The sequence below is a fragment of the Crinia signifera genome, chromosome 3 (assembly GCF_055691185.1).
Source record: "Crinia signifera chromosome 3, ASM5569118v1, whole genome shotgun sequence".
Taxonomy (NCBI): Eukaryota; Metazoa; Chordata; class Amphibia; order Anura; family Myobatrachidae; genus Crinia; species Crinia signifera.
Window position 1 is genome coordinate 331,519,245 of NC_139219.1, and position 72,089 is coordinate 331,591,333.

Here is a 72,089-nt window from a genome sequence, read left to right on the forward strand (position 1 = left end):
AAAAGCCCATACAAGAGAGCGCTTAGCCAATCACAGGCTGCCCATTCATTGTATTTTTTTTCAGTGCTGACAGCTCCCGGCTCCCCCCGCCCGGCTCTATGTCACTGCCGCCTGTGTCCCCCGCAGCGTCCGCACTACTAGCGGCGTGTCCCCCCCTACCCGGACGGAGCATGACAGCTCCCTGCTCCGGCTCCCCCTCCCTCGCCAGCGTCTCCCGCCCCCCTCCCTCGCCGGCGTCCTCAGAGCCCCTATGGCTGCACATAAGATTTATCTTATGTGCAGCCGGTCCGACGTCCCGACTCTGACCCGATGCGCACGGGACCGTGCATCGGGTCGGACCGGGTGTCAAAACCTGCGATTTGGTCCGATTTCACTGCCCGATCCATCTGGATCGGGTGAAATAGGGGCCAAATCGCATAGTGTATGGCGGCCTTAACCCTTTATCTCCAATGTGTCTCTTCTCCAGGCTTAGTACATCTGCCCCATTGTAATCTAAATGCAAATGAAAAAAAAATATGTTTATGTATTTAATGAAATGCTACCACTGCTCCTCACATCTATGGGGGACATTCAAGTATTGTGCACCCCCCCCTCTGTCTATCTCTTCACTGGCTCCCCATTCCTTTCCGAGTTCTCTTTAAACTCCTCACCACCACCTACAAGGCTCTCTCCTCCTTCACAGCTCCCTACCTCTCTTCACTGATCTCTATCCACACTCCCTCCCGTCCTCTTCGCTCCACTGCTGACCGCCGACTGACCTCTCACCTAATCACCTCCTCCCACTCCCGTGTCCAAGACTCTCGCGCTGCCCCCCTGAACTGGAACAACCTCACGCCACCCATCAGGCTATCTGATTCCCTTACCTCCTTCAAGCGCTCCCTCAAAACCCACTTTTTTTGACTAGCCTATCCCTCCTCCTAAACTCTTTTGATCCTCCTATCCTGCCTACGTTCCCCTCCGTTCCTACTTATCCTATTGTATTTCGTTCGTCCACCCACCTCCTTTTAGTATGTTAACTCTTATGAGTAGGGTCCTCCTGCCTCACGTACTCACCCTACCTCATTACCTCACCTGTGCTCCTGTCCTGTTCTTCCCTTCCTCTACTTCATCTTCAGTCTCCTTGACAATTTCCACACCTACTTCTGAACTGAAGCTGATTTTAGTTCTACCAGCTATAACCCTATTTATACTGTATTTTTCAACACACCCTGTACGTTACCTTGTAATTTGTTTTTTTGTTTGCTATGTACGGCGCTGCGGACACTTTGCGGCGCCTTATAAATAAACGTACTACTACTACTACTACAGTGCAGGGCAATTCAAGTGTTTGTGTGTGAACAGCTGCCTGCACTGACATTACTGTTATTTTGTTCTGTCATTTCAATGGTCTGGAAACTGGTATTTTATAGCACTTGTTTTGTGATTGTATTCATTATATACCTGAGTAAGGAGTTTGTAAATGAATGGCATCATAAATATGTCAGTAAACTTTGTGAAAAGAGAAATATCCCTACTCATATTAAACGTTATCTTTTACAGAGGGAAATGTTGTTATGGAGGAGTTGGGTGGGACAGCGAGGGAAACGGACAAACATTAATTATCTGTACTAAAAAGGGGTCTTACAGAGCTCCATTTTTGCTGGGGCTGGCGATTTTATCGCCATCTCCCACCAGCCGCCGTCAGGGGGTACGCACGAGCTGCTCATACGCCCTGTGGAGACGGAGCTCCCCGCCGCCATCGCCGGTCCCCACCACCGCTCTGACCCTGCCCGTCTCCCTGAAGCGGTGATGGGCAGGGTCCTGCCGCCCAGAGACTGGAATGTGCATTCACGTGAGACGCACGCGCATCCCAGTCTGATGAAGTACCTCTCCACCGGCTCTTGCCTGCAGTGGCGTTCCGGTGAGAGCTGAGCTAGAATGAGAGGGGCTCCATCTGTACATCTGCCACAGATAATGCACTTCATCAATTCAAGAAATATTTTGACATTGCAGAATTTATGAGAAAGTAATCAGAATGTATTGAAGTTGGGAAGACATCAATAACAATGAGGCTTCAAGCCAAAATCAATATTTAACCCTACATTAACTATGAAAATAAAGGAAAGGATTAACTTTATCCCTTTACGCAATGAACCTAAAGGGTGATTCTGGTTCAGTTGCAAAGCACATTTGGTTTGCTAATGGACAAAACCATGTGCACTGCAGGTGGGGCAGATGTAACATAGAGAACGCCCCCCGTGAGACGCGTCATTAGGTCTTCACTATTGATGCTTCATTCCAGCTGCTGTGGAGTCACAAACCTGCGTATGTCACTCTTTGGATCATCCAGTCATTAGCCATCCAGTGTGTCGAGACACGGGTGATTAATCAGCCGGAGCAGTGAGACACTTCCCACCTATGGGTCGCACCAACACCTAGACAGATGTCCTGCCGCCCGGTGTGGACCCAGCGTCATTGTTTCTATTTGGACAATTAGTGTGTGACTCATTCAGCCATTTTTTTATTAAGAAGTGCAGTGACCCCATCCAGTTGTTTTCAGTTAGACTTACACAGTAATCTGCCTTGATGTGGAGATATAGGGTGTGGTATAATTACCCGACAGTCGGGATTCCAACAGTCATTACTCAGACGTCGGAATCCCGACTGCACAGCGTGGGGAGCGCAATGAAGCCCCTTCCGAGCTCGCTACACTCGCCACGCTGCGGGTACGGTGGCGAGCTGCGCTCGCCACCTATTTTATTCTCCCTCTATGGTGGTCGTGGACCCCCACGAGGGAGCAGTCAGGATTCCGACGTCGGAGTATTGACTGTCGGAATCCCGACTGTCGGGGAGCCGTCCGGCACCCGGAGATATAGTGGTTAGTTTCATATGTGTTTGTACAGATATGTTGGTCAACTGCAGCTGTAATTATTAAATCACTACTGTATATATTTTTTACTAATTACCATTAGCGCCAAACTTACTTCTGCTGTTTTTTTTTTTTAAACTGACAATATGAACAAATTGAACGCATTGTCTGCTCTGTACTATATATAAAAGTATTATGTCAGAGAATCATGCACGGATTTCTTGTTTATGAAAACTTTTGCAGAAAGTCTCGAAAGACCACCACCTTTTTACTGATAGTGTTGATAAATTATAAGCCTAATGTGTAGTCGTTCATGTACTATTTAGATTCTATTATTCCTTTTCTGGACCATTCCATAATAAAACAGGTTATCTATATATTGATTTAAACAGATAAGGTTTTTTTTATACACATTATTTACCCGAAATTTTGTTCTCCAGTTTGCCGTAAATTATCTATTCAACGGGATAATTTTAATGTTAATACAATTCTGGATATTATAGGTCTTCCTGGGTAAGATAGCTCTGGCTCAAATTTATTTTCGGTACAAAAAAAAACAAAACAAAGACAATGTACTGTACAATACTAAGTAGTGAAAATAAATTTAAGTCATTACAAACCATGGAAGATTATTGAAATCACATTGTAATGACCAATATCAAAATAGAAATAAATGGAAGTAGACATAATACAACAAAAACAAATTAAATTTTACGAAGACGAGATCTTAGCGCAAACAAGAAATGAAAGAGAAAAACTTTGTGAATACTACAATCAAATAGGAAAACAAACACCGAACCATATTATAATAGAGGATCTCTATGTCCAACAACATCTAAAACACAAATAAATTAGAAATCATATAATTAAAAACACTTGCATAAACTAAAAATAAAAGCAGAGTTGAGATAAGAAAAAATGGAATATCAAATACTATACAAAAACATCGAAATCAGGGCACAAAATGTGAGAATAAAGAGTAATAAAGTCATCTGATGAAGAGGCATCGTAGTGAGACAAAATATGAACATGAATTTGGAAGGTTTCTATCAGATAGTGAAACTAACCAACAATCACATAAAGAGCCCATAAAAATATTTCAGAAAGAACTTGCTCAACATCTAGAAGGGCTTCGACTAGGAATCCAAAACAAAAGGACATATGACTACCTAGTGGTAGAAATTCTAAAATACCATTTTATTAATTACCAAAAATAGATAAGAATAAAGAAACCCACCTCATAAGATCAATAATTCTGAAAATACTGTAGATCCAGTTATCCCGTCATGTTACTGAATTTTCTTAAAAGTATAAAAAAGTAATCTTAAAATAAATATGCCAGTATTACACGTGCACATTGTATATTAGTGAAGTAATATCACTATGCACATGATTCAAATATGCAAACATACTAGATCTTACTTCTCCATTATGACAGACATTCCAAATCAGCAATTAAACTATGTAATGGAATATATACAGGTTGAATATCCCTTATCCAAAATGTTCGGGTCCAGAAGCATTTTGGATAATGTATTATTCCGTATTTTGGAATATGTTCATATTTCAATGAGGTATCTTGAGTATTAACAAATCAAACACATGAAACACACAAGTTTATTTTATTTGTGCATGAAACAAGGTTTTAAAACATGAAACAAAGTCTGTATAATATCTCAGGCGCTGACACTGAATGCCAAGTAATCATTTTCTTGCAAATGTTTAGTGCCAGTTACATATCATGCCCCCAGTAGTGCCAGTTACATATCATGCCCCCAGTAGTGGCTGTTACATATCATGTCCCCAGTAGTGCCAGTTACATATCATGCCCCCAGTAGTGCCAGTTACATATCATGCCCCCAGTAGTGCCAGTTACATATCATGCCCCCAGTAGTGGCTGTTACAGATGTCCCCAGTAGTGCCAGTTACATATCATGCCCCCAGTAGTGGCTGTTACATATCATGTCCCCAGTAGTGCCAGTTACTTATCATGCCCCCAGTAGTGGCTGTTACAGATGTCCCCAGTAGTGCCAGTTACATATCATGCCCCCAGTAGTACCAGTTACATATCATGCCCCCAGTAGTGCCAGTTACATATCATGCCCCCAGTAGTGCCAATTACAGATGTCCCCAGTAGGTTTTTAGCAAAAGAAAATGTACATTCTGGAAACTATGGTTTTCGGAATAATTTGGAGAACAGATATTTGGATAAGGGATACTCAACCCATATGTATATTCAAATATCTTCCACATCTCTTAAATCTTATAGTTATTCAGTAACAAAAAATGTAACTATTAAGGTCCATACACACTGAGCGATTATGCCTAGCGTGTATGGACAGCGATGACCACTGTCATCGCTGTGGACAAAGCCGCTCAGTGCATACTCACTCCTGGCCAGCGTGGTCAGCGGGGGCTTTCCTGGAGATGATGCAGGAGCATGCAGCAGCGCTCATCGCTGATCCATACACACTGGGCGGTTTTGAGCTGAAAGCCGCTCAAACTTGCTGTTTTGAGCGGCTTTCAGCTCAAAGTCACCCATTGTGTATGGGCCTTTAGACCACATAGCGACAATGGGATCGAAATTTAAAACATTACTTTTTTATTGTAACAACTTTTTGAATGACGGAAGGAAGTCTCACTGCACAAAAGTCTAAAGCCGAGAGGGGAGTGATATTGTCGCCCCCCCTGGCCCTCTCAGGAGCAGCAGCACACACCTACAGTATGTGCTGTGCTTACACGCTGTCAGTGAGACGCTCATGCTGAGCCTGCTGTTAATATAGCACTTGCTGTAGGTGTGTGCTGCTGCCCAGGAGGGATGGAGGGGGAAGGGGGGGGGTTGAACCAGGGCCCCTGCCGGGCCCCCCCAGCAAGCCTGGTGCCGAGTAATTAGTACCCCCTCTCAGCTGCCCTGGACTGTGCACCCATATCACATCTCAATAGTATGTTATAAACACATCATGGTATCTTTACCCAACTTTATATAACCAATGGGGGGCGTACCCGTACTTACGATGTAAAATGCTTGATGATTTCTATCAAGGTGTCTTTAAAATTTAGCCAGGTCAGGTTGAAGATAAAAACATATTTTATTTTTACAATATCTAAAAAAAAAATGATCCAATGAGAAGCACCAGGAGGTAGGGTACACACTTTATAAATAGCTTGTGGATCTTACCTTATCCTTCCTCAGTGTTAGTCTAGTCAAATATACCCCAAAATTTTTAATTAAAATATTTATCTTATTTGTTATTGTCATTTTTGTAATGACAATATGCTAATATTATGCATTATGACTGTCTTTCCGGTGAATGCTTTAAAGAATGCAACTAACTTGAAAAGATTAAACCGATACCACGATCTTGATATTGGCTCATTATATCAGAAATGGACATACTGAATGAATGACATTAACAAGTTGATTCAAAGCCGATAACCTGCTTCTGATGTATTATTCCGATATACGTAATTACACCATGTGACCAGAAGTGGGGAAACCATGCTCCGACAATAGAGCCGGAAGTGGGGCAGAAACAGCCGGCGCCGCACCACGTGGATGGGACACCGGCTCCTTTTTTCAGCGCCAATGAAGATCAACATCTGATAGGGCAACAGCTCTATAAAACCTCATTGCGGGATTACCTTACCTACATCCTTGAAAAAGACCGGAGTACCGTTTGTTGTTTGGATACCTTGGGGAGTCGCTTTGCCGAGTCAGCTGTAGCCGCATTGTCAGTTTCCGGGACTTTCAGTTGAAGCGCTTTTGAGAACTTGTCCATCTTGTTCTCCCTTGATTCTGGAAATTGCCCTCTCCCATTGTGGATTCCATTTTCTTCTTTCACATTTTGTTATATGTGTTTTTAGCTTGTTTTATTTCACTGAATAAATACAGTTTTACACTATATGGTCTTACTCTCTTTCCATATATGTGCAAAACGTCATATGGATATGTTAATGGGGCGATCTGAGAACCCCAAGTCCTATTCTTGAATCATTTTACCTGTGCGGAGAAGAGGAGTTGTTTGAAAGGGATGTATGGTATCTTTCCCCTTTCCTGATATGAAGTGGTGAAGGGATTATAGACGTCACCCTCCTTATACCGTTGTGTACAGCTGCACGGGCTCTAGAGGCAGAGAAGAGGAGTCTCTCTTCCTCTAATAGGGATGTAATAGTCCCCTATACATCACAGAGCGCAGGAGATTTCAACACTGCTGGATGTGTCTTAGACACATCACTTATTTTAAATTGTACATTTTTAGTGTGGGGTCACCATTTGTGTTTTTTTTCTCCAGTTGAGTGCAAAATATTGTATCAATTCGCCAGAATTCTTTTAATATTTGTTACCCACAGGTGCTTAGGCTACTGGAGAATATACAGTCGAACACGTCGAGATTAGTTAGAACAGGAACAGATCAAAAAACTTTTATACTTGAAGCGATTATATTCATTCTGACAAAATACTTTTTTTTATTTAAATGGAAAATATTTTTTACTAATCAAAGGAACTGCAATGGGGACACATTTCGCCCCATGTTATGTGAATTTAGAGACATACCGCTCCTTTCTTTATACTGTACATAACTTTTCCTCATTAGCCAATTACTCTAAAGCAGCCCATACACGCTGCTATGAGGGCGTGCTTTCTGTGCTGTACTAGCACGGATCACATTGCATTGCATTGCATGTGCATCCGTTGTGCATGCAATGTGATGAAACCTAAGTACAAAAAGTATATGCTTGCACATACTTTTTGTACTTAGGTTTCATCACATTGCATCGCATTGCATTGCATTGCATGCACAACGGATGCACATGCAATGCAATGCAATGTGATCCGTGCTAGTACAGCACGGAAAGCACGCCCCACAAAGCAGCGTGTATGGGCTGCTTAAGCCTTAGTTGGTCTTCTCTGAATCTTTTCAAGTCCCAAAATATCTTTATGTTTATGTACAGTATATAATTGACAACTATGTTAAGCAATATATTAATACTGTATATGACTATCACATCTTTGGTGCTGTTGGTGACAAAATTATCTGTTCCATAATGCAGAAGGCTTGGTAATTATTGCTTTAAATGCTTCTTTCACCTCATTATTTCTCAAGCTGTATATCAAAGGATTCAACACAGGTGTAATGACCATATAGATTAAGGCTATATGCTTCAGTTTATAGGAAAAACCTTTTGTTTGTCATGGTCATACTGGTCCCATAAAACATGAACACCACGGTCAGATGGGAAGCGCATGTTGAAAATGCTTTTGACCTTCCACCTGCTGAGTGGATCTTTATAATAGATATAATGATACAGATGTAGGACACCAAAATAAAAACACACGGTGTTAAAATTGTAAATAAACTACCAAAAACTATAAATGTTTTATAAAAGGTGACTTCTCCACAGGCCAGCTCTAGAACGGCAATGATCTCACAGACAAAATGGTCCAAAATATTTTCTGTACAGAACACAAGAGGCTTTAAGATAATCGGAGTTGTTGTAAAAAGGAAATTTCCTACCCAAGTAATGACTGTAATGGTTTTGCATGTCCTCCAACTCATGTATATGGTGTAATGTAAAGGGAAGCTTATGGCGATATACCGGTCATACGCCATCACCGCCAGTAGTGTACACTCAGTACTTCCAAGAAACACAGAAGTGTTCATTTGCACCAGACAACTAATGACGGAAATTCTCCTTCTCTTTAAAAATACATCTATCAATATTTTTGGTACTGTGCATGATGAGTAGAGCAAATCAATAAAGGATAAATTACAGAGAAAATAGTACATAGGGGTGTGCAGCTGAGGGCTGGTGATAACCGCGCAAATCAGAAAGCTGTTTCCCAAAGTGGTCAGTATGTAAATTAGAGAGAAGAAGAAGAATTGTAAGATACACATCTGCAAGTTACAAGGAAATCCCAACAAGATGAATTCATTCAGTTTGGTTGTGTTCCCTGGTTCCATTTTCCAGATCACCACTACACATGCATCGCTGTAATAGGAACAGAGAGCAATATGTAATGAAATCACATGCCAAATCTGCTTTATTAGAGGAAGATAATGATTATTATTATTCATTTTTTTATAATATCTACTTACCTTATGTTTCACTCCCCCCAAAAAAGAAAAATCACTCAGAAATTGTCATTTATTAAAATTCAATAAAGTTTAAAAAGTATTCTTAATAATATATTAAAATATCCTAATCATGTGCCATTGACATTGCCACTACTGATGCCGCTGGCCCCCCTACCCATCCTGACCACTTCCATGCTGCAACCCCCCCCCCTCCCCACACACACACACACACACACACATATACACTGACAGTTATACTCAACAAACACTGGGGATCAGCTTCTGATGTGCTGACGGTCTTCTCACACACTGCTGATCACACTGGCCAGATCCAATTGGGCACACATAGCTGACCACACTGGCCGTGTTCATCAGACACACATAGCTGATCGCACTGGCCTGGTTCATAGGACAGGCACATATGATCACACTGGTTGAATACATTGGATACACACAGCTGATCACACTGGCCATGTCCATTAAACACAAACATTTGATCACACTGGCCACGTCCATCAAACACACACATTTGATCACAATGGCTGCATCCATCGGACACACACAGCTGATCACACTGACCAGGTCCATTGGACACACCCATACACAGCTGATCACACTGGCTGGGTCCATCAGACACACACAGCTGATTACACTGTGCGGGTCCATCAGACACACACATACACAGCTGTTCACACTAGCTGGGTCCATCAGGCACACACATCTGATCACACTGGCTGGGTCCATCAGACTCCCACAGATAATCACACTGGCCGGATACATTGGACACGCACATATGATTATATTGGATGGAACCATTGGACACACACAGATGATCACACTGGCCAGGTCCATTGGGCACACACAGCTGATCACACTGGCTGGGTCCATCAGACACACACAGATAATCACACTGGCTGTATCATTGGACACAAACAATGATCACACTGGCTGGGTCCATTGGACACAAACACACACAGCTGCTCACACTGTCCAGTTCCATTGGACACACACAGCTGATTACACTGGCCGGGTCTATCGGACACACACAGCTGATCACACTGGCCGATTCCATCGGACACACATCTAATCACATTTTCCGGGTCCATCAGACACACACAACTGATCACACTGGTGGGTTCAATCAGACACACAGAGCTGGTCACACTGGCCAAGTGAATCAGACACACATTGCATCACACTGGCTGCATCCATCAGACACACACAGCTGATCACATTGACTGGGTCTATCAGACACACACACACACAGCTGATCACACTGGCCAGGTCCATTGGGCACACACAGCTGATCACACTGACCGGGTCCATCGGACACACACACAGCTGATCATATTGGCCGGTTCCATCAAACACCCACAGCTGATCACACTGCGCAGGTCCATTGGACACACATAGCTTAGCACACTGGTCCAATCCATTGGACACACACAGCTGATCACACTGGCCAATTCCATCGGACACACAGCTAATCACACTGTCAGGGTCCATCAAACACACACAGCTGATCACACTGCCCAGATCCATCAGACACACACAGCTGATCGCACTCGCTGGGTCCATTGGACACAAACCTGATCACACTGGCCAGGTCCATTGGGCACATACAGCTGATCACTCTGGCTGGGTCCATCAGACACACAGATGATCACACTGGCTGTATCCTTTGGACACACACAAGTGATCACACTAACTAGGTCCATTGGACACACAACAGCTGCTCACACTGTCCAGGTCCATTGGACACACAAAGCTGATCACACTAGCCAGTTCCATCGGACACACAGCTGATCACACTGGTTTGGTCCATCAGACACACACAGCTGATCACACTGGTTTGGTTCACCAGACACACACAGCTGATCACAGTGTGTCTCAGTGTGGACGAGTTCTCAGTGCCTGTGATATATCTTTTGCCAAAAGTGCACAAGGATGTGACCAACCCACCCGGACGTCCTATCATAGCGGGGACAAATTCAATCACCTCTAATCTTTCTTTTTTTATTGACCACCATCTCCAACCATTAGTGTGCAACAATAGGTCTCATCTTAAAGACACGAAGGATGTTTTAAATAAAATTAAAGATGTCACATGGGACGAGTCCCTGTTCTTAGTAACAGCGGATGTGACATCTTTGTATACTATTATTAAACATGAAGATGGGTTGAGTGCAATAAAACAGACATTAGAGAGTACTGTAATGGAGGCCAATTTGCAAACTTTTATATTGGAAGGAATTCTGTTTATTTTAACTAACAACTATTTTAACTTTGATGGTTCCTTTTATCTCCAGCAAGTAGGCACCGCCATGGGGACCAGGTTCGCCCCCAGTTATGCTAATATCTTCATGGTAAGATGGGAAGACACCATGGTATGGTCTGGCCATGAGTGGGGTGCGAACCTGGTCCAATGGTGGCGCTACATTGATGATATTTTATTTATTTGGCGTGGTGAGGAATCGCTGCTCAATGAGTTCTGTAGTTTTTTAAACACTAATTTATTAAATATAAAACTTACTTTTGCTATTAGTAAATCCAGTATTAATTTTTTGGATCTAAATATTTATGTAGAGAATAATACATTACAAACGTCTGTGTATACTAAACCTTCAGACTCGAATACATATATCGACAGCAAAAGTAATCATTTGAGTCGTTGGCTTACAAATGTTCCTAAGGGGCAATTTATCAGGATGAAGCGAAATTGCTCCAAGCCCGAAGAATATAATAAAAGTGTTCAAACTCTCAAATCTAAGTTTCTGCACAAGGGCTATAAGCCAGCTACATTAACCAAAGCTATAGAAGAAGTTGATGCGATCCCGAGAGAGAGTCTCCTTATAAACAAACCAAAGGAGATAAATGAAACCGGGGCTAATCTCGCCTTCATTTCCAACTATAGTAGTCACCATCGCCAAATAGAAAAGATTTTTAACCAAAATTGGAACCTACTTTTACGTGATCCTATTTTATCAGATATTTTACCGAGCAAACCCAAATTCATTTACAAAAGAGCCCTTAGTATTAAAGATAAATTGGTTTCGAGTGCCTTTATAGAGAAACCACTAGGTGGCATTATCAGAAACAAAGGGTTTCACAGGTGCGGGGATTGCGCAATGTGCAAATCTTGCACCAATACTGCTAAAAAAACGGTTGAACTTACGTTTGATAATCATCTGTTCAAATTAAATCACTTTATGACATGCAATTCAAAGTACGCCGTTTATGCCATTATGTGTTCCTGTGACAAACTGTATGTGGGAAAGACCACCAGGACTCTAAAGATCCGGTGGTCCGAACACATTAGGAACATAAAAAAGGGTAGTCCAGATCACCCTTTTTCATTGCATTTCTAAGAGCTCCATCAATGTTCCCCAAACCATATTAACCCCTTCCTGACAGAGCCAGTTTTTGCGTTCCTGACAGAGCCCTTTTTTTCAAATCTGACATGTATCACTTAAGTGGGGATAACTTTTTTTTGCTTTTACTTATCCCAGTGATTTTGAGATTATTTTTTCGTGACACATTGTACTTCAAATTAGTGGTAAATTTGGGTCGATACAGTCTGTGTTTTTTTGTGAAAAATACCAAAATGTCGTAAAAAAATGGAAAATTTAGCAATTTGCAAAATGTTAAATTTTCTGCTTGTGAGACAAATAATCATACCACTCAAAATAGTTAATAACTAACATAGACCATATGTCTACTTTATGTTTCCATCATTATTTCAACTTCCTTTTAATTTTTTTGGACACTAGGAGGCTTACAATATGAATAGCAAATTCTCAAATTTTCAAGAAAATTTCAAACACTGATTTTTTTAGGGACCAGTTCAGTTCTGATGTGACTTTGAGGGACTTGTATGTGAGACACCCCCATAAATGATACCATTTCAAAAACTGCACCCCTCACAGTATTTAAAACAGCATTTTGGAAGTTTGTTAACCCTTTAGGTGTTTCACAGGAATTAAAACAAAGTGTAGGTGAAATTTCAAAATTTCATTTTTTTTTGCAGATTTGCAACTTTAATACATTTTTCTAAGGAACACAGTACATTTTACTAGAGAAATGTGACTAAAAATTGATTCCCCCAATTCTTTTGTTTTCATAAATATCCTATATGTGGCCCTAGTGTGCACGTTGACCAAACCACAGGCTTCATAATAGAAGGAGCACCTACTTGATTTTGGAGCCTCCTTTTTATGAGATTATTTTTTAGGCACCATGTAGGTTTCTAGGCACCATAAGATGCTAAAATTTAGGAACCCCCCCACAAGTGACCCCATTTTGCAAACTACACCCCTCAGGGAATTCATCTAGGGGTATAGTGTACATTTCAAACCCCCAGGGGTTTCACCAATTGTGGTACAACTGGGCAGTGAAAATGAAAAATTAAATTTTTTACACAAAAATGCAGTTCTGGCTCAAAATTTTTCATTTTCAGAAGGTATGAAGGAGAAAAAGCACCCCAAAATCTGTGCCCCAATTTCTCCCGAGTACGGCAATGCCTCACATGTGACCAAAAAATACCATTTGGGTGCATGGCAGGACTCAGAAAGGAAGGAGTGATTTTTGGATTTTGCAGCTCAGATTCTGGTGGAATGTTGGTGGGTGCTATGTTGCATTAGCAAGACCCCCCAAGCACCAATACAGTGGAACCCCCCCCACAAGTGACCCCATTTTGCAAACTACACCCCTCAGGGAATTCATCTAGGGGTATAGTGTACATTTCAAACCCCCAGGGGTTTCACCAATTTTGATACAACTGGGCTGTGCAAATGAAAAATTAAATTTTTTTACACAAAAATGCAGTTCTGGCTCAAAATTTTTCATTTTCATAAGGTATGAAGGAGAAAAAGCACCCCAAAATCTGTGCCCCAATTTCTCCAGAGTATGGCAATGCCTCATATGTGACCAAAAAATACCAGTTGGGTGCATGGCAGGACTCAGAAGGGAAGGAGTGATTTTTGGTGGTGGAATGTTGGTGGGTGCTATGTCGCATTAGCAAGACCCCCAAAGCACCAATACAGTGGAACCCCCCCACAAGTGACCCCATTTTGCAAACTACACCCCTCAGGGAATTCATCTAGGGGCATAGTGTACATTTCAAACCCCCAGGGGTTTCACCAATTTTGATACAACTGGGCAGTGAAAATGAAAAATTACATTTTTTTACACAAAAATGCAGTTCTGGCTCAAAATTTTTCATTTTCAGAAGGTATGAAGGAGAAAAAGCACCCCAAAATCTGTGCCCCAATTTCTCCCGAGTACGGCAATGCCTCACATGTGACCAAAAAATACCATTTGGGTGCATGGCAGGACTCAGAAGGGAAGGAGTGATTTTTGGATTTTGCAGCTCAGATTCTGGTGGAATTTTGGTGGGTGCTATGTCGCATTAGCAAGACCCCCCAAGCACCAATACAGTGGAACCCCCCCACAAGTGACCCCATTTTGCAAACTACACCCCTCAGGGAATTCATCTAGGGGTATAGTGTACATTTCAAACCCCCAGGGGTTTCACCAATTTTGATACAACTGGGCTGTGCAAATGCAAAATTACATTTTTTACACAAAAATGCAGTTCTGGCTCAAAATTTTTCATTTTCTCAAGGAATGAAGGAGACAAAGCACCCCAAAATCTGTGCCCCAATTTCTCCCGAGTACGGCAATGCCTCACATGTGACCAAAAAATACCATTTGGGTGCATGGCAGGACTCAGAAAGGAAGGAGTGATTTTTGGATTTTGCAGCTCAGATTCTGGTGGAATGTTGGTGGGTGCTATGTTGCATTAGCAAGACCCCCCAAGCACCAATACAGTGGAACCCCCCCACAAGTGACCCCATTTTGCAAACTACACCCCTCAGGGAATTCATCTAGGGGTATAGTGTACATTTCAAACCCCCAGGGGTTTCACCAATTTTGATACAACTGGGCAGTGAAAATGAAAAATTACATTTTTTTACACAAAAATGCAGTTCTGGCTCAAAATTTTTCATTTTCATAAGGTATGAAGGAGAAAAAGCACCCCAAAATCTGTGCCCCAATTTCTCCCGAGTATGGCAATGCCTCATATGTGACCAAAAAATACCAGTTGGGTGCATGGCAGGACTCAGAAGGGAAGGAGTGATTTTTGGTGGTGGAATGTTGGTGGGTGCTATGTCGCATTAGCAAGACCCCCAAAGCACCAATACAGTGGAACCCCCCCACAAGTGACCCCATTTTGCAAACTACACCCCTCAGGGAATTCATCTAGGGGTATAGTGTACATTTCAAACCCCCAGGGGTTTCACCAATTTTGATACAACTGGGCAGTGAAAATGAAAAATAAAATTTTTTTACACAAAAATGCAGTTTTGGCTCAAAATTTTTCATTTTCAGAAGGTATGAAGGAGAAAAAGCACCCCAAAATCTGTGCCCCAATTTCTCCCGAGTACGGCAATGCCTCATGTGTGACCAAAAAGTGTCAGGACTCAGAAGGGAAGGAGTGATATTTGGATTTTGCAGCACAAATTCTGGTGGAATGTTGGTGGGTGCTATGTCGCATTAGCAAGACCCCCAAAGCACCAATACAGTGGAACCACCCCACAAGTGACCCCATTTTGCAAACTACATCCCTCAGGGAATTCATCTAGGGGTAAAGTGTACATTTCAAACCCCCAAGGGGTTTCACCAATTTTGATACAACTGGGCAGTGAAAATGAAAAATTACATTTTTTTACACAAAAATGCAGTTCTGGCTCAAAATTTTTCATTTTCAGAAGGTATGAAGGAGAAAAAGCACCCCAAAATCTGTGCCCCAATTTCTCCTGAGTACGGCAATGCCTCATGTGTGACCAAAAAGTGTCAGGACTCAGAAGGGAAGGAGTGATATTTGGATTTTGCAGCACAAATTCTGGTGGAATGTTGGTGGGTGCTATGTCGCATTAGCAAGACCCCCAAAGCACCAATACAGTGGAACCACCCCACAAGTGACCCCATTTTGCAAACTACACCCCTCAGGGAATTCATCTAGGGGTATAGTGTACTTTTCAAACCCCCAGGGGTTTCACCAATTTTGATACAACTGGGCAGTGAAAATGAAAAATTACATTTTTTTACACAAAAATGCAGTTCTGGCTCAAAATTTTTCATTTTCAGAAGGTATGAAGGAGAAAAAGCACCCCAACATCTGTGCCCCAATTTCTCCCGAGTATGGCAATGCCTCATATGTGACCAAAAAATACCAGTTGGGTGCATGGCAGGACTCAGAAGGGAAGGAGTGATTTTTGGATTTTGCAGCTCAGATTCTGGTGGAATGTTGGTGGGTGCTATGTGGCTTTAGCAAGACCCCCGAAGCACGGTGAAATGATGAACCTAATAATCCATAGATGTGTGGTATATTTTAAAACACTCCTTTATACATAGGCCGGGTTTGTCGGGGCAAGTTTCACAGTGGAAAATAGTTTCCTTTCTTATTCCCTTTTTTTAGCAAACTTTGCACCTTTTTTGTGTCCTGCCCTTTCTTGCAGTGGAGGGGATTTCGTTCGGAAAATGCTGCCCTGGTACAATACGGGGGCCAGTACTAGAAGTACTGGGGCCCTCTGCCTGCTGGTTCCCAAATACTAGGCCCTTTATGACTTCCTCTTGAAAGTGCATAAATGTCCCCCTCTGGCCGGTAGAACGGAATAGCACGTAAGCGTTATACAGTGCCATCTGGATGATATACACGGCCAGCTTCTTGTACCAGATTTTTGTTTTCCGCAGGGCACTGTACGGCTTCAGTACCTGATCTGAAAGATCCACTCCGCCCATGTACCTATTGTAATCCAGGATACAATTAGGTTTTGAGGTGTGGGTACTGGTACCTCGTACAGGGACGGAGGTGGTACTGTCTCCGTGAATTGTTGTCAGTATAAGGACATCCCTCTTGTCCTTATATTTGACCAACAACATATTTTCGGTGCATATTCCCCTGCTTTCACCCCTTCTCATTACTTGGGCAATGTGCGTTTTTGGGAGGCCTCTTTGGTTCTTGCGCACAGTACCGCAAGCTGCTGTACCTCTTGAACCAAGGGCCTTAAACAGGGGGATGCTAGTGTAAAAGTTATCCACATAGAGGTGATAACCTTTATCCAGGAAGGGGTGCACTAAATCCCAGACAATTTTTCCACTAACACCTACGAGGGAGGGGGGGCATTCTGGCGGTTCAATTCTTGAATCCTTCCCTTCATATACCCTAAACCTGTGAGTGTACCCTGAGGTGCTTTCACACAGCTTATACATTTTTATGCCATACCTTGCCCTCTTACTGGGAAGGTACTGGTGGAATTTAACCCTTCCTTTAAAATGTATAAGGGACTCGTCTATGCAAATGAATTTATCTGGGATGTACATCTCTTCAAATTTGGCACTGAAATGATCAATGACCGGCCTGACTTTGAATAGCTGGTCAAAGGTGGGATCATCTCTGGGTGGGCACTGTGCATTATCGTTGTAATGCAAAAATTTAAGGATCGTCTCAAATCGAGCCCGGGGCATGGCCATACGGTAAAATGGGGTGCTGTACAGAACATCTGTACTCCAATATTGCCTAATTTCTGGCTTTTTTACTATGCCCATATGAAACACCAGACCCCAAAATGTCATCATCTCTACTGCATCTACAGGGGTCCACCTAGCAAATGATGACGTGGGGTTTTGAGCAATAAACTGCTGGGCATATAAATTAGTTTGGTCCACCATTAAATTTATAAAATCATCAGAGAAAAATAATTTGAAAAAGTCAATTTCTCTGAGACCTGTGGAATCAAATTGGATTCCTGGCATGGCCAAAAACTCAGGAACCTGGGGCTCAAAATTGTCTGGTGGTGGGGTCCATACGAGATCAATTATTGGGGGGTGGGTCTCAGCTGCTCTACGGGGGCGTCTTTGAGGGGGTCCCTCATCACCAGAGGAGGAAGAGGAGCTTAAGACGAATCCTTCAAATTCCCCGCTTGCATCACTGGCTGTGTCAGAGTCAGAGGCAAGCATGGCATATGCCTCCTCCGCTGAATACATTCTTCTGGATGACTGGGATGACATTTGGGATGACATATAGGATGCCATTTTTATTTTTGTGTTACTGGTAGTGAAATGTTTCAACACGTGTATAGTGTAGGGGGGGGTACAAACTTTATTTCAACCCGGGGGGTATGTAGTGTGTAGTGTGTATGTAGTGCAGAAAAAAAAAAATACTTTATACAAAAAAAAAAATTGAAGGGGTTAAAAAAAAAAAAAATTGAAGGGGTTAAAAAAAAAAAAATTGAAGGGGTTAAAAAAAAAAAAAAAAAGGTCCTGCGCCAAAAATTGAGCACAGATGTTGGTCAGTAACGTCCGTCACTGAACAGCGCTCAAAGGCAACAGGAATTTGATAAAAAAAAAAAAAAATAGATCAACCCTGTGCCGAAAAAGATGATCAGTGATGTACGTCACTGATCAGCGCACAGTGGCCACAGGACACCCACAAAATCACAGTGTGTGTAAAAAAAAAATTAAAAAAAGACCCCACAGCACCCACAAAAAAAAAAAAGGCGATCAGTGATGCGACACTGATTACCAGTGAGGGGCAGCAGGTGCACAACCTTTGGTGCAACTGACAGTGCAACTGGCAGGTATATATAAAAAAAAAAAACCTCTGCACCCCCAAAAAGTTGCTGATCACCTCAGATATAGTGATCAGCACAAAAGGCGGGGGCAGCAGACACAAAATTTAGCACTCTCTATCACTCTCTGTCACTATCTCTCTCTATCTCTCTATCTCTCACTATCTATCACTCTATGACACTGCAGCAGCAGCACTGACAGTTATATATATGAAAAATAACCCCTGCACCCCCAAAAAGTTGCTGGGGGTGCACAAAATGGGGGCAGCAGACACAAAATATAGCAGTCTCTATCACTCTCTGTCACTATCTCTCTCTATCTCTCTATCTCTCTATCTCTCACTATCTATCACTCTATGACACTGCAGCAGCAGCACTGACAGGTATATATATATATAAAAAAAAACCTGCGCCCCCAAAAAGTTGCTGATCAGTTAATTTATACTGATCAGCACAAAAGGGGGGGCAGCAGTCAGTTATATAAAAAATATATAGCACAATCTGTCACTATCTCTCTATCTCTCTCTATCTCTCTCTCTCTATCTCTCTCTATCTCTCTATCTATAACTCTATTACACTGCAGCAGCACAAAATATAGCACTCTCTGTCACTAGGCCTCTCTATCTCTCTCTATCTCTCTCTCTCTATCTCTCTATCTAATAACTCGCAGCAGCACAACACAGCACAACACAGCACAGGATGTCACAAGAAGAAGCAAGATCCAGGCAGTGATCAGGTAAGTATTTAGCAAGGTTCTGGTCAGTAAATGGCGGCAGCTGGGCACGGTGACCGCACTGCACGCTATTCCAGACCGGAATGGCGTCTGCAGTGCAGTCACCGTTAGTTTAAACCCCCCTCCATGGCTGTGATTGGTCCGTCGGTCCGACGAACCAATCACGGCCTTTGGGGGCGGGCGGGGTGAGGTGGGGTGACACCAGTGTCACCCTTACACCCCGCGGTGATTGGTGCTGTACTTTACAGCACCAATCACCTCCGATCCCGTGTCACCGGCGAACGTTATTCGCCGGTGACACAGAAAACGCTGTGAATGGCTGTTCACACTGAACAGCCAATCACAGCGATCGCCGACGGGGGGGCGGCATCGCAGCCCCCCCTGGGCATGCAGGGACATGTCTGCTGTCAGGGACAGCAGACATCGTCCCTCTGTCACTGCGTCTCTAGACGCAGTGACAGTTTGAAGTCATGACGTATATATACGTCATGTGTCGGGAAGTACTTCCCGGCCATGACGTATATATACGTCAAATGTCGGGAAGGGGTTAAAGGTTTTTGGGGTCTCGAACTTGTCAAGGACAATTGGAGACATAAGAATAAAGAACAAAATCTGGCGAAAAAGGAAATGAGGTGGATTTATGACCTTAATTCTCTAACCCCTCATGGTCTTAATGCAGATTTTGAATTAAAATGTTTTTTTTATGAGCATTTTAATTAGTTTTATACCCTCTGGATTACTCGTTTTTAATTCCTTGTGATTTTTATATATTTGTTGTACAACTGTATTTTTATATATATTTTTCCTGCAACTGTATTTTGTAAAAGCCATATTTTTCTGTGCACTGGTCACTTTAATAGATACCCGGTCACTTTAAGAACAAGCACCTGTCACTTTTCAAATAAAACATGCATCCGTCACTTTTTTAAAAAAATACCCAGTTTATAGCGCAGAATCAGGCCCTTCCGGAAATAATCCATTAGCCTGATTGCGTTTCAAATACCCGGCGTCTGTGCGTTTCACTATACGCACAGCGCCGTCTTGACGCTACAGGAAGTGACTTGTTTGGGGTCCAGTATCCCTAATGGGATGCGCTTCATTGAGGGTAAAAGCCGGACGCTAGTAACAGATCACTTCCGGAAGTGATGCACTCCGGAAGTCGTCATGCGTTCCATACGCTGCTGTTATGCGTTCCACGGGTCACGGAGACCCGGACCTAGCTCCCTGTTATACTGAGCGCCTACCATTCAGCTCCCCTGCATAACAAGCAGGTGGAGTACACCCTCTATTCATCCCATTTTGTTTCTGCTTGTGTATATAATCTAAATTAAACTTTGTAGAAATTTATGGGAACTTCCGCCCTAAGACTACTTCCGGCGGAAGTGAGCCTAATTGACCAAATGTGCACAGGTATAAATATGTGCTTGTGATCACTCCTCTCCAAGCCTTGAAGAAGACAAGTCCTCTGTCGAAACGCGTTGGAAATAAAGGAGCGGACTTTGCTGTTATTTGACTGGGATTTTGTGCTGAAAGACGGTGACAGACTGGGGTATAAGGCCAATACCCCAGCCTTAAGGTACCGTGCTTTGTTCCATCCAGCTTATCCCAGTTATTTTGTATCCGTTCAGAATAAAAGTTTATCTATCTTTGAAAGTGGGCTCTCTGTTTTTCTATACCCTATATGGAGTCGTGATATTTACATGAGAGGATCCCACCTTCTTAGAGTTAAAGATACCCAGATGCGTCTGTATCTACACATTCACCTGTGAGTACGGTACGCATCCCTTGACCTTGAGGCTGCACGTGTGGTGAACCTATAAAAAGAAACCTTTATGGGCACTTCTTTACTTTTCAAATAGTGAGTGATGGTACGCTTATGGTTACCCACATCGTGAACCCCATTGACATTCCTGTTATCAGGCCATATTATTTCTGATACCCTCTTTGTATTTTCCCTCCTATATCATTCGTTCTGGAGAGGAACATCGGTGACTTGTGTATACTACCCTCCAGCGCCCACTGGTCCATTTCTTCCAAAGCTGATCACACTGGCCGGGTCCATCACACACACACAGCTGAACATACTGGCCGGGTCCATCAGACACACACAGCTGATCACACTGGTTTGGTCCATCGGACACACACACAGCTGATCACACTGGCTGGGTCCATGGGACATACATAGCTGATCACACTGGCCAGGTGAATGGGACACACACAGCTGATCACACTGGCCGGATCCATCATACACATATACAGCTGATCACACTGACCGGGTCCATCGGACACACACACAGCTGATCACATTGGCCGGTTCCATCAAACACCCACAGCTGATCACACTGCGCAGGTCCATTGGACACACATAGCTTAGCACACTGGTCCAATCCATTGTACACACACAGCTGATCACACTGGCCAATTCCATCGGACACACAGCTAATCACACTGTCAGGGTCCATCAAACACACACAGCTGATCACACTGCCCAGATCCATCAGACACACACAGCTGATCGCACTCGCTGGGTCCATTGGACACACACCTGATCACACTGGCCAGGTCCATTGGGCACATACAGCTGATCACTCTGGCTGGGTCCATCAGACACACAGATGATCACACTGGCTGTATCCTTTGGACACACACAAGTGATCACACTAACTAGGTCCATTGGACACACAACAGCTGCTCACACTGTCCAGGTCCATTGGACACACAAAGCTGATCACACTAGCCAGTTCCATCGGACACACAGCTGATCACACTGGTTTGGTCCATCAGACACACACAGCTGATCACACTGGCTGGGCCCATCACACACACACAGCTGAACATACTGGCCGGGTCCATCAGATACACACAGCTGATCACACTGGTTTGGTCCATCAGACACACACACAGCTGATCACACTGGCCGGGTCCATCAGACACACACTGCTGATCACACTGGCTGGGTCCATCGGACGCACAATGCTGATCACACTAGCTGGGTCCATCGGACACACACAGCTGATAACACTGGCCGGGTCCATCAGACACAATATGCTGATCACACTGGCTGAGTCTATCAGAAACACACAGCTGATCACACTGGCCGGGTTCATCAGACACACACAGCTGATCACACTGGTTGGGTCCATAGGACGCACACAGCTGATCACACTGGCTGGATCCATCAGACACACACACACAGCTGATCACACTGGCCGGGTCCATCAGACACACACACAGCTGATCACACTGGCCGGGTCCATCAGACACACACAGCTGATCACACTGGCCGGGTCCATCGGACACACACACAGCTGATCACACTGGCTGGGTCCATAGGACATACATAGCTGATCACACTGGCCAGGTGAATGGGACACACACAGCTGATCACACTGGCCGGATCCATCATACACAAATACAGCTGATCACACTGGCCGGGTCCATCGGACACACACAGCTGATCACACTGGCCGGGTCCATCAGACACACACAGCTGATCACACTGGTCGGGTCCATATGACACACACAGCTGATCACACTGGCTGGGTCCATCAGACACACACAGCTGATCACACTGGCCGGGTCCATCGGACACACACAGCTGATCACACTGGTTGGGTCCATCAGACACACACAGCTGATCACACTGGTCGGGTCCATCGGACACACACACAGCTGATCACACTGGCCGGGTCCATCGGACACACACAGCTGATCACACTGGCCAGGTCCATCAGACACACACAGCTGATCACACTGGTCGGGTCCATAGGACACACACAGCTGATCACACTGGCCGGGTCCATCGGACACACACACAGCTGATCACACTGGCTGGGTCCATCAGACACACACAGTTGATCACACAGGTCTGTGTACAGATGACACTGAAATCCAAAATTAGTTAGTAGCATTGCTACTAAATTTTGGACATGAACACAAACAGAATTGGCCAATTTTAGGACACGACCCTCAGAAAATAATTCCCATAGAATTTAAATCTGAATTATTGCTCAGAGTTCAGTATAAAATACCTTAAGCGTGTTCTTTCTCTTCAGTCCATTATTTCTAGACTTTCTGTGTCTCATAGCCTTTTATAAGTGATATATGAAGGAAGAAAGACTCTTAAGAGATTAATTACTGTAAAATTCATCCTTATTACCAGTTCCGTGCATTAATCTATCTGTCCGCTATGGATTATATCCCCCTTGTACCTAAAATGATGGAAATAGTCCCCAGGTGACCCCTAAGCAGCCGCAGAGGAGCATTCAGGCCTCGGTGATGGTGACATATTGTACAATGTCTTGTTAGTCTGAAAATAGTTTTTTTTTACCTTAGCAACATATTAAGTTTCTTTGATGGTTTACTTCAACCTTGAGCCTGTATGATGCTGAACCATTAATGTCAACCTTTTAGTTCACCACAATTAACCTTGCAGTTAATCACATAATGCTGCAGTTCCCACCATTTTCTTCTATGGATATATTTCACCATATAAATCTATGGATAGGCTCCACAAGCTTACTGCCATTAGCTATTGGCCAATAAGAGGAAAGGCCATTTGTGACACACTCTGATTGGCTGGGGACTCTCTGTGACACAATTTACACAGCACAGAGTCCAGCATTTGGCTACATTGGACTGAAGAGGATCTACATTAGAAACATGTGAGTATTTTTCTTTTACGGGTGGACAAGAGGACAGAATGGCTACAGGGAATGTGTGTGCGAGCATGAGTGTAACTATGCAAGTGTGTGGGTACAGAGTTGATAGGAATTAGGTGGTTAATGTAAGAATTGATATAGTCGCATCAAGCCTCCCCTGCATGTGGGTGCTTGTAGAACCACAAGTACCAACATGAGATGCATTAAAGGCTTATTGAAACTTGTTCTCACCCTGTAAAATACATAAAAAAACAGTGCACACAAACTGTGAAAGCAAAACACCCTTAAATTCTCTTTCACACTCACACTCACACTTATAGTCACACTTACTCAGCTACTTTCTCAGTAGTCCTTTGGTCCTCTGCTCCATGTAGAATCCACATAGCCTGTAATAAAATAAAACCCTCAGCTTCCTAGCATAGTCTTTCTAAGCTTAATACATGTCAACCTTGTGGTTAGTCACATAGTGCTGCAGTTCCCACAATGGCACTGATTTTGGTTTGCTTGGTAGAATGCGAGCGTAGCAGCTTACCGAGCACCAGAGACGACGCCTGTCTGAATGCCCCACCACCACCACCATTGATTCCCCTCGTTAACATGTGAGGGGATTTGTAACAAAAACACATCCCCTCGCATGTCTCCATAGCAGGGGAATCATTCAATAGTCACCGACCATTTCTCCTGCCTTAACAAATAAAACATCAGTGGAAGCTGACTTTTATTTATGACCGCCGGGTGAAGACTGGGCAGGCAGCTGATGTCCTGTGATGTCAGCCGTCCGCCCCTGGCAGGCATCAGCCCACCCGTTTACCCATGGGGACACCCAGCATTTTCATGGGCAACCCCAGTCCCCACCACCTTCCGCCCCTGGTCTTCCCTGATCCTTGAGAATGGCTCGGCGACTATGTAAGTTGCTGAAGCCATTTGAGCTGCACATGCGAATAAAAGAATTTGCACCATTACGAACAGATTAGAATAAGGGCCAATGTTCTTCTATGGAGATTTCATGCCAAGGAAGTCTATAGGGCAGCTGATATCATAAGAAGTCATGGCCAACGCAGATGCGCCATTCAAACAACATTAAATCAGTTAGTAAAACATTTAGCAATACATTTAGCAATAAATAGAGTTGTTGTTGTTTTTTTTGCATACTCTTGGCCAGGGTTACGGGCTTACTCACCATGTGTTACAATTATAGTTAGAAGTGTTTGCATAGTGCACCTGAATCTCTTTCTTTGTGTGTGTGCGGCACTATATGACTCAGCAGAGTAGCACCTTTTATTACATAGGGTATTCAGTCTAGGGCACCTCCCTCTATCTCCTAGTGACATCAGTCACATGGAAGCTGGCATTGATCCTACTTTGGACTGAAGAGGAACGATCTACACTAGGAAGCGGTGAGTATTTTTGTACATGTTATGTGGATTCTACACGGAGAAGAGGACAGGAAGGCTACAGGGAATGTAAAATAAGTAAGTGTGAGTGTTTCATGGGTTTAATAAACCTCTACTTTCAGAATGTGTGTGACTGTCTTTTCTAATATGTAGTTTTTACGGGAGAAGTACAGGTAGAAGTGGGTTCTTAATGTCCCCTATGTTGGCATTTTTGTTTTTCCATGTTGGGAAAGTTTGCTGGGACCTGCAGTTCTACCTGTAAGAGATGACGCTGAGTTTTACTTTAACTTTTACACCAGTGTATAGTACAGCAGTGCCCTTACACCAGTGTACAGTACAGCAGTGCCCTCGCAACAGTGTATAGTACAGCAGTGCCCTTACACCAGTGTATAGTGCAGCAGTGCCCTTACACCAGTGTATAGTACAGCAGTGCCCTTACACCAGTGTATAGTACAGCAGTGCCCTTACACCAGTGTATAGTACAGCAGTGCCCTTACACCAGTGTATAGTACAGCAGTGCCCTTACACCAGTGTACAGTACAGCAGTGCCCTTACACCAGTGTATAGTACAGCAGTGCCCTTACACCAGTGTATAGTACAGCAGGGCCCTTACACCAGTGTAACTTATGCCATTGATAGTTCCATAGATGTGGTCTACCATAAAGCCATGTTTGAAACCCATTAGCCATTTTGTCAACTTGCTTGGTGCTCAAGTCTGGCCTGCTCGTACAGTATGTCATTCTTACTTTAGGGTAATTCTGTGTTTAACCAGTGTAGCACAATGAGATGCACATAAAGCAGTGCTATAATGTCACTTTATAGGTCATTGGTACGGCCTAATCTGGAATACTGTGTCCAGTTCTTGAGACCATATTTTCAGAAGGATATAAATACATTGGAGAGTGTACAAAGAAGGGCAACTAAAATGGTGCATGGCCTACATCACAAAACTTACCTGTAAAGACTAAAAGATCCTAACATGTATAGTTTGGAGCAGAGAAGGGAAAGGGGGGACATGATAGAAATCTTCAAATATATCAAGGGTTTTAACATAGTACAGGAGGGAAATTTTCTTCAAAGGAAAAGAAGTAATAGAACACAAGGACATGCACTGAGCCTGGAGGGAGGTAGGTTCAGGGGAAATGTTAGAAAGAATTACTTCACAGAAAGGGTAGTAGATAAGTGGAATAGCCTCCCATCAGAGGTGGTAGAGGCTAAGACAGTAGAACAATGTAAACATGCTTGGGATAAGCATATTGATATCCTTACAAAGAAATAAGGATTAAAAAGGGTTGAGATTACCTGAAGGGTAAAAAAAGGAGCAGACTAGATGGGCCAAATGGTTCTTATCTGCCATCAAATTCTATGTTTCTCTTACAAAAGTGTAACTTTTACGATCAATAGCTCCATGAAGCCCTGGCTGAAACCCAGTAACCGTTTTCTAACCTGTTTGGTGTCATGCCTGCAGTCAGATCCTGGCTTGAAACAGCCACAGGCATAGGGGCTGACTGGTACACAAACCGTGGGGCCTTAATAAGGCTACTGAGCATTAGCAGGAGGCAGCCAGGACAGTTAGTCTAGAAGAAGGAGCACAAGGCAATCAGAATCACTTGGTCGCTGCAACAGCCAGGTAGGTAACAAATAAGCAGAGACAGTACAATTATAGACACAGGGAACATATATTCGCTGAGCTGCACAGTGCCTAGGTAGCCATCAGCAGGATCTACTGGTCATTGCAATAGCCAGGTAGATGACAAATAATCAGAGACGGTACAGATATAGATTGCTACTGTATGTAATGTACGAGACAGGGGTACATATGGCTGGGTGGCACATTTTCTAGGCAGCCATTAGCAGTGTCATCTTGTTTATCCTACTCACGGTAGCAGTATAAGGACTCAACGGACCATCTCCTCTATAGCACACCACAGGATGGATCCTAAGGTTGTAGTTGGGGCAGCGTGTCAGGGCCCTGGCTGGAGCTGCAGCTAGGGGGAGAGCCAGAACGCAGGGAGAGGGGGGTAGTCAGAGAGAGTAAGTCAGTGAGGACAGGGCCAGGAGTTGGAGTTTGTTGGAGTTTGTGTATTCACTGGGCTGAAGACCACTGTCGCCATACCTCCTCTCTAGGGACTCCTCTCATGGTTGTACCTAGACAAGTGAGTGGCAGGCGGGGCTACTTGGATGGGGGGCAGGTGGGCTCCCTCAGATCTCAGCCAGGGCCTACTGGCCAGGGGCTACCTCTGCTGCCTCAGCAGGGCACCCTGGGTGATTCCCCACCTGTTGTCCTGCTGGACAGATACATCCAGGTGTTCACCAGGCCAATGGGGGGGGGTGCTGCCACATCTTGCCACTGGGGGCCGCGACTGGTGGTCATGGTTGTTTTTTGCTTCTGCCTGTCTCCAGGCCGGGGGCCTGCTGCAACTGTCTCCAGGCCAGGGGGCTGCCACGCCGGGAGCCATCTGCTTCTCTCCTCCATCCTGTTCCATTGTCCCGACCTCACCTCCATCCTCCACATCCTGACCTCCTCTTGCTGCTCTCTCTGGCCACACAATGGAGCACCCCTTCTCCACTTCTCCGAGGCCTCTGCTTCACGTGTGTGCAACCTTCCTAGCTCCCACCGGATATGAGCTGAAGTCTTTATTAATACCACAGTTGTACAGGTGATAAATGATGAGACTTGGAAAATATATAAAAGGCAATAAACACGGATATGCTTCAGTACCATGGAAGCACCAGAACACAAAAATTGGAAGTGATGGCGCTGAACTTGTCTGTAATCGAATCTCAGTTCCCGATGTTGTGTAATTCAGATGATTTTTCTCATGATGTTCATAATATAAATATATGTGAAAAATTATTATTTTTTGTAAATGACACAATACATAAAAATCAAATAAATATGGGGGGTTTTCCAAGGACTCGTACCAAACTCACAGTGTGATGAAAGTAAATAGGTTTATAAAGGTTTCTTTTTAAAGGATCACCTTTAAGTGCAATAGAAGACAGTGGTATACCAAGAAAAAGATGTCCAATGCTCTCAGATGCGTTCCGTACTCACTTGGGTAACGGACACAATAAGCATATAGGAGTTTCTTTACCAGTCAGAGAACCAGAAAATGGGTAGAATACCCCATATGAGGAAATTTGATTATCAATAATCCAAGTGACCGTGTACCATACTCACTAATTGAGAAGGCGTCTTCATACACGTAATGGTTTCTTTAGAGACGTTTTATAATCCCAAAAGCCTAATGATTAGGTCTCCCATGGATGTAAACATAGGAGGAAAATAATCTGGTCTCAGTAAAAATATTTAATAAAAAATGAAAAACAAAAATGCCACATTGGCCAAAAAGCACCAATCACAGTGAACCACAAATACAAATAGATAAAAGCAGTAATAAAATTCACTCACTCTCTGCCAACATGTTTAGACAGACGACGCCGGCCCTGTGAGGTGCTACCCTTCCCTCCCATCCCTGACATCCCTGCCGACAGCCTGCTCCTGTCAAAATATATGACAGGCAGCGGGCTCAGCGCACTGCACCTGCAGCGCAGTGGCGGCTTTGAACAGGCAACAGGCAGCATCAACGATCTCAGACCAGGCAGTGATTGACTGTGGAGAGTGAGACAGGAGCCGGAAGCTGCTGCGGCCGCTGCGTGCTACTGCTGCTACAGACACATGGAAGACGGGAGGAGGAGCTGGCTGCCAGGAGGAGAGCAGGTAATTACTAGTGGAGGGGCAGGCTGCACATTTAAAAAAAGGAGGAGGTCATATACACCCTGGGCATTATGTGTACTGGCCACCACCCTGGGCATTATGTGTACCGGGCACCAATCTGGGCATTATGTGTACTGGACACCACTCTGGGCACTATGTGTACTGGGCACCACCCTGGGCATTATGTGTACTGGACACCACTATGGGCATTATGTATACTGGGCACCACCCTGGGCATTATGGGTACCGGGCACCAATCTGGGCATTATGTGTACTGGACACCACTCTGGACATTATGTGTACTGGGCACCACCCTGGGCATTATGTGTACTGGACACGCAGGAGACGCTCACACTCCATGTTGGTCTCCACCACCTCGCCATCGGTCCCAGTTGGTCACCGATGCCCCCCACCTCGCAGTCCGCCACCGAATCACCATGTGACTGGGACTCATGTGTGTGTGAGATGCTCGCACATCCCAGTCCGATAGAGTACCTCTCAGCCATCGCTCGCCAGCAGGGACATTCTGGCGAGCGCTGAGGCTAAATGAGAGGGGCTCCATCTGTATAAAGAGATGGGGAAGCTGCTGGAGGGACACAGGAGTGACAGAGGCAGATATGTTTATACACTACTGTGAGCATTATGTGTATAAGGGGCACTTCTACTATGGGCATTAAGTGTATAAGGGGCACTTCTACTATGGGCATTAAGTGTATAAGGGGCACTTCTACTATGGGCATTAAGTGTATAAGGGGCACTTCTACTATGGGCATTAAGTGTATAAGGGGCACTTCTACTATGGGCATTAAGTGTATAAGGGGCACTTCTACTATGGGCATTATGTGTACAAGTGGCTCTATTATGGTGGATATTACATGTATAAGGGGAACTGCTACCATGGGCATAAAGTGTATATAATAATAATAATAATAATAATAATAATAATAATAATAATAATAATAATAATAATAATAATAATAATAATGTTATTTATATAGCACTTTTCTCCTAATAGGACTTAAATTGCTTGCATTAGCCTTTTACAGCACAAAATACAAAACAAACTTAACAACTTAACAAGGGACATTAGTGAAATGCTTGGGTGAACAGGAAAGTCTTGAGTCTATTATTGAATGTTTCCAGAGTGGAAGCTTCTCGAACTGAGCGGGAAAGTGAGTTCCATAGAGTTGGAGCCACAGCGCTGAAAGCTTGACCCCCAGATGAATTCATCTGGGTACTGTTAGTAGTCCTTCATCAACCAATCGCAGGAATCGAGTGGGACAATAAGGATCAGAAGCTGCTGCAGGTACCTTGGGCTCTGGTCGTGTAGAGCTTTAAAAGTCAGTAAGCCAATCTTGAAAATTATTCGCCATTATATGGCTGGAGCGGGGCTGATTGGTTAATAGTCTGGCAGCTGTATTTTGTACCATCTGCAAGCGGTGCAATTCTTTTGCTGTGAGACCGAGGTAGAGGGCGCTGCAGTAGTCAAGGCGCGATGATACAAATGCATGTATGACTTTAGGAAGATCTTCTGAGGGAATTAAGTGATTGATTCTGGCTATATTCCATAGATTATAGAATGAGGATTTAATTGTGGCTGATACCTGATGTTTAAGTGTCAGGCCACTATCCAGGACATAGCCAATATCCCGCACATGTTCCGTATTTTGAAGTTCTGCACCCCTAAGCGTAAGTCCTGTTGGTTGGCTCTTCTGCAGTCTTGTCCCGTGACTTATCATAAGTACCTCTGTTTTATCTGGGTTCAGTCGCAGCCAACTGATATCATTTACTCCTGTAGCTCGGCTAGGCAGTCATTTAGGGTTGGTATTGGGTTCTCAGTACCTGGAGCAAAGGACAGGTATAGCTGTGTATCATCTGCATAGCAGTCGTAGATCAGGCCATGACGTCTGATTATGTCACCCAGTGGGAGCATGTAAAGAGCAAAAAGCATGGGAGATAATATGGAACCCTGTGGGATACCACATGGAAGTGGCACTGGTGATGATGAATATATGGTGCACTACTATGGTGGACATTATGTGTAAGGGGCACTACTGCTTTTTGTAGTATATTTTCAGATGGAGCCTTCTTCATCAAGCCTTCTCTGGAGAGCCATGGCTCACCAAGGCTTATTATCATCTATTGTGCTCACCTGCCATACAATACATAGAACAATACAGTAGGGGATTAAGTTTGACAGCTCTGGCTCACTTAATCCTATTAAAGGGATAGATGAGGATGGCTCTATCTGTATAAACAACAATATTAATGTGAGAATTATGTGTAAGGGACACTACTGTGTGTCATAACGTGAAAAAGGGACACTACTGTGTGGTGTAATATGAATCAGGAGGACTAGTGTAATTTGAATATGATTGTGCTACTGTGTTGTGTAATTTGAACTAGGAGTACTATTGTTTGACCGTGCCGCTTCCTTGTAAGACCTATAATGCCTCACATGTTGTGAGTTCTTAAAGTACCTGCATGCAGGGGAGGCTTGCTGGGATCTGTAGCCCGATCTATATAGGACAATATTAATTCTTACTTTCCCCACTTATTATTAATTATTTATATATTATCAGTGATTTCTTTGTCATGATCTGGAGTCTGAGAAACACTTTCCTACCTTCTAAGAGTTCTTTGCGCAGTATACAGATTACATGTGCCACAGTGTCCGGCCGACGCGACCTGCGGTCATTAATCAGTGCTCGCCCTGTCACTCTGGCTCAAACAGCTTGCTGCACTTCGCTCATCCTGACAGTGCATTATTACGTCCGTCTCCTCTAGAAGCTGACCTACACTAAAACCTTGACCATCGGACATCTGATGGTATAGATAAAATCATGCCCAGATTGCGTTTTATAGCCTGATTTCATAGGGTTTTTTTAAATAAGATTTTTGCATGTTTGTCTGTTGCAGCTGTTGTTTGACCTGGATTCATGTGGTATCAAAGGTCTCATTACATGTCATGTCTTAAGGCCCCCTTACATTATGTGATTTGGGCACGATTTTGCCAGATTCGGATGAATCAGGCCGTGAAATCGTCCCAAATCACACATGGAGACATCCCCTCCGACCTGATGCGCGGCCCTGTGCGCATCGGATCGGAGACGGGAGGTCGGACGGGCTGCACATAAGATTTGCTAAATCTTATGTGCTGCCCGGAGCCGTGCTCCCCCGCAACAGGGGACCTACCAGAGCAGAGGGATCAGGCGGAGGGAGCCGGGCAGCATCAGCGGGAGCATGGGGGGGGGCAGCGCAGAGTACCAGGGAGCCGGGCAGGAGAAGACGCTGCAGCAGCAGCAGTTTCAACCCCCCCCCCTATACAAACGCATAGGAAGCCATTGATTGGCTGAGACCTCTCTCAGCCAATCAGCGATTGGCTGAGACCTCTCTCAGCCAATCGCTGATTGGCTGAGAGAGGTCTCAGCCAATCAATGGCTTCCTATGCGTTTGTATGGGGTTTTTCTTTTTTTGGAAGTGCTCTGCTGCTCATGCCACTCGCGCTGCTGCTGCATCGTCTTCTCCTGCCCGGCTCCCTGTTACTCTGCGCCGCGCCCCCCCCCCCCTGCTCCCTGCCCAGCAGCTTCTTGCCTGGCTCCCTGCGTCCCCCTCCCCCCGCCTGTTCTCTGGTTGCGGGCATATCCCCGCTGCTGTCCCCCACTCCCATTGTCCCTGCAGCTCCCCGGGAGTTGCATGTGATAAATCGCATGCAAAACTTGGCACATGAAGTGCCATCGCATGTGATCCCTCCCAGGGAGCTGCTGGGACATTCGGGTCCGACTTGTCGTTATGACAAGTCGGACAAATGTAAGGGGGCCTTTATATTCAGAGTTTTAGTATAGATTGTAAGTGCATTTTCCAGCCACTCAAATAGTGGATATAGAGTAACAGATGTATGAAGCTTAAAAAAGTTGGGCCAAGCACCTTTCTATCTATGAATCTATCTATCTATCTATCTATCTATCTATCTATCTATCTATCTATCTATCCTGTATGTGAGTGTGTGCGTGCGTGTTTTTGCCTTATTTTTAAATGTATAATGTATATGACTATCACATCTTAGTACTGTTGTTGACAAACTTATCTGCTCCATGGTGCAGAAGACTTGGTAATTATTGTCTTAAATGCTTGTTTCACATCATTGTTTCTCAAGCTGTATATTAAAGGATTCACCAAAGGTGTAATGACCAGATAAATTAAAGCTATATACTTCAGGTTGTAGGAAAAACGCTTTGTTTGTCCCATGTACATGGTCACCAGCGTCCCGTAAAACACGCAAACCACGGTCAGGTGAGAAGCGCACGTTGAGAAAGCTTTAGATCTTGCGCCTGCTGAGTGGATATTTAATATAGATTTAATGATGCAGATGTAGGAAATAATGATAAACATAAGTGGTATTATTAAAGAAATTAAACTTCCAATATATATAAGTGCTTTATAGAAAGTAACTTCTTCACATACAAGCTCGAGAATGGCCAAAACCTCACAGATAAAATGGTCCAAAATATTTTCTGTACAGAACACAAGAGGCTTGAAGATAACCGGTGATATTACATAAAGGAAATTTCCAACCCATATAATGACTGTAATGGTTTTACATGTCCTCCAACTCATGTATACGGTGTAATGTAAAGGGAAGCGTATGGCGATATACCGGTCATATGCCATCACTGTCAGCAATAAGCACTCGGTACTACCTAGGAACAGTGCAGTGCTCATCTGCATCAGACACCCAATGATGGAAATTCTCCTTCTCTTAGAAAATACATCTATCAACATTTTTGGTACAGAGCAGGATGAGTAGAGTAAATCAATGAAGGATAAATGACAGAGAAAATAGTACATAGGGGTGTGCAGCTGAGGGCTGGTGATAACCGCAAATATCAGAAAGCTGTTCCCCAAAACAGTCAGTGTGTAAATTAGAGAGAAGAAGAAAAATTGTAAGATACAAATCCGCAAGTTACAAGGAAATCCCAACAAGATGAATTCATTCAGTTTGGTTGTGTTCCCCGGTTCCATTCTCCAGATCATCACTGTATGCCTGTAATAGGAAGATAAATAATGTAATGCCATCACATCCCAAATCTGCTTTATTACAGAAAGATGATGACGATGATGATGATGATTTTTATTTCAATTATTTTATTTCCATGCATTGCAATACTTCAACTTATATATCTGCATCATTGTAGCTCACTTTTATCATGTAAATATGCTCCTACTCTCTGTCATATGGAATGTTTAAGTTAAACTGAAGTCCATTGTTTGCACTTTATACTACTTACTGTACATTGCCATTGTACAGTAGAAAAAACATATTGTGTAACATAGTAATATTTAGACAAGGCCCCTATTTTAGATAGGATGGGTGGTATAGATAACTGGGCGCTCCCTTTTATTTTGGACAGTTAGGCGTATTGGTGTAAGGTATAGGAAAATGGTGTCTACTTCCCTGATTTTGTTCTCTATTTCACGTCCTCTATTCCACGTCTCTCTTCAGATTTGTATAACTCTCCAAACGTTGGAATATGAAATAAAGAAAAATATGGCAATGTGAAGAGCTGTTAAGCTTTTATATAAATGTACCTAGAGGTACAGTGCTGAATTGTGATATGCGTGAGCTGGAAGGCGTACCAAACTCACAAAATGTGGAGTAGGTATCAAACACATCTGGGTTTCTTTAACAGGAAAAAAATTGGGATTCGTACCCGTACTCACAGTGGGTCAGACAAGGTCACTCTCATCAAGGTATCTTTTTTTGTGCAATTTATTTACATTTATAAAAAAGCTTAACAGCTCTTCACATTGCCATATTTTTCTTTATTTCATATTCCAACGTCTGGAGAGTTATACAAATCTGAAGAGAGACGTGGAATAGAGGACGTGAAATAGAGAACAAAATCAGGGAAGTAGACACCATTTTCCTATACCTTACACCAATACGCCTAACTGTCCAAAATAAAAGGGAGCGCCCAGTTATCTATACCACCCATCCTATCTAGCATTTCTGTTTTCTTGGGTATACTTTGGGAAACCCCTTAAGGTATAGACCAGGCAGATCCCCAGTAGAGGCGCTACGTTACTCTACTCAAACCTCAAAAGACAAAGCCCCTATTTTGTTGAAAACAATTGAAAGTCAGCGGTTAGTTATTTAATGACCATATTTAAACTGCAACCACATTTGTGAAAACTGACTCTCGAGGACTTGTTATACTAACTCTGAACCGTTTGTAGTGACCATTTCATAGAATTTGTTTTCAGTATCAAAAGATTCCATTTTAAACACTGAAGATCATAGCAAAATGCTCATAAAAATGGCAATTACAGTATATTATACGATAACAAGGTGAGCATAAAACAAATGGAAACCTAACAAAATTAAAACATATAATAATGAAGTAAACCCCACAAGTCCGGAGGCAACAGATAGCATGTAACTCCCCTTCTTTAGGGAACATGGGGGCCCATAAGGTTCTTATAGCTAATTGATCAGGTTTTAACAGTCCTGCATAGCACCTTATCCTATGCAGATCCTTTTCCCAGAATGTTAACTTTATAATTAAATATTGAAAAATGTAATATTCACACAGATGTAGGTGCTGCCATTATTGCATCCCCCCCCCCCCATTTTGATACTTTATTGATGTAATACAATGGAATAAGGACATGTATAATAATATCTTCACATATACAGATTAGAGATGGGCAAAGCGACTCACCAAAGAGAGTGAAAAGAATTGGTTCTTTTGGGAGACTCATTGACTCGCTTTGGGGAACAATATCCCATTTGAAAAACAACTTTCATCTTAGTAAATTTCCCCAATATGTTAATTTGGTAAGCGGAATATTTCACTTCAGCTAGTAACCAACAGTCAGCAGAACAGATGAACACCGATAAGATCCCATATGCCGGCTGGACCCACTTGTCTGGAAAAGAAGCTGAAATGATTATCTCCCACAGCATCAGGCCTCAATGTGTTCAATATCACACACACAAGTGTATATTAAGCCAGACAGGAGGCACTGTGTGATACCAGACAATGATGTAACACACGGATGTTAGTGGTCACTGGTGTAATAGAGGTGTCATACACCAGGAAGTAACGCAAGTGGGAGACACATCAGATGGAGCCCAGCTCACTGGATCTTTATTTCGTGAATCTGGTGCTGAAAAATGAAAGATAAAAGTACTACACAGCCCAGAAAACACAGATCTAATAAATAAAAAAACATGTGCACTGCCTAGCCAAAGTCTGTGTGTCTGTGAGTGAGACTGTGTGGTCATGCTACTCACCTTTCTGTCAGCGGCGTAACTATAGCACCGCAGCCCCCGCCACCGTGGGGGGGCGCTGTGCATGTGGGGGCACCGGGGGCTGCTGTGCTATAGTTACACCCCCCCAATCCGCCGCAGACTTACCTATCTCGCTGGTCCTGGCGGCTCCGTTCTTCTGCTGAGGACCACCACAAAATGGCCGCCCCCATATAGCACACAGTTCTCTGAAACTGTCTGCTGAATTGGGGCGGCCATTTTGTGGTGGTCCTCAGCAGAAGAACGGAGCCGCCGGGACCAGCGAGATAGTTAAGGCTGCGGGGGATTGGGGGGGTTTGCATGGGCGGCGGGGGGGTTGCTTGGCAGGGTGGCGGCGGGGAGGGTGCTTGGCAGGGCGGCGGCGGAGGGGAGCTACGCCACTGCTTTCTGTGATACTATGCTGCTTCTGGTACACTCCTGTGTCAGCAGCATACAACTGTATCAAATCCTCTGCTGGGACCTGTGGTGCTTCAAGTTCTGCAGCAGTCCTGTTATTCAACACTCAGCAGCTCCAATGCAATACTCTCTGGAGTTAGTACATCTCAGTTGCCACAGGTGGCAGTGCTGAGCTCAGACATGGTGTGGATTGGACTCTGCGGAGCTGGATGGACTACAGCCCTGAGTCAGTCAGTACAGTTCCTCTAAGCTCCCATTAACCCTAAGGTTAGGAAAGCTGCGCTAATTTGTTACTGTCTTAAAGAGAATTAGCTTTCCTAACCCTGGCATCAGGGGGTAAGCAGACCTAACGCCAAAGTGCAAAACACTCGACTGCACTCCCCCCGGCTAAAAACTCCTTGTCATCACTGCATACGGCGGGACACTCTGTTCTAACACCAAGGGAGAAAGGACATCTCTATCTGGAGTTATAGGTGAGATAACACGCTACACTCACCTCCAGCATATAAAGAACTGTTTTTGTCCCAAAAATCCCTCAATCTTGAGAGACTCCCCACTGTGAAGTGCCGTGGCCCGGCATCACAGTAGGTACAAGCTTGGTCTTTCCCCCAATGGGGTCATTATTCCCCACCCGGCACTTTGTAATTTGACTATCACTATATACACAATTGTGGAAACATCGATGTTGCAAATTGGAGATTTCTAGTATTACTCCGAAGGAAAAAAGCCCAGTAATAATATATTTTAAGGCTTATCAAATGTGCATGGTTTCATAAATTATATGCGTTTTATCATCATGTTTGTTTTTTTTTAAAATTAATTATATATAAAATATTGTGTTTTATAGGCGGCCGCCTACCACTCAAGATATATATATATATATATATATATATATATATATATATATATATATGTAAATAAATGTTCTTTTTTGATATTTTTCTAAAACAGTCTCCAGCTTGTCATTGCATGTTAATTCAACTCATGGTGTGTGTCTTAAGGAGACAGTAACGAATTAGCGCAGCTTTCCTAACCTTAGGGTTAATTGGATCTCTCTGTGTGAAGTCCGGTTCCAGAGTTCTGACACCGGATTATAATACAATTTATATGCCCAAACACTTGAGCATATAGAACGCTGCAGCTGATAGTATATATATATATATATATATATATATATATATATATATATATATATATACTTTTATTGCATTTATTTTCAATTTAACTTTATATATTATTTACTCACCAATACATTAGCGCCTGATTTAGGTCACCGAAATTCGCTGACCATTGTTTTGTTTTGAGTTCCTCTAAGCTACCATGTGTGGCACTGCTGTGCTCAGGCAAATGCATTGTATGAAAAACGAAACTGAACTAAAGAATGACCAATCACCTTTAGTGAGCAATGGCTCACAGTCTCTTTTAAAGGAACCATTCAACAGATCCCTTTCACTATCTTTGTTTCCTATCGTATCCTTGCAACATATGGAAAAATGAATGGAAAGTCAATAACTTAAGTGACTGAGTTGTGTTAATAATGTTGACAAAAATGTCACCAAAAGTAATTGTTGATGACAGTTTATTTCATTACTAAATTGTTATGATAATCTAAGTATAAACATCTTTATAATGAAAATGACAGCAATATTTATGTTCATGACTCCCTGAGAATATCAACAATAGGATCTGTTAAGTTCAGGTGCCTCACTGCTAAAGAATCAGGCACTCTGTACTTCCTTACTAAGCCTCCCTTGACCTCACCTAACCCAGTGAGATCAGCACAAGTGAGATCTCGTGAGACCATCATAGGAAGCACTGCATGACCCATCCCCATGATGTTGTGACACACAGCCTGAGCAGTGAGTCCACAACCAGGTCACCAGTCATGGTGTCTGTGGAGACTGGTAAGAAACTGGAGAACCAGATCAGATCTTAGTCACATGTTGCAATTGAGAAGAGTCAGCAATGAGCACTGTGCGACCCTGACAGTGTCAGTAATCTGGACTGGAGGGTGGAAGTCAATGAATGGGACATTCATAATATTATTACAAAGGGTAAGGAGGAGACAACATCAATCCCTTTCCCTCTTGTTTTGCACACAGCTTTGCTTTGAAGTAGGAAGAACTTTTTTCGACCAGGGCAAAGGAGCATACAAAAAATGCCCATTTTTTAGAAAAACAAGAGAAGTTGGTTAGTGCATTGGTTTGGCACCTATCATTCTGCCAGATTAATTTTCACTGGGTAATATTCTAAAATATTAATTATGCACGGTCGTTGGACCCCATATAGTTTTCATTATTTAGCAACCTACAGTATGTGCCAGTGGTGCTCCCCCAGAATTAAAAAAAAGGTTTATTCCTGAACAAAAGAGACAGTTGACTTTTTTGGGGGGTACACATAGTATTCATATTCACAAATATTAAAACTTAACTTTAATAAGTAAGCTAAATGCCAAATAATACATACAGCCACCCGCCGGATGTTGCTGGACTCCCGAATGGGGTGCGCGCACAAGATGCTAGCATGCCCCAATATCAGCAATGTGACACGCGAGCATGTTAGATGCTCCTGCATTCCAGTCCCGCCATCCACCAGCTGCCACCAGCTCTTGCAATATGGCCAGCGCATGGTAACCGCGAGTATGGCACCATCTGTACATAGACAATTTATTAGTGGCCGAAAACGAATTATAAAGAATTCTAAAATGAAATTAAATCATCCAAGTCAAATGTATGAACTAATTGTCTAAATGTTTAGAAATGTACAGTAGGTACTGACAGTGTGACCTTGTGATTCAATATTCTTAGTATATGTTACAACATTGGTATGTACCTTAAAGGGCATAACACGCAATAGCAGTAAATCAATCTTTAGTTGGAAAGTTGTAAGCAGATTAATTGTTTTGAAGATAAATTAATAGATGGAACCGACAGAAGATAAGGGGAAAGTAAAAACCTTCTAAAAATGCAGTAACCCATTTAGTTACTTATTACAGTATTTCGGTGCTTTACTGTTTGGTGAAATATTTCTATAGAAAGAACAGATCTATCTATCTATCTATCTATCTATCTATCTATCTATCTATCTATCTATCTATCTTTTGCCAGACTGGCCATCTGGCACTTCTGGCAAATGCCACATTACGATACATGAGAGTTACATGAGAGTTTGTGCCTGTTAATGACGCTGCTAGCCCCGCCCAGGACATCCAGTCTCTTCATTCCAACTGCATGGATGCACGCCGGCTTATTTGAACTGCAATGGGTGAGTGGCTTATATCTATGTTTTATACATTTTGTGCCATATCGTGGTTGCTGGTTAAAAACCTTGGGTATGGTGTATATCATAGTAAGATGGTTAGATAGTTGATGTTTTAGCACAGTTTTGGCACTGATTGGCAAACAAAGGCACTTCCGGGCACCAGGGTACTTAAGAGGCACAGCTGATCAGTGTATTAGATCTTCTGACGCTGTGGAGACATCTGTGAGAGTGGTCTTGACAAAGGGCCTTGTATGGCTCGAAACATCAACATGACTATTTAGTCCCTTGGTGATGTATTAAAAAACTTTTAACTGCAGAAGTGCTGGAAGTCTGGTGAGTGCTCTTTTTGGACTTTGACTATATATATATATATATATATATATATATATATATATATATATATAGAGAGAGAGAGAGAGAGAGAGAGAGAGAGAGAGAGAGCGGTGGGTCAGGCACTCCAAACAACCGAAAAAACTGCAGCGGGTGCCGTCACAAGTAGAATGAGACGTAGAGGTGAGGAACTCCAAGCTTAATTCCAATAAGTGCAAAAGCCAAAAAGTATAACAACGTTTCAAATTTTATTAATTTGTCATCATGTTACAAAATAACATAAAAAGTAGCATACCTTTATAGTGAAGTCTCACCCAGAAGTGCATGGCTGAGCGGGATTGGACCAAACTTCCAGAGCTGACCTCACTGAAAGCAGCCATCAGAAAGAAGCAAGTGTACAAACCATTACCATGGCAACCCTTATTGGCAAAAAAATTAGCATTATAGACACATCAAAATGTCTGAACATACAATAAATATATACAGTAATGTCAAACATATACAGTAGGTCTCAAATAAACATATAGAGAATTGATAAAGATAAACAGTCATTATCTGAATACAGAATAAGAGATCTATTAATTCAGACCACGAGGTGCAATCACATCCATACGATGTATCCAACAAGATTTGCAGCATGAAAGCTGCAAAGAACGATTGCCCCGACTAATGGAGATGGGGACACAATCTATATCCATATATACCCTCATTGATCGTAAGAAAAACAAATTTACAAGAGACAAAAAAGACTTTGAGTCCGGTTAAATTTTTAGGTGGCAAAGAACTGTTAGAAAACCAAGACCCCAGAAACGTGTAGATCAATACTTCTCCTCAGAAGCTGAAACATCAGCAACAGACGACAAACCCGAACAACCAACCAACAGAACAACCACAGCAAGAAGAGAATCCTCCCCCATCCGGTTTCCTTTTTTTAGGGGATCGTACGGAAGACAGGGGCAGAAGACAACAAAGAGGAAACATACATGGAGGGGAGGCCAGAAACACAAGAAAACAAACAAGATGGGATACCCCACCGATACCCTACTATCCAGGGAAACAAACACGCAGGAGACAGTATGTGCCCCTATAATCAACAATCACCAACCTAATGACAACACAAAGTATTTAAAGATCATCAACCTCACAACTCACCAACTTAGCCCAGAACAAACATCAGTTTTGGAGAAAGGGTTGTCATATTCCCCCAGCGAACACTTTTTTCGATTCGGATTGGAACGGGACTTGAAACTCTTTTGCAGAAAACTTCTACTAACCAAAATGTATGATGGCAACAATCAAGAGACTGAGGAGAAAAAAAATGGATATAGAAACCTATATCGATTCTAAAGGCGCTTTATATGAGTGTGCTTGGCTTACAGCAGCAATCTATACAAAAGGAGGAGTCACATCCAATACAATAGACAAGAAAAAAGAAGGTGGGCGATTGCGCTAATATTGATAAAACAAATCAAATACTTAAATTAAGTGGAAGTGGTCAGGTGTGGATAGTAAAAAAGGTATTTATTTATAACATATAAAATGTTGTGGAAGGTATAGCATTTGACAAATAAAATTATTGCAAGAAATAAAAAGGTATATTAAAATATTGACAATGAATCAATAGTCACCCATGTATGGAGGAATATGTGCCAGTCCTTTAGGGAATTATCCCAAATTTTGTAGAGGATCGTGGATGAGTTTTTTGTAATCCAAACAATTGGGGAACACTCCAGTGCTGTTGCCACTTGTCATCCACAAGGTTGTAACCGGGCTTCTTTTAGGAGGTGGCGTGCCTCCAAGATGGTACTTTGCCACGGACGGTGGTGAAAGGGCCAGTCCACTTGTCATTGTGAGCGAGTGTCCCAAATAAAGGCAATATATTTTTTGGTCTCCAACTTCAAATGGATGCAATTGGGGTGCTGATGATCAGAGTCCTGTTTAGGATGCACCTACACGTTTCGCTGTCTGTAGCAGCTTTTTCAAGGTGGCCCTTTCACCACCATCTGTGGCAAAGTACCATCTTGGAGGCACGCCACCTCCTAAAAGAAGGCCGGGTCCATCGGACACACACAGCTGATCACACTGGCCGGGTCCATCAGACACACACAGCTGATCACACTGGCCGGGTCCATGGGACATACATAGCTGATCACACTGGCCAGGTCAATGGGACACACACAGCTGATCACACTGGCTGGGTCCATCAGACACACACAGCTGATCACACTGGCCGGGTCCATCAGACACACACAGCTGATCACACTGGACGGGTCCATCATACACACACAGCTGATCACACTGGCCAGGTCCATCATACACACATACAGCTGATCACACTGGCCGGGTCTATCGGACACACACAGCTGATTACACTGGCCGGGTCCATCAGACACACACAGCTGATCACACTGGCTGGGTCCATCAGACACACACAGCTGAATACTGGCCAGGTCCATTGGACACACACAGTTGATCACACAGGTCTGTGTACAGATGATACTGAAATCCAAAATTAGTTAGTAGCATTGCTACTAAATTTTGGACATGAACACAAACAGAATTGCCCAATTTTAGGACACGATCCTCAGAAAATAATTCCCATAGAATTTAAATCTGAATTATTGCTCAGAGTTCTTTAGGAATTAGGTAAAACTCAGAACATGTGGATAATGTAGAACATTCCCTGTATGGGGGGAGGATACGGAAGGGGCGGTCGCATGTGAGAAGTGTGCTCGCCTCTCCAAGGCCGCCGTGAGGACGGAGACTGGGATTCAAACAGCCTGAGCCCAGACTGCACTAACCGGCGTGAAGCTGTCGCGGCATCCCGATATCTCGGAGCCGGGTGACTGCCTCGTGCAGGCATTGCAGGTTGAGAGTGGGTTGCCATAGCTCACTGGAAGCGGAAGGCAGAAGAGATGCATGGTGCCCGGACATTACTTACCGGGTGTGGAGCTGACGCTGACCCCGTAACCTCGGAGCCGGGGGTCTGCCTCGTGTAGACGCCGCAGGTTGAGGACGGGCGGTAGCGGTGCACAGCAATCAGGAGGTAGAGGGACGTAAGGACCCTGGAGAGAAAAGCGTGCAGCGTGGAGTGGCGGGGGCGGAGGCGGATGGTGCACAGAGGTGGATACGGGAGCACAGGACAGAGGCGCACGTTATCGCGGCGCAGGTCCTGAGAATTCAGAGCAACGCCAGACCGCACGCCCGAACCCACAGAGAGAGGGGGGACAGGGAGGTCCTCGGAGCCGGGAGTCTGGTTAGCAGGCACTGCGGGTTGAGGAACTCCTTGGAGCCCAGGAGCACGGACAGAAAGCGGGAAGAACGGAGCCTGGAAGCCCGGAGTTGGTGATAGGGTTAATACCCCACCCGCTTTTTATTTTTTATTTTTTTTGGTGCAGTACTCTCTAATCAGTGGTCATAAGGGGGCAACCCCTGGGGATATATATTATCCCACAGAAATATAAAAATTAAGGGACTCTGCCCGACTCTGAATGAGCCCGTGTACTTGCAGACACCTGTATAAACGTATGGAAATAAATGCAGGTATAAATGGTGTCTTACCATAGCCAGGCTGGCGGAACAGAGACTAAGATGATGTAGAACCTAGTCAGAGGATGAGGTGACCCATACAATCCTCTCGTTATACCTGTATGGATTAATAATATGAGCTAATTGTCATACCTTTTGTAAAAGAGAGCGGCCTATATAGTACACATAGGAGAGGTAGTGAATCTGCCTCTGCCTGGTAGTTATTTTTCCAAATGTCGAATAAAGGGCGCAGAAATCAAGCCCAAGCCCAAACCCAAGATCAAACAATCTTTTTTTCAAAAAAGAAAAAAAATTAACCAACAATCCCCCCCATCGGGGAATACCTCAATGCAATCACTAGCTTCTGAGGAAGTGAAACAATTATCAGAGACTGATCATTATGAAGCACTGGCACAGAGGTTAATCTCTACATTTGAAGTGGAATTACGTGCAGCAGTGCAGGAATTAAAAACAGAGATAAATTCATTAGGGTCACGTATAGACACTCTAGAGCGTAAAACAGATGAAACCTGTAATTATCAGGAGATATTACAACGAGAGTTTACAGATTTAAAAGAGGAGGTAACTTCTATGCGTGACCAGATTGAAGAATTGGAAAATCGGTCGCGTAGAAATAATATACGTATACGGAATATTCCTGAAAGCATCGAGGATGCGCAGCTCCCAGCTTATTTAAAGGGGTTTTTCAACTCCATTATACCAGAGTGTAAAGACGAAGAGCTACTCCTAGACCGGGCACATAGATCACTCCGGAGGAAGCCGGCTCCTGATCAACCGCCTAGGGACGTTATACTGCGTATGCATTATTTTCATATTAGGAACCGGTTCCTGGAGGCATGTAGGTGCTCGGGCCCTATTAGCTATAAAGAATCCCAGCTGCTCATATTTCAAGATATTGCACCCTCTACATTGAGGAAAAGAAGAGAAATGGGGCAGGTGACCAAAACTCTACAGGAACAGAAGATTCCATATAGATGGGGCTTCCCCTTCTCTCTCCAATTTACGTTTGAAGGGAAAAGGCATAATATAAGAAAGGTGGAAGAAGGCATAGAGGTTCTGAAGCAGAAGGACATTGCTCCAAAATCGCTTCAGATACAAACAGGCCCTGAGCGGAGTATAGAAGAAAACCCCTCAAGACCAGAATGGTCAAAAACATGATGACAGAAAGCCTACGTCGAAGAATGGAGATGGTCGCGAGGGTGGCGGGCCCTAAAAAGGCCATTTTATAATTGGACTTAAGCTAAAATAGAAAACAGTTCTGGTATATAAAGAAAGAAGGGAATAGAGAGAGAAAGGGGAAAGGAAGGAAAGGAAGAAAAAGGAAAAAAAGGGGAAAGGGAATAGAAAGGGCAAATTATTTCTAGGGGGTGACATGGTTTTTTGTTTTTTTGCTTCTTTTTGTCCTGAGAAGGTTTAAAATGCTTAAAACGTTTTAAAATAAATAAGAACGAAATTGTATGTAATGTCATGAATGACATGTAAGCACTGCTTAGGGGAGATGAGAGGGGAAACTTTTTTTTTTTTTTCCCCCATACACTAATTACAGTAAGAAAGACACGGACGCTGAATAGAACCAGGGTTAAATTATAAACCACAAAAATAGACACAATTAGAGTATATGAGCTCTTTAATGGGCTCTCTTATATTACATATTCACTGGCATTCCTATCCTTTTTATTTTACACGGACACATATTTATATCCTTTTTTTTTTTTTTCTCTCCCTTTTTTCCTGCTAGTACCCCTTTTTATTTTTACACACTGATTATGGCATGAAAGACACGGTCCAAGATTAGAGTTAGGGATGAGTTATAAGTCAAAATTCACAAGAATAGACACATTTAGAGTACACGAACACATTTAACCCCCCTCCCCCCTTTTTTTTTTTTTTCCCTCATCGGCCCCCGCTCTCCTTTTTTCTCCTCCCACCAGGAGTTATGGTTGGAGATAATTTTCTTTGTGCGGGTTGGATAAGGGCAGGGTAATAATAAGTTAGTTAGTATAAGTAATAAAGAAGTATGAGGGTACAGAGAGAATGAGAGTAAAATGAGAGGGGTCCCTCGTCCGAGTTGGACGGCTTATCCTCTCCCTAACCCGAGCAGTTAAAGGAAACTGTCCAAGAAATGGCCAGTGCCCAGGTTAACTGCGGGAAGCCATATTTAAGACCTAATGGCAGGTTTTTGATGTTTAAAAAGACGTTATCTCGTCACATGTTGTGTTTAGTGTTTCGGAATGTTAGATTCTTTGAATGTTTTTTGATTTATTTGGAATTTTTTATGTTATTTTATTTTATATGTGGATTGTATGTAAGGTATGCCTTCCCTGGACATATTAGCGGCAAGATAAGAGAATTGTTATGACGTTGAAAATTCTTTCACTTAACGTTAATGGGCTAAATTCGCCACGTAAAAGAACAATGGCAATTCAGCACTTTAAAAGGCCAAAAGCACAAATTATTTTTTTGCAGGAGACACACTTTAAGGCAGAACACCCGTCTCTGTCTTCTAGTGCTTTTCCTACTGTCTTTTATTCAACCTCTAAAAAAAAAAACAAAGGCACAGCAATCTTACTGCATCAGTCACTGGCATATAAGATAGAGCAATCATATATGGATACTTTGGGCCGATTTAGTATCGTGGTGGTTAATGTAAATGGGATCTATTTAACCCTGGCATCCGTCTATATCCCGAACCAAGAACATGGTAGTTTTTATAAGGAATTTTTGATCCACCTAAATAAATTGGAAAAGGGCAGAGTTATTATAGGAGGGGACTTTAACGCAGTTCCGGATTTAAAGAAGGATAGAGGGGCTACCATCCCCCCAAGTAGAAACACAATTATGGAATCCCGGAGACTGGCAGAGGTAATCATAACAAATAGTTTGTTTGATGCCTGGAGAACCTTGTATCCCATGGAGTGTAATTACACTCATTTTTCTATCCCGCATAAAATACATTCAAGAATAGATCTTTTTTTAATAAATAACTGTACGCTACCTGATCTAAAGGAAGTAAAAAGCCGGACAGTGGTGTGGTCAGACCATAGCGAGGTACTGATGATACTAAAATTAATGCAAGGGCCCCCCCCTCAGAGTAAATGGAGACTAAATTCAGCTCTTTTACTGAAAAAAGAACATATAAACCAGATAGAAACCTATTTGAAAGAATATTTTGAGATTAATTATACGGAGGATGTAGCAGCATCTACAGTGTGGGCAGCCCATAAAGCTGTAATTAGAGGGCACTTTATTTCATTGGCCAACTCTCAAAAATTAAAAGATCAGAAAGCCTGCCGGGATCTGGAACAACAGATAGAAAGACTAAATGGTTTACATCAAAGGAACCCAAAGAAAAAGATTTATAGTAAACTGCTGAAGTTAAAAAGCCAACTCTATCAGATTCAGTCAACAAAAGCTGCTAAAACAATGAAGTGGCTTCAATATAAATTTTATGCAAAGGGAGATAAAGCGGATGCAATACTGGCCTCAAGACTCCGGGCGCAGAGGCAGCGTAACCGCATATTAGCCATAAAAGACACCCAGAACAATCTAATATATGATCCCCAAAAAATAGCACAGCTCTTTAGAGCCTACTATGAAGAGCTATATAATATTTCTATAAGAGAACAGGAGGAAATGGCCAAAAATAAGTTGGATAATTTTTTTGCCCCATTAGTGCTGCCCCAGTTAACAGATCAGGACCGACAACAGTTAAATAAGGAGATCACTATTGAAGAAATTAGCGGAGTAATTAAAAATTTAAAAAATAACTCAGCCCCAGGCCTTGATGGCCTATCGGCCATTTATTATAAAAAATTTAGTGCTTTACTCACCCCTCACTTAAAAACGTTATTTAATAAAATATTAGAGGGGGAGGACTTTGATATAGAGGCTGTGAAGGCGGAGATAATCTTACTTTCTAAACCAGGTAGAGACCCAACAATGTGTGGAAGTTATCGACCCATATCACTCCTAAATGTGGATCTCAAAGTTTTTTCAAAAATTCGGGCCAATCGCCTGTCTGGGGTGATCGCGCGCCTGGTTCATCCTGATCAGGTCGGGTTCATCCCAGACAGGCAGGCCTGTGATAATATTAGAAAAGCCACTAATATTATATACTATGTAGACAGAGTAAAAAAAACCACAATGGTCATGAGCCTTGATGCCGAGAAGGCTTTTGACCGGGTATTATGGTCATATATGAATCAGACATTGAGCCGGTTTGGGTTCTCTGGCCCCTTTCTGACAGGATTGAACGCGTTATATGCATCACCAGCAGCGACGGTGGTAGCAAATGGGATTAAATCACTACCATTCTTAATTAAGAATGGGACAAGGCAGGGCTGCCCATTATCCCCTTTAATTTTTGCCCTTATGATTGAACCCTTAGCCGTAAAAATTCGAGAGGAGAGAGATCTCAGGGGGGTAGAAATAGGCGAGGAAGAATATAAAATCTCATTGTACGCAGATGATATTCTGCTCACCTTAACAAACCCAATGGGTTCCCTGGCCGCCTTGTTCCAGATCCTACAGGATTTCAGAGCTATTTCGAATTTTAAGATAAACAGATCTAAGACAGAAGTATTGGATATAAACCTGTCGCAAGAAATGAAAAACCAGATAGCTGGATTATATCAATTTGTTTGGAAAAAAAAACAATCTGAAATATCTGGGAATATTCTTAACAAAACATTATAATAATCTTTTTCGAGCAAATTACCCAAGATTGATTAATGACCTACAAAAAGATATAAATAGGTGGTCAGAACTGTATATATCATGGTCAGGGAGGGCAAATGCACTAAAGATGAATGTGCTCCCGAGGTTACTGTATTTGATCCAGGCCCTCCCAATTGCAATTCCTAGTAGTACGATAAAGAATCTACATAAGATGTTTACCCGTTTTCTGTGGGCAGGGAAAAAACCTAGGGTGAGACTGAAAATCTTACAAAACGCTAATAAAGAGGGTGGTTTGGGGGTCCCAAATATTCAAATGTATTATTTAGCGGCTCATCTGGCACAGGCAATATTATGGCATTCTAACCCAGGGTCCAGAAGATGGGTCCAAGTGGAATCGGAATTGCTGCAAATGCAGTCGATCTCGACTCTTCTGTGGATTCCACGGAAATTGAGACCTACCACGGTATGTAATTTTCCCACGATTACATTTACATTGAATGTTTGGGATAGAATAACAAAAAAATATGATTTACTTTCTAATCCCCCAAAATTGGTACCCTTAAGGGATAATCCGAATTTCCCAGCGGGAAAAGATAAATCATATTTCAAGGATTGGGCAGGAAAAGATATTCTATTCATCAACGAAATAGTAGAGTCACAGATGTTCCCCTCTTTTAGAGAGCTACAGGAGAAATATAACCTACCCACAAACTGCTTCTTCCAATTTTTACAACTAAGGAGTTTCTATGGCTCCATAATAAGGGGACATCTACAGGAGAATAAGACAGTAGTGGAAACATTATGCCTTAAAAGGGCTCACTCGAAAGGCTTGATCTCAACAATATATAAATTACTACTTAATTATAACAAACCAAGACGAGCAGCTCATGAAATGGCATGGGAACATGAGATGGGAATACAGCTGGAGAATAAAGGGTGGGATAAAATTAAACAAAATATAGTTTCGGTTTCGCCCTCAATCAGATATAGAGAAAATGCATATAAAATGTACACACGATGGTATATGACACCAACTAAATTGGCCCAAATGTTCCCGAATATGTCGGATGAATGTTGGAGGGAGTGTGGGATGAGAGGCTCCATGAGCCATATCTTCTGGGGATGCCCTAAAATAAGGGAGATATGGACATTCACACGGGATTTGATCAAAAAGGTGTTGGGAATCCAAATACCAGAGGAACCTAGCTATTTTTTGTTACCACAAAATATCTCGGGGATTTTAAAACACCAGCAAAAACTAATATGGTTTATATGCGGGGCGGTAAAGATAAAGATTGCCCTTCACTGGAAATCAATAAATACCCCATCTAAACAAGCGATTTTGGCATCAATTTGGGACATATATCACTTAGAATATTTAGCAAGCATTGTGGAGGATACATCTGTAATATTTGGTAAGATCTGGGGCCCATGGCTTGAGCACAACGGCCTCCCTCCACCATATACATATGGGCATTGAGGGGGTTAGGTGTACTTTGGTCGGGTTAATAGGGTATAATTAAGGCGACTAGGCCCTATCGTTATAAGACCAGCGGGGAATGAGGGAGGAGATATTTTTGACCATGATAATTCTGATAGAGGAAAAAGGGTGGGAGAACATATCGATGCAATCCAATTGTGTTTATTTTTTCTTTTGTGGGTTTTTTTTTTTTCTTTCTGTGGGATAGATGGGCCGTCGTAAAGATATTGAAATATGTATAAGAAAATTACCAGTGGTAAAAGATGACGGGATGTAATTGTATTGTATGTATTGTGAAAAATCATGTAATAAAATTTATTAAAAAAAAAAAAAAAAGAACATTCCCTGTATATCTGCAGCTCCCCTTTATAAGGCTGACTAACAATACATTACCCCAGCACAAAGCACATTACTGATCCTCTCTCTCCATGTTCAACCAACAATGTGTGTCATGTCCTAGGAAATATGTAACCTGTTGTAGCATTCACTGTAATGTGTGAGTGTACAGTATGTATGTATGTGTATACTGTATATATATATATATATATATATATATATATATATATATATATATATATATATATATATATATATATCAGTATAAAATACCTTAAGCGTGTTCTTTCTCTTCAGTCCATTATTTCTAGACTTTCTGTACCTCATAACCTTTTATAAGTGATATATGAAGGAAGAAAGACTCTTAAGAGATTAATTACTGTAAAATTCATCCTTATTACCAGTTCCGTGCATTAATCTATCTGTCTGCTATGGATTATATCCCCCTTGTACATAAAATGATGGTAATAGTCCCCAGGTGAACCCTAAGAAGCCGCAGAGGAGCATTCAGGCCTCGGTGATGGTGACATATTGTACAATGTCTTGTTAGTCTGAAAATAGTTTTTTTACCTTAGCAAAATATTAAGTTTCTTTGATGGTTTTCTTCAACCTTGAGCCTGTATGATGCTGAACCATTAATGTCAACCTTGTAGTTCACCACAATTAACCTTGCAGTTAATCACATAATGCTGCAGTTCCCACCATATTCTTCTATGGATATTTTTCACCATATAAATCTATGGATAGGCTCCACAAGCTTACTGCCATTAGCTATTGGCCAATAAGAGGAAAGGCCATTTGTGACACACTCTGATTGGCTGGGGACTCTCCGTGACACAATTTACACAGAGTCCAGCATTTGGCTGCATTGGACTGAAGAGGATCTACATTAGAAAAATCTGAGTATTTTTCTTTTACGGGTGGACAAGAGGACAGAATGGCTACAGGGAATGTGTGTGCGAGCATGAGTGTAAGTGTGCAAGGGTGTGGGTACAGAGTTGATAGGAATTAAGTGGTTAATGTAAGAATTGATATAGTCGCATCAAGCCTCCCCTGCATGTGGGTGCTTGTAGAACCACAAGTTCCAACATGAGATGCATTAAAGGCTTATTGAAACTTGTTCTCACCCTGTAAAATACATAAAAAAACAGTGCACACAAACTGTGAAAGCAAAACACCCTTAAATTCCCTTTCACACTCACACTCACGCTTACACTTATAGTCACACTTACTCAGCTACTTTCTCAGTAGTCCTTTGGTCCTCTGCTCCATGTAGAATCCCCATAGCCTGTAATAAAATAAAACCCTCAGCTTCCTAGCATAGTCTTTCTAAGCTTAATACATGTCAACCTTGTGGTTAGTCACATAGTGCTGCAGTTCCCACAATGGCACTGATTTTGGTTTGCTGGGTAAAATGTGAGCGTAGCAGCTTACCTAGCACCAGAGACTACGCCTGTCCGAATGCCCCCCCACCACCACCATTGATTCCCCTCGTTAACATGTGTTAAAACAGAAATAACGCATCAATAATTCTATACTTTTGTTATACTCTGTTTTCTCAAATATTGTTATTTATTGCTGCAGGTGGCGTTAGCTTGTGCATAAGGCCTACCCTTTGCGCTAAGCAGCAGGTGTTTGTTAGAAGCAGCAGCCATTTTGGTGAATCATGACTTGCATATTAACATTATAAAATTGCTGATCATTCAGAACAGTGCTGTAAAAGTGATTTCTTATAGAGAATTGTTTTTGGTTTTAGAAGCTTAAGAATGTGATGTTGACAGTATAATGGAGCAAGGACAGAAAGCTAGTCTCCACAAACATCAACTATATGGGAACAAGGCCCCACATGCGTAGACCCCCAAGGCCACTGAAGTTGGGTGTTGGGTTAATTATGACATCATGATTGAAAGCAGAGCTTTCCAATAAGACTCAATGCTTATGAGTAATTAATTAATTAATGTGATTAAGGTTTAAATATCAGAGTTAGAGAAGGGGGAGAGAGGCAGTTGAGGAAGAACAAGCAAGCACGGGGGGGCTGGAGGTAACTATGAAGGAGGTTTAATCCTGGCTGATCACTGTCCTTGAAAGGTGTCCATTTTGATTTGATTTAGAATTACTGTTTAAGTATTAGCTAATCAATTTTATGTTTCTTGTGTTAGTCTGCATTTGCAAATATCTGTAACGAAGCTATTTTTCAAGTAAAGCATTATCATACATTTTATAACAAGGTTGTGTGGGTGTGCAATCATTTCAGCGTTGCCGTTATATTTAAAGGTAATCAAGTTAATATATACAGGTTTGGGTTATCAATCATATCTAATCTTATCAAACAAATCTCTGCGTCATCAGTTGGAGGCCCCAGCATGATTCACTGATGTTGGTGTCCACATTTTATCAGTAATTGAGAAAATCAAAGTTTGAAAAAAAAAATTAGTTATTTAAAAAAAAAATATTAGCTATTTAAAAAAAAAATGTGTAGAAAAATTGTAAAGTCTGTACATTTTTTCACTCTTATCTATTTCTCAATGTCTGTTAAAGTATGGTAATCCAAAATTACTTGAAACAACTTCGCTCTTTAATTATAAAACAAATAGATCGTAATTTAACATATGGAAAGACAACGCTGCATTTTGCAGACTGTCAGCTTGCTAAACCCCCCCCCCCCCCCGCATCGCCCATTTCTTCTCTGTGTCAGAGAAAAGATAAGGAGCGCTAGAAACTTGGCAAGAAGTTTTAAACAACCTTGCTTGAATTAGGAAGAATATTCCTTTCGTTTATTTGCAAAGCGTGCAGACTATAGCAAGCATATTGTTATAGCAAGCAAAGGTTATGCTGGCAATGATTTTCTACTTAAAAAAAAAATCTTTAAATAACTGTATTTTTGGTTTGTTTTTATTTTTTTGATCGCGGTTGGATTGTTTGGTGTATATTGTCTGCTGAGAATATTGCTGAAGTAACTAATCTGTAGCGGTTGTTTTGATAATAAGAGTTTCTTTGTTTGTCCAATCTATAAATTTTAAAGAAGTTGCATATATTTGTTGTAGGTTTTCCCGTGCTTATAATTTGGTGATTAGAGATAGGAGGTTGTGCATTTACATTTCTTCCTGGTTGACTGGCCAGCAACATGTGGAAGAAATGGAATGCATGATTTATCCATAATCTGTATTGTTTGGAAACCCCCGGATTGTCTACTGTATATGGTTTACATAAGAAAATGTTAATAAATAATTAAATATACGTTGCATTGTTAGAGCTAGCAAGCAGTCGGATTACAATAACAGTTTGAGCTAATTTCTTTATATCCATAGACAGAGGTCCGTTAAAATACAGAGTTTAAAGGAGTAGACGCTAATATTGTAAGCCAAGTAACAGTTAATTTTTACCACCAGAATAAATAAAGTTAATTGGAATATTGTTTATAACAAAGAAAGTAAGATCAAGTTTATCTCATTGTAAAGTTTTTTTGGTCTCTTGTTTTGCGGAGATGAAGTACGTAATGTAGGACTGATGTTTTTCTGCTATGGGTTTTTGATTTAATTTTTTTGGTTTATTAAACAAAGCAGCTGTGAGTTGGAAACTCTAAAGTAATGGATTCAGTTGATGTAATGCGAGATAAGGAGTTGTCCATGTTAGGTGAAGAAACAGGAAATGATCATGTGAATTCAATGTTTTTTTTTTTCATTTAATGAGTAATACATTTTGGATAAGAAAAGTGATATATATCGATGAGATATAAGTCCAATATAACATCTATTCTTAAAGGTTCATATTGATATATTAGACCATGTTTTCTGTTGGCAATTTCTGTTGCCTATTTGCTTGATCTGGATACATATATTAAATCAGATATACCTTGAGTAATGCGCAGATAAATCCTGGGTTTATTTTTATTCTTATGAATGGAAGGTAATCAGTGATAACTGACTCAAGGCTGTGGGGTTTTCTTTAAGCCAATTTTTGTTTTGTTTATTTGTTTATTTGTGTAATTTAATTTTGTTTGTTATTTTTAGGTTTGCTTTAAAAAGGGTACTAAATTGATAGAGTATCTTAAGGGGTTAATACTGTGGCCACAGTTAGCTAGATAACCAAGGGAGATAGTGATCTAAGCGTGTAATGATCGCTTAGACACTGTGCAGATATGGTAACAAAGAATGACATATTGCATATCATTTTTTATGATTTGACGAGTTGAATTTGTCCTGTGAGAGTGCTGACCGGTAGCGAGATTCACAGGGGGTATCTGCCACCCACGTACAAGGTAGAATATATGGGGAAAAATAACAAGAGAAGACAGAGAGGGGGTGGGACACGTGGAAGCGTAGGTGTGATAACATTGGGTGACACATAACGCAGCGTGGAAAGCGTAGGTGTGATAACATTGGGCGACACATAACGCAGCGTAGGTGTGATAACATTGGGCGACACATAACGCTAGGTTAGGTTTTTTGGGGAAATTTTTCATTTATTTTATTTACATTTTTGTCTTTGAAAGAGGTAACACTGTTTTAAGCATTTGTATGGGATCACAGAAAGTTCTCTGAGTATGTGACTGGTGTGAGCAAGTGAGAAGGTATAGAAAATACTATGCTGGTCATAGTTAGTTGAAATTGGCCATGATGATGCACCTGTGAGGTAATGATTATTTGATGAGAGTGAATGCGCAATGGTCTGGTGACAGGTGGTGAAAGCTTCAAGAATTGAGATAGTATATCCCACTAACCCACATATGTTTGGAAAGATTGTACTGTCCCACTGAGGGGTTAATTCTGTTCAGTGAGAAGTGAGGAGAGGTGATATTTCTTTTAGAGCCCTAGGGAAGAAAAAGAAAAATGGGGGGAAAAAAAGAATAATTTAGACATTTTTGTCTATTTTTGAAAAAGCAGAAGGGAAGAAGATTTTTTTCAGGGACGAGGTGAGAGTAACATCAGAAATAACTCTGTAAGAGATTAAAGGCAGGAAATGGTTAATGAGATTGATAAGAGAGTAAAGTTTTATTCCTAAATGATGTGAAATATCCAAGGACTGTTACAGAACTATTTTCCATAACAAGGACATTTAAACAATTATGTGTTGAAAGATCTTAGAATTAAAGATTTTTTTCCCCTTTTGAAAAAGCACAATGAATAGATTAAAGTTATTGCAATGTTCTGTATGGGACAGTGATCAGCCATACCCAAGGATGACCTCCAGCCCCCTCCCCTTTGCTTCCCTCATGTGATAATGTTGTTTTATCAACATCTGTTTAAAAACTGCCATTTTTTTTCCCAAATGACAAATGCTAATATGATGTCTGAGCTTAATAATGCTATTGCTTTTGCTTGTTTTATTTAAATAAAAACCCAGCCAATAGAGGTGTGACCATTCCAGAGAAAAGATTCATTTTCAAATTGATGCATTTCATTTTGCACAGAAAAAACAAGTGTTTTTAAAAAAATATATTATTATTATTATTACTGAGCCACTAGAAATTATTTAGAAAAAAATATTGAGTCTGCAGGTAATTCTGCAGAATCCTTATTAAAGCCCTTATTGAAAAATACAGATTTTTATAGTGATTATTATAAGATGCATATTGAGTTGCATTTTTATGCTTACTGATTTATCTGATTGCATGTTGCCACTTTACTAGATCCATTGGTCATGCATATGAGCCCACAAATAAGGAATGGAGGTCACAATAAGGTGCAGCACTACTGGGTACTGCTACTAGTAATCGCATTTGCTGCACAACTAATCATGATATTCTCTCAAATATTTGTAATGATTTAATGATTGTTTTTTTTCTCAGAGTGGTTTGGAAGAAATTGTGTATTATTAACAGGAATCCATGAGACACTGCTGTCAGAAGGCACTAACCAATATGAGGACCCTCATGGGGTTAGAGGATATGAGTGATGCTCATAGGGCATTATGCAATTAGTATTTTGATGAGTTTTTCATTACTAATCATGTCACAAGTTTCTGAACATCTATGGACCACTGACATGCAGGTTACATATATATTGAACCGAAATGAGATGCCCAAAACTTCCATGGATTCCACAATGCCCTCTAAAATCTGAGGCAGAAATAGTTTTTTTTTTCAAATTTGACAACAACGCATATTATTTAATACCCATAGTATTTGCAACACTCTGTTATTGCAGGTTATCTGCCCAATGTGATTATTCTTATTATTTTTTTAGTGTAAATCAATTCACTTTACAGTTATGGAAATATTACAGTCATCTAATCATTGATTCATGATCTGCATATCTCTTACTATCAAATAGCAGATAGTCAGTACTTACTACATTTTATTTACAGCACAGTCCAATATACGTGGACTCAATTAAGCCAAAGTTTTATGGACAGCCCCACTATGTCCCACAATGAGTTGCATGATTCCTACCACGATGCTGATTCAATATGTTTATGATCTAGTGATGTGTTTAAATTATTTACAGGATTCTCTTACTGACACCTTTTCTATTACTACTACTAAATCTAACTGACACAGAGCTGACAAAGTACAATATACTGACATAATTGCTTCATTTGAGGCTTTGATACACGAACTGACAGAAACCATAGCACTGGATATATCAGATTTATCATATACCTGTCTTTACTGTAATGAACAACAAGCAGCGGCCTTGGGAGTTTGAACACATATACATGGGGGTTCACATAGACCCATCAGGTGCTACAGTTGCACACTTGACCGAGTGGCATCTGCTTTACCAACATGTTTAAGGACTGTGGCGGCTGCTGCAGCCTTTGTATAGAAATTACAGAACACCGCACACTATGTGTCTCTAATGCTACATCTTTCCTAATGATCTCCTCACGGACAAGACACTTTCCAGTGCATGGTTCTCTCGTTGGGAACTTTTGCTCCCAGCGCCACATGACCTGACCATTGTCAGGTGTGGTACGCTAAATCCTGCTACTCTGCTACCTGGTGGGACCCGGGAGTCCCAGAGGATGGATGAGAGGCAGGATTTAGAACATGATTGTGAGGAATATTTAAAGCAAAATTTCTCCAATCAGACCTGATATCTCTGACACGCCACTGCCATCTACAAAGATTGTAGTTGTCACCAACAAGGAGACTCAGGATGGCCATATACGGGATATGCGGTAGTATTGGATTTAGAGATCCTCATTTTCCATCGGGATTTTGCTATGATATAATACGCTAATATCACAGCAAGTAAAGGAGCTCATTGAGGCTGTGCAACTCCCTGCAAAGGCAGTAGTTGTTAAGTGTCAAGCTCACATGTTATAAAGTGATCTTGTTGCACTTGGTAACAAAAATAAGATGGCCACTGTTGTGAATCACACCACTATACAATTTAATGTTTTTACAATTGACCAGCAGAATCTCATAAAACATCAAGAGTTGTGTATTTAACAGGAATGTGCCAATGGATGATGAATGGATGCAGTCAAAAGGCTAATGGCCTATGGAAAGATGGTGGGGGCAGACCAGTAGCTCCCCAAACCCCTCCTCCTGGCATATGCGGAAGCTGCCCATGGGATGACCCATGTAAGGAGAGAGAGGGCATGTATTTTGATTTCATCTTATGCAGAGAAAAGGAGTCCCAAACTCATCTGCAAGAGAATGAACTCAGGAAAATTATTCCTATAGAACCATCTAACATTTCTCCTACCACTGGTCCATTCCTAAGTTTAAAAATATTTTTTGGGATTTTACATGCATATAAAATTGTCATTATATTTAAATGGTATCTGATATGTTATCTTGATTATAAGGAACATCCCAGCTGTCCCATGTACAGCATCCTTTACAGCAAAGAAATGTTTTGAGAAATTTGTGTTCAGATATGTTATCCCATAAGGTATATGGTATTAAAGAAATCATAGAGGTACATATTTTGACCGAAAAGTTATTCTAAGGAATAAGTCAGTATATGGGTATGAAAATTTGGTTGCACTCACCACACACTAAAAGGTTTTAGTCAAAATTGAACATGTTAACAAATGCACATTGAGAACACATTATTTAGGGTGGGTGTGGAAATTACCATGAGTTGACTTGAAGTTTTGTCTTCAGTTTTGTATAACATTCACACTACTCCTCAGCAGCCACTGAACCTGTCCTCTTATAAGATCATTATTTTAATTTATATATACTTTTTTTTTATTTTTTGGGAGACCAGCAAACCCTATTCAACATCCAGAAGCAGACTTGGCACTCTAATTCTCACATCATCTAAATACTTTACCAGAAAAGCAAACAAGCTTATGAAGGGATGTTGTTATAAGGTCCAGCCTGGAGACTATGCAATGGTGAGAAAATTCTTACAATTAAATGTCTCGTAGATCAAAGGCAAGACCCGTCCCTGTGAAACAAACCAATTGAATTAATGCGTCTCACTGCAAGAAGGTTTCCGACCTGGTGGTGATATCAGTTGAAAGAAAAAGATACTGATGCAGATAAATATTGTGACTTTGATTCTAACTTAATAAACTTATTTGATGATGGGCCTGTCCAGGGCCCCCACACAGACCAAGACAAGGTCCACGGAATCGGGGGGCATCCTTAGTGGTGTCCCTGCGGGTTGTGGGAAAGAAGAGGTCCACGGAATCGGGGGATACCCTTAGTGGTGTCCCTGCGGGTTGTGGACAAGGTGTAAAACAATGATTCCCATGAGTGACCAAGTTTCCCATACACTAACTAACTGAAGAAGTCATTTTTTGTTTTTTTAAGTTTTCATATTTTTATAGTGAATGAGGGTTACCAGGGATTGGTTGCTGGCAAGGACAGTGTGTATAGTTATCAAAGAGGTATTACTAGAGTCATGGTGGTGTATTCTACTTCTGCTTTTAATTTTAATCCCACAAGTATAGTAATAATCATAACAGACACACATATACATCATACTACTGATGCTCCCAGGTTTCGGTATGCATCAAAGGATGGTAATAAAATACTGATAGCCAATATGTTAAACTAATTAGAAGGTTTAAAATAAATATATGAGTAATAACATAAAAGTAACTGAGAATGCCCACACCAGAACCATTGATAGAATACATATAGTAAGGTATCAGTAAAGAAGAGGCATTCTAAGTAAGGATGGTAACAATGGTGCAAACATAATATCTATATGCAAACTGACACTTCTTCTTTAAGACGCTCATCATGAGCTGATAAAAATAACAATAAGGTAAACTGATTGTTGGTTATATTGTCATCTACGGTATCACTCCGGTAATGTTGGGTTAATGGCTACTTATATTTGCAGTCAAATCAAACAACACTTCATTTTCTATGTAGGATTTACACAAGTGAATCTTATAAGGTTACTGACTCTCCCTAGGTTTAAAATTGGTAAAGAGTGTAATAACAGGAGATATTTTGGAGTACAACAAAACATGTAGTTATGTGACAGAGTTGGGTGTGCTAGTATAACATCTAGAAAAAAAAAGGGTACTCATTGAATTGTTTCTTATGATGTTTTCTCAAACATACTGTCTCATAAGCCAAGGACATTACCACAAGGATTATAAGGTTTCTAAATGGTTACAAACAAGATCTATTGTAATAAAATTATTTTTTACTAATTAATGCAGTGGTGATTCAACATGAAGATTTGAAAGTAACACATGGTATATTAAAGAAACACACTTATTCACATTATCTCAAGTTTATAAAATTGTATTTGAATTTGTGAATATAATTAAAATATGGTACAAGTATCACAAATACTAAACGGATGATGACGTTAAAAGGAAAGTTGAATGAAATTATTTGGGTTAAAAATTAGTTTATTGAACAGGTGTGAGTGATGTGATTCCCTACAGTTGGTTTATTTGGTTGAACCCCAATAACTGGTTCGCATAAGTCAATGTTATATATGCTTTAAGAAGTTTAATGATTTGCCAAGATAATATTATTGATTTTTCTGTATACTAGTGAAATGCTTCAAGCAGGTTTTCCGATGTATTAAGAGAGAAACAAATGATGCACAGTACGAGAGATATGAACTTTCTTCAGAGATATGAAAAAAGTTGAGGATGGACTGATAATACAGAAAATCAACGAATCAATAAATCTATGCTTTTATTATATTCTGTTTTCCTGACTGCTGCTATTATTGCTGCAGATGACTTTAGCTTGTTGCACAATGTACTATTCACTGCGTATGAGGCCTACCCTTTGCGCTAAGCAGCAGGTGTTTGTTAGAAGCAGCAGCCATTTTGTTGAACCATGACTTGCATAATAATATTATAAAATGGCTGATCATTCAGAACAGTGCTGTAAGAGTGATTTCTTATAGAGAATTGTTTTTGGTTTTAGAAGCTTAAGAATGTGATGTTGACAGTATAATGTAGCAAGGACAGAAAGCTAGTCTCCACAAACTGAATAATATGGGAACAAGGCCACACATGCGTAGACCCACAAGGCCACTGAAGTTGGGTGTTGGGTTAATTATGACATCATGATTGAAAGCAGAGCTTGCCAATAAGACTCAATGCTTATGAGTAATTAATTAATTAATGTGATAAAGGTTTAAATATCAGAGTGATAGAAGGAGGGAAAAGAGGCAGTTGAGGAAGAACAAGGAAGCACAGGGGGCTGGAGGTAACTATGAAGGAGGTTTAATCATGGGTGATCACTGTCCTTGAAAGGTGTCCATTTTGATTTGATTTAGAATTACTGTTTAAGTATTAGCTAGTCAATTTTATGTTTCTTGTGTTAGTCTGCATTTGCAAATACCTGTAATGAAGCTATTTTTCAAGTAAAGCATTGTCATACATTTTCTAACAAGGTTGTGTGGGTGTGCAATCATTTCAGCGTTGCCGTTATATTTAAAGGTAATAAAGTAAATATATACAGGTTTGGGTTATCAATCATATCTAATCTTATCAAACAAATCTCTGCGTTATCACTCCAGGTACTAACCCATGCCCCTACAGCTACCCTGCTACTACAGCCACATTGCGTGACACACAGAATCAGACTCATTGGCCCAGATTACATTTTTTTGTGCAGCCGGCAATTCCAAGGGTAGCTCTGTTCGGGTGACTATGATTGCCGACGCCATAATTTCATCTTGCACCTATAGACCTATGAGCACCTATAGAGCACTAAACATGAAAGAGAAAGAAATACAGTCTCAGTGTATAGGGACAAAATATTCACCAATGCTCACCTTCCGTCATTGGCGGATTCAGGGGGGGCACTCGGGCACGTTCCCTGTGTCTCTAGCCCCCTGGAAACCGGAGACATCGCCTGGCAAAGCTGTAATGCTTTTCCCCATAGGATAATATGGGACCTGTTAATTCCGACCCCCCCACCCGGTTCGGATGCCTGCCAGTTCCTCCTCTGGCATCACAGAACCTTGTGGTTGATCTCATTCAATTCCAATTCCAATATGATACCAGGCTGGTCCATATCATTTAATCGGTTCCAGAGATATTGCGGATAAACCGATTTTTTTTATTTTTGAAATGTAATTTCATGGCTGTTCATGTTCTTTGAGGGCAGATTACTCTGGAACCAAACGTTCCAGTTTCACTGGACCAAAATCAGAAGTTCTTCAATATGATACTTGTCTTGTGTAAATGGGTCAGTTGGTTCCGAAGATATAACCGGTTAAATGAGATAACTGGTTAAAGGGGGGAGGGGTGGTTTTCTCTCCCCCTCACACCAGAAAATGCAGGGACTAGGCTGGTGTAAAAGGGGCCAACCTGGAAATGCAGTTTCTGGTGTAAAAGGGGTATTATTTCAAATAGCCGGGACCTGAATACAGCCAGGCTCTGCCACTGTCAGTGGCTATCACTTCTGCCTGGTGGCGGCTGTCCCCCATTTACCGCGAGCATGTATTCCCCCTTGGCAATGAGCATGTAATCCCACATGGCAACGAGCATGGAACCTCTGGCAATGAGCATGGAACCCTTGGCAATGAGCATGTAGATAAGGAGCACTTATGTAGCATAATTTTTAATAGGCATTATGGTGTTTGACATAATGGACATAATGGTGTGTAACTTTAATGCAATGTCCCTGTTTATGCAGCGTATTGTGAATTGGCTTAATCTGTGTGGCATTATGTGAATTTTGGCTCAATCCGTGTGGCATTATGTGAATTTTGGCTCAATCCGTGTGTTATTATGTGAATTTTGGCTCAATCTGTGTGGCATTATGTGAATTTTGGCTCAATCCGTATGGCATTATGTGAATTTGGGCTCAATCCATGTGGCATTATGTGACTTTTGGCTCAATCTGTGTGTTATTATGTGAATTTTTGCTCAATCCATATGGCATTATGTGAATTTGGGCTCAATCCATTTGGCATTATGTGAATTTTGACACAATCCATGTGGCATTTTTTGAATTTCGGCTCAATCCATGTGGCATTATGTGAATTTTGGCACATTCCATTTGGTATCATGTGTAAGGGGCAAGTATAATGGGGTCTAGTATTTTATTGCATAATGTGTAGAAGTTGTTTATGGTGTGGCACACTACACTCAAGGACACGCCCCCTGTTGAGTGACCACACCCTTTTTCCGGAGTACGCCTTTGGCGCGCGCACAACTACGTCCTTCACTTTTGTCGCCATGGTGGGCCTGTGTACTTTAAATGCCAGGGCCTATTTTTAATCCCATTCCCACCCTCTCTCTGCAGCTGTGTTAGCATGTACACTGGCACCACTAACACCGCCCCTCCCCCACCTAAACCCTCTTTTATTATGGTGCCCCCCCTGTCATTTTATCCTGGATCCGCCCCTGCCTTCCTTTTATATCTTGAATAAGGTCAATTGCTCTTCTGGTATTGGCCCTGGCGTGGGGCCCTGGGATGAACCAAACTTAATCATATTGCGCTAGGTCATGAAGAGGCATTTGAGAAGGAGGCAAAGGATATTCATTAAATCATACTTAACATAAATATATTATATTATATTTTTTTATTGAAAATAATAATAAATAAAATAGATTTGTTTGGGCACAGAAGCGCCGTCTTCACCCACCATTGTAATCTCTCTGATTTCTCTAATTCTTCCTTCCCACTCTCTGACCACAATCTGCTCTCTTTCACCCTCTCATCCTCCCCTCTCCCCTCATTGCCCAGACCCACAGTCACCAGACGTAACCTCGGGTCTCTTGACCCCACTGTCCTGTCTTCCCTGGAGACTTTCCTCTCTCCTCTCTCAACCATGACTTGCCCCAACCAGGCTGCTTCTTTCTATTACTCTTCTCTCACCTCTGCTCTCGACTCTGTAGCCCCCCTCCACACTGTTCCCCTTTGACGCTCTAAACCACAACCCTGGCACAACAAAATAACTAGATTCTTGCAAAAATGTGCTCGCTCTGCTGAACGCCTCTGGAGGAAATCTCACTCTCTGGAAGACTTCCTCCATTTCAAGTTTATTCTCTCCTCCTACAGCGCTGCTCTCTCCTATACCAAACAATCTTTCTTCAAATCTCTCATCTCTTCCCATTCCTCCAATCCCCGACGTCTCTTTGAAACTCTCAACACTCTACTTCGTCCTGCACCACCCCTCCTCCCTTCATCCCTCACTGCCACTGACTTTGCCTCCTTCTTCCTCTCTAAAATTGAGGTAATCCGACATGATATCTCCTTCCATACCCCCTCTGCTGCCCACCCACCCCAATCATCCTCCCCTACCAACTACCCCACTCTGTCATCCTTCTGCCCCACTACAGCTGAGGAAGTCCACTCCCTCATCTCATCCTCTCCCCCCTCTACCTGTCCCTTGGACCCTCTCCCCTCCCGTCTCCTCAGTTCCCTCTCCTCCACTGGCTGCTCCCACCTTGCTCACCTCTTTAACCTATCTCTTTCTACTGGCATCTTTCCCTCACCCTTCAAACACGCTCTGGTCTCGCCTATTCTTAAAAAACCTAACCTGGACCCTTTATCTCCCACAAGCTACCGCCCTATCTCTCTTCTCCCATTTGCCTCTAAAATACTAGAACGGCTTGTTTACAGGCGTCTCACCAGCTACCTGTCTGACCACTCCATCCTAGATCCCCTTCAATCTGGCTTTCACCCACTTCATTCCACTGAGACTGCCCTAGTGTAAGTCACCAATGACCTGCTGTCAGCCAAATCCAAGGGTCACTTCTCCCTGCTTATCCTTTTGGACCTATCTGCTGCCTTTGACACTGTGGATCACCCTCTCCTCCTCCACACACTCCAAAACATTGGCCTCTCTGGCACAGTCTTCAACTGGTTTTCCTCTTACCTCTTCAACCGTTCCTTCTCAGTCTCTGCCTCTGGCTCTACCTCACCACCTTCTATTCTTCCTGTCGGGGTCCCTCAGGGTTCCGTCCTTGGCCCCATTCTGTTCTCTCTGTACACCTCCTCTCTGGGTGCACTCATTAACTCCTTTGGCTTCCAATATCACCTCTATGCAGATGACACCCAAATCTACCTCTCCTCTCCTGATCTGTCCCCCACTGTTTTCTCTCAAGTTTCCAACTGCCTCGCTGCCATCTCTACCTGGATGTCTGAGCGATTTCTGAAGCTGAATATGGACAAAACCGAACTTATTATCTTTCCCTCACCCAGAGCTATGCCCCCTACTAATATCTCTATCACTGTTAACAACACCATCATCTCCCCTGTTCCCCAACTCCGCTGCCTGGGTGTCACTCTTGACTCCTCCCTCTCCTTTGCACCCCACATCCAAGCCCTGGCTCATTCTTGCCGGTTGCAGTTACGCAACATTGCTCGCATCAGGCCCTTTCTCTCACAGAGTGCAACTAAGCTGATCATCCACTCATTGGTCATCTCACGGCTTGACTACTGTAATGCTCTTCTCACCGGCCTCGCTCAATCCCAACTAGCTCCTCTCCAATCTGTCCTCAATGCTGCAGCCAGGCTTATCCTCCTCTCCCGCCGCTCTAATTCTGCTACTCCCCTTCAACAAAATCTGCACTGGCTTCCATTCCCCTACAAAATCCTCTTCAAACACCTCACACTCACATACAGGGCCATCTCTAATTCCATTGCTCCATATATCTCTAACCTCATCTCCATTCATACACCCTCCCGCCCTCTACGGTCAGCTAACGACTGTCGTCTCTCCTCCACCCTGATCACTGCTTCCCATGCTAGAGTACAGGACTTTGCCCGTGCTGCACCCCTTCAGTGGAACGCACTCCCTCGCTCCATTCAAACGGGCACTGAAAACTCACCTATTCATCAAAGCGTACCCTTCCACTGCATAAACCAGCTGGTTCTCAGACCCCTTGCCTGTTTACTTCCTGCTATCTAACCACCACCCCCTCGCTTGTACCTCTTGTAATCTGTCTGTCTCCCCTTCCTACTAGATTGTAAGCTCCTCCGAGTAGGGCCTCTTCCCTCCTGTTGTCAAAGCCCACTTCTCTTCACATTTCGCTCACAGCTCTCCTTTACTCCAACACTCAGTGACCATCTTCGTCTGCATACTCATCTCCATCATTGGCCTCAAGCCTCTAGTTGTATGTTGATTGGGTCCTCACTACTTACATTTAAGCTGTAATGTGTATTGAACCGTGGTGCTCTTTATTTGTACTGTATTTTTGTTATTTATTCAATGTTATGCCAAGTTTTGTCTCCCTGTATTGTTCCTTTGTACGGCGCTGCGAAACACTTGTGGCGCCTTATAAATAAAATTATAATAATAATAATAATAATAATAAAGCGCTGTGGTACCCGGAACTTCCGGGTCACGGACTTCAGAGGTTAATGTTGCCGGCTTTCTGATTCTTATTCACTAGTACAGCCGACAATAGATCTCAGTACTCCATCCGGGTGACCCTCAGTTCACCCCGATGTCAGCGGAGAACACAGTATGCGGGCGCCGCACTGTCTCAGGCCCTCGCGTCATCCCAAACCAGTCCGGAATACTTCTGGGTAGATCCGATGACGCGGGTTCCCGGCTTCTATACTGTGGTTTGATTGGGCTTCCTGGAGTGTTTCCAGTTTACGTCTAATGACGTGGGAGCAAAGTACTGGAGCATATTCTATGCACGGACCGGCATTTCAGGTTGCCTAGCAACCGCATCATTGGATCATATATCTAACAAGTCTCAGGTTTTCCTTAAAATCAACAGAAATTACCCATTCATTTTATGTATTATAAACAAAGGCTATAGAGAGACCCTGGAAAGTTAATAATAGATGGACAGTGGGAAATAGATATTATTATTATAAATATCATTTGGTTCTCCCCCTGGACTATCGTTTGGGGACGTTTGCTATCCTAAAGGACCTACAAATCCAGGTCACCAGATATGTACGGTTGGTGGGGACATCCCACAGCTCCTTTTCAGAGACTGCAGATTGACTACATTCAGATGCCTAAGTGTGGAGTGTATGAATATGCACTTGTAATAGTGGACATTCTTTCAAAATGGGTGGAGGCTTTCGCTGTAGCAAAGGCCACAGCAAGGAACACAGCTAAGAAAATCTGCTCAGAAATTGTCTGTAGATATGGTGTCCCAGATGTCATTGAGTCAGATAGGGGTACACACTTTACAGGTGAAGTAATGAGATACATAATGCAGGATTTAGGCATACAACAGGCTTTTCACACTGCGTACAGGCCAGAAGCGAGTGGTCTCGTGGAGAGAACGAACTATACTTTGAAGTCTAAGGTTATGAAGGCAATGAAAGACACAGGTAAAACATGGGTAGAATGTTTACCTTTAGCACTCTTTAGTATGAGGACCACGCCTCATAAAACGTCAGGATTCTCTCCATATGAGATTTTGTTTGGTAGCATACCTAGGATAGGATGTTACTATCCACAAGAATTTGTGCATAAACATGCAGATCTAACCTGTTATGTAAAAGAACTAACTAAAAGACTAACTCAACTTCATGTTGCAGCTTATGCTTCACTTCCAGATACTACAGCAGAAAACAATCCTCATCATCTCCAGCCAGGAGATTGGGTGTATCTCAAGAGACATGTTCGGAAATCGCTCGAGCCCAGATATGATGGTCCATTTCAGGTCCTACTGACTACACCAACATCAGTGAAGCTACAGGGGAGTGACACATGGATTCATGCCTCCCATTGTAAACAATTACAAGTTAAGTTTGAAGATGCAGTTTGCTGAGATGTTATTGGGGCCCAAACCCCATAAAAGTCTATGGCGATGTATTATGTGTTTGGCAACCACAATAGTGGCAATAATATGGTTATGTACAGTACTAGAGGTACCAGATTATGCTAATAACAACAGTACAGTACAAGTTACCTCTAGTCTATCCCAAACCACATTATGTGAGAAAAAGGGAAGTAGTAAACCCTAACCATGAATGTAGGAATGTACCACTCATCTCAAGGTGTATTTGTGAGTATTGTGGACAGCCACCTAAGGAAACATGCATAGAATGGTGTAAGGCCCCTACTGGAGAAAACCAAAACATGTTGTTGCAATTGCATAATTTGGTAGGGAATGCCCTTAATACTACGAACAGTTGGATCTGTTCACATGGTCCTACTTCAGGAGGGGGAGGAGAGTGGACATTCGTCCCCATCACATTTAATGAATGAGACAGGAAGAAATTCCAACGAGTTTGTAATTGATAGTCTAACGACAGAAAGAGGATTGGATAACTTAAGGAGAATGTGGGACCACATACCTCCAATTTTCCCAAAGAATCTATATTATTTATGTGGGAAATACGCCTACAAGTGGTTTGTTTATGGCGACTATGGGAATTGCACCCTAGGATGCATAGTACCTGCAGCACAAGTGATAAATCATGAAGATCTAAAAAAAATTTAGTATTATGCATACTTGCTTATATTGCTTTCAAGGTATTGATGTGTGTTTTCTCTATTTGTCTGAAACAGTGTCAGTCCGCAGCAACTACAACCAAGTTCAAGAAACTCATATCTGGAAGGACACAGAAAGCAGAGAATCAGTTTATTCCGATGGATGTGAGCCAACGGCCTGTTACCCTCTGACTTTAGGGGAAGAAGTTACCCTTTCTCAGGGATATAACCCACTAGAACCATCTGATGAGAATAATCCTTTGCATAGTTAGGCAGTTTGAATTGTAAGATGTCCGACCACTTTGGGCGGTATTCAATGAGGTTGATTCGCCAGGTTTTTATGGCGATTTTGTGCTGTAAGGTGAATTTTTGACAAAAACGGTGAATCACCCTATTCAATGACCAGATGGCAAATACATTTCAAGGTTTTTTTCGCCATGATTCACCGAGTAGCAATCGCTATCTTTTTATGGTGAAGTGGAATGTGAACTTTTAAAATAAAGTGTTTTGTTTTTTACATTTGGTGTCAAAAAATCAGGAATTTTATTCTGAGGAGGGGCATGCTATTTTTATTCATGTGCTGTAAGCACATGAATATATATTTAATTAAAAAAAAAATAATTTTTTTTTTTACACTGACCAGCCAGCAGGGGGCGCCGGAGCCGAGCCGCTCATTAGATATTCATATATTCACTGCACCCGATCGTTACATATGCATGATCGGGTGTAGTGAATATACCCGGTCCCCTGCTGGCACCCCCGGGGGGCAGCCTGTGCTGCCTGGCACCCGGGGAGCCCACCTCCCCCCCACATACGCTCTCTGGGGCAGGCAGAGAGACTTCCATCTCCCTGCCTGCCACCGTCCTCAGGCTCCCTGCGGCGTTTGCCGCAGGAGCTCATATTCGCCGGTCAGGGACAGCGAGCCCCTGGCTCGTTGAATACCGGAGCCGGCGAGGCTCCGGAATGTGGCGAATGTGCAGCGAATCCTAAACAGGATTCGCTGCACCTCGCCGGTATTCACAGTGAATACCGCCCTATGAGTTTTCTTATATTTATAATAATTTTGTAATCTCAATTGTAATGTTTAATTATTATAAAAAGGAGGGTGTAAATGATAGAGTTTATGTTACTCAACATTATATTACTTATACCAAAGCATAATTCTTGTCAGTGCAGAGTATTATAAAGACCCATATGTACTAGCATTATATATACTTGTCTTGTGTACAGGAAGCTGAATGGAATGGGTTAAAAGATATATTCCTTATGAGTTTCAGCTTCTGTAGATAATTCAAGGTTACTAATGACACCCATATGGGGAAATACACTCTGCTATGTCATCGGAGATGGCATAGTAAAGTTACGTCAAACCAGTTATAGACTTTGTAACTCCACACTAGGGGAGTGTTGCATGTGAACATGTATGTATTTGGTAATATCCCCTCCCATAAGGGGGAGGAATTATTTGTGTTTCATGGTATAAGTATATGACCAACGAGCTAAGGAAATATACTGTGAATAAACCTGTTTGAAAGAGACCATCTGCAGTCATTTCTAAAGCTCTGAGATATCTGCGTGCTCTTGAAAGGAAGGTCACATTCCGAAAGCTATCACTGCAATTCGCTGGTGTATTTCAATGGTGTTTTCACTGGAATTCACTGAGAGTGTATTCAATGCTCGATGGAGAACTGCTTGCTCCCTGATTTTTGCCCTGATTCACCGTTTTGCATTCAACATCTTTTTAAGGTGAACTGGAAAGTGATCTTTTAAAATAAAGGTTGTTTTTTTTTTGGGTGTAAAAAAATCTAATTTTTTTTTCTGTGAAGGGGCATGCTATTTTTATTCATGTGTTTGAAGCACATACATATATATTTAATTCTTATTAATTTTTTTTACATTTTTTTTACACATTCGCCAGCAGGGGGCTGGGAGACGCTCATTAGATATTCATATATTCACTTCACTCTGGTCCCGATTTGTTACTTGCGGGACCAGAGAAGTGGCTCCCTACCCCTGTCCCATGCCAGCATTCCCGGGGGGCAGCCTCTGCTGCCTGTGCGCCCGGGAGTCCTCCCCCACAAATTCTGGGGCAGGCAGGGAGGCTTACATCTCCCTGCCTGCCTCTGTCCCCCGGCTCCCTGCCGCACTCGTCGCAGGGAATAAAATTTGCCAGCAGGGGCAGCGAGCCCCTGCTGCATTGAATAGGGTGACAGGGAGGGCTGGCAGCAAATGCTGCAGCCCTCCTGAACCCTGCAAATGTGCAGTGAATCCAAAACAGGATTCACTGCACATGGAGAATAAAAACATTGAATACTCCCCTATATGTTGTGTGTATGTATGTCAAAAAAATTTAACCTCTGAAATACTTTCACAAGCCGCAGAAGGAGGCCATCCCATGCAATCCTATATGTAAAAGATTGCACAGGACAGTGTCCTCCTTTCTTTTTATTCTAATTGATTAATAAAAGTTTAAATTATCAACAAATATTTTTCTCTGTAATAAACTTCTCTTTGTCTTTGGTGTGCATCCACCGTGCAAATTCTTCTCTTTCTACTATAAATAAATTGTCCTGACTTTTGCCCGGATAGCACCCCCGCCGAGTTATATCTAATTAAGGCGGCCAACATATACTCAAATCAGTAGGATTTAACCAAGCGCAGGGCACTAGTCATGGTCCCAGCTGCCGTTTATGAGGGATACTCAGCCCTCCAAAAAGATAAAAACGTATACACAAAGGTAAACGGCGCTAATGGACCACACATATTAGTATCCAAAAGTATAAATTTATTTAGAATACACAAAGAAAATTTCTAATGCAATTTACAATACCACCGGCCGGTAGAACAATCAAATGTGCACAACAATTAATTTTTGACCATAAAAATAATAAAAAACGAAATCACTGAGCTGCAACGTGTGTGACTGGAATCCAATGGTTATTAAGCATATATCTATAAATACCCAATTAGGCTACTGTGTGGTGTGGACCTAAGGCTTGGTAGCTTTTCATCAAATTTAAGTGATGTATTCAGGGGTAATCAGTCCCAGAGTCTCACTGTAGGCACACTGATGTTAGTTTGGATAGCAAGCGTATTAGTCAGTCACACAGACAGGCTTGGTTATGGAGCCGCCTTCACAAATGCTCCGTGTTGTAAAGACTGCGAATGCCCATTCATTCAAGCATAGCAGCATATGGAAATTAATAGAATAATACTTAGGCTTCCAATCGAGTGCAGGCAGTAGACGGAGATGGAGTGTAACAAGTTATCTGAGTTATCAAGGTAACAAGTTATCTGATGAAGCCGCTGACCAGAAGAAAGGCGGGGAAACGCATCATCACACGTCACTACCTACTTCTGCAAACAAGCAAACCACGTGAGCCGGGGAGACCTTTGCCGGAGCAGGGAGTCCTAGAGAGGGCTGCATTATCGGGAAGACCAGCAGCCGGGGACCCGCTCCAGGCCAGTGAACTCTCACCCAAAAGTGGATTACAAATTGCTACCTACTGCCTGCAATCGATTGGAAGCCTAAGTATTATTCTATTAATTTCCATATGCTGCTATGCTTGAATGAATGGGCATTCGCAGTCTTTACAACACGGAGCATTTGTGAAGGCGGCTCCATAACCAAGCCTGTCTGTGTGACTGACTAATACGCTTGCTATCCAAACTAACATCAGTGTGCCTACAGTGAGACTTTGGGACTGATTACCCCTGAATACATCACTTAAAGTTGATGAAAAGCTACCAAGCCTTAGGTCCACACCATACAGTAGCCCAATTGGGTATTTATAGATATATGCTTAATAACCGATTTCATTCAGCTAGTAGAAAGAATTTCTTTACGGTCAGAACAGTCAAACTCTGGAACTCTCTTCCCAGAGAGGTGGTAATGGCTGGCTCATTAAATGCGTTCAAGGCAAAGTTGG